Genomic DNA, 72,089 nt, shown 5'->3' with positions numbered 1-72,089 from the left:
TCACCATCTGCGGTCACAACCAGCAGGATCACGACTCGAACCTCGAGAGGTTCCTGAAAACCGCACAAAAACTCAACCTCACCTACAACGAGGACAAGTGCGTTTACAACACCACGCGCCTCTGCATACTAGGCAGCGTGGTGGAGAATGGGGAAATCGGACCAGACCCCGACCGATTGCGCCCCCTACGGGAGCTGCCCCTGCCCAACACTCCCAAAGCCCTGAAAAGGTGCCTGGGGTTATTTTCTTATTATTCCCAATGGGTCCCCAACTACTCCGACAAAGCCCGCCCCCTCTTGAAAGCATCCTCTTTTCTGCTCTCTGCTGAGGCCCATGCCGCCTTCAAAAGCATTAAGCAGGATATTGAGCGGGCCACGCTACAGGCAGTGGACGAGAACACTCCCTTTCAAGTGGAAAGTGATGCGTCTGACTTTGCCTTGGCGGCCACCCTCAACCAGGCGGGGCGGCCCGTAGCTTTCTTCTCGAGGACCCTCCAAGGGCCCGAGATCAGACACTCCTCCGTAGAAAAGGAGGCCCAAGCCATCGTGGAGGCAGTGCGCCACTGGCGCCACTATCTAGCCGGCAAATGCTTCACCCTACTTACCGACCAGCGGTCGGTAGCGTTTATGTTCAATAATAAACAGAGGGGGAAGATTAAAAATGATAAGATTCTTAGGTGGCGGATCGAGCTCTCCACCTTCGATTATGACATCATTTACCGGCCAGGGGCCCTTAACGAATCCCCCGACGCCCTCTCACGAGGGATGTGTGCCAGCGCCACCGGGGATCGGCTACAGACCCTCCACAATGACCTCTGCCACCCAGGGGTCACGCGGCTGTTCCACTTCATAAAGTCCCGCAACTTACCCTACTCGATTGAGGAAGTTCGGTCCCTGACCAGGAACTGTCGCACTTGCGCTGAGTGCAAGCCTTGGTTCTACCGCCCAGATAGAGCCCACTTAATCAAAGCTACACGGCCCTTTGAGCGGCTCAGCTTAGATTTCAAGGGCCCCCTCCCGTCCGTCGACCGCAATGTTTACTTCCTGAACATTGTGGACGAATACTCTCGTTTCCCATTCGCCTTCCCCTGCCCAGACATGACCAGCGCCACGGTCATTAAATGCCTCAACAGCCTGTTCTGCCTGTTCGGTATGCCGAGCTACATCCATACGGATAGGGGGGCGTCCTTCATGAGTGAAGAGCTACGCCAGTACATGCTGTCCAGGGGGATCGCCACGAGCCGTACCACCAGCTACAACCCCCGGGGTAACGGTCAAGTGGAGCGAGAGAACGGGACAGTATGGAAAGCAGTCACTCTAGCTCTAAGGACCAAAGGCCTCCCTATCTCCCGCTGGCAGGAAGTCCTCCCAGATGTGCTCCATTCGATACGGTCGCTATTGTGTACTGCCACTAATGCCACGCCTCACGAGCGAATGTTTGTCTTTCCCCGGAAATCCACCTCAGGTGTATCCATGCCGTCATGGCTCTCCACCCCAGGTCCGGTATTCGTGCGAAGGCATGTGAGGGGCCATAAGACGGACCCTCTCGTGGAGTCAGTGCACCTACTCCACGCCAACCCCCAATACGCGTATGTCCGGCACGCCGACGGAAGGGAGGACACCGTGTCCATAAAAGACGTCGCCCCAGCCGGTAACGACAACAACCACGACAACAGCAGCAACAACGACCACAGCAACTCTTACCCACCCACTACTCTTTCATCACCCCCGGAAGAACATCGACCAACGGTACCCCCACCAACTACCCCTTCAACAACCCTGGCGGCACCCCCGGCAGAGACCCAGGAGGCCACCGGGGACACCCAGCTGACACCCGCGGCACCACAACAGCCACGTCGGTCGCAGAGGACTATCAAACCACCGAACAGACTAAATCTATAGAAGGGGTGAATGTGATGAAATATTCCATTCATCACTCATCAGTATTTCTCTGCCTGTGACTGTGGTTGGTTTCAGTTTCATTTCCATTGTATTGTACTGTGTGTAGGGCTCCGCCCATACCTGGCTCCTATGTAAGCTGGCCCAGCCTGCAGCACATCCAGTACGGCAGACCTCTGGATGGAAGATACATTCTCCTCTGTGTGTTACCTTCTAAGTCAATAAAAGCCTTGTTTTGTTTCGCTAACATCGAGTCTCGGATTTATTGAGGCCCATCATCCCCTTTGATGGTGGTCTACTTCTCTTGCGAGAACGGCCCCTTCCCTCCCTGCAGCTCCTCCGTAATGGGACCCCAGTGGATGTATGAAGGCTGGGGGAGGCCTGCTGACTGTCCGAAAGCGCTGATGCCCCTGAGGGATGGCCTGGACGGACTCTGGGCTTGGAGGGGCCGGATGCTGACTGCTCCAATTGGGCATGGGTGAAAGCAATCTGTCCTGCAGGTGATGGCAGCTGCAGTGGAGACGTGCCAGCGTTGGCATCAGGAATGCTGACATCATGAGAGCGGACACCTGCTCCGTGGTCGGCCGACACACTGGCACTCTGACGGGGCAGCACCGCAGCATGCGGACCCATCGGCTGGTCCACAGATTGCTGGCCTGCTGTGGTGCTGCAAGGGCCCCGGGTAATCCTGCCTGATCCATGGAGGGTGGCAGCAGTCAGTGCTTCTGTGGCCTCAATCTGCCTCTGCATGAGGCCAGCGAGAGACTGCGTGGCAGCACTCAGCACTTGCGTGGCAGGTGCCAGTGCATCGGTGAAGCCCTGGACAGTCCTTTCCAGTGATGTCGCGACGCCCTGCACAGTCCTTTCCAGTGATGTCCCCACGCCCTGGGCAGTCTTTTCCAGGGCTGCCCCGAAGTCTTGCACACTCCTTGCCAGTGTCTTGATGGCTCCAGGCATCCTTGCAACTGCAGCCATCAGCTCATGCTCCCGAACTTCCCTACCCCCCTTGCGCTGCTGGAGGCCGCTGGTTCCTGCAACTGGTTCCTCCTCAGATCCATGCCCCCCGCTCCCTTCCAGGGAAGCACTATCCCCAGTCTGCAGATGGGCTGGCTTGCCTGAGGGTGGGACGGATGGTCCGGCTTCCTCCTGCTCATCGCCTCCAGAGTCAGTGTCCCTGGCAGCTAGATGGCCCGGCTCCCGAGCTGGTGATGCAGCATCTGAAAGCAGGGAGGTTGAAGAGTGGATTTAGTGGAAGGCCAGGGTGGCAGCAAGGGATGCAAGAGTGCTGCAATGCTCTGACATGGGTCCAGACTGAAAAAGCATGCTGGTGGGGGGAACAAGTGGAAGGAGAGAGTTCAAAAAGATGATGACCTTACCATCGCTGTGCACAATGGGGTCGGCAGCTCCAGTGGTGACAGGACCAATCATCCGGCCTCCAACAATCTGGTGGACTCTTTCCTCCAGGTCCGTCAGTTCCTGCAGCTGAGGAGGGCCCCCGCCAGTACGAATCTGTTCCCTCCGGTTCCAAGCCAGCTTGCCCTGCAGGAGAAAGGACGGGAAGTTCTGAAACATTCTACATAACATAAGAACATAAGAAGTAGGAGCAGGAGTAAGCCATACGGCCCCTCGGGCCTGCTCCGCCATTCAATAGAATCATGGCTGATCCGAATCTAGACTCACGTCCACTTCCCTGCCCTCTCCCCGTAACCCCTAATTCCCTTATCAGCTAGGAAACTGTCTATCTCCATTTTAAATTTATTTAATGTTGCAGCTTCCACAGCTCTCTGGGGCAGCAAATTCCATAGATTTACTACCCTCTGAGTGAAGAAGTTTCTCTTCATCTCAGTTTTGAAAGGGCAGCCCCTTATTCTTAGATTATGCCCCCTAGTTCTAGTCTCACCCATCAGTGGAAACACCCTCACCGCCATCCACCCGATCAAGCCCCCTCACAATCTTATATGTTTCGATAAGATTGCCTCGCATTCTTCTGAACTCCAATGAGTAGAGTCCCAATCTACTCAACCTCTCCTCATATGACCACCCCCTCATCCCCGGGATTAACCGAGTGAACTTTCTTTGTACTGACTCGAGAGCAAGTATGTCTTTTCTTAAATATGGAAACCAAAACTGCATGCAGTATTCCAGGTGTGGCCTCACCAATACCCTGTATAATTGCAGCAAGACTTCCCTGTTTTTATACTCCATCCCCCTTGCAATAAAAGCCAAGATTCCATTGGCCTTCCTGATCACCTGCTGCACCTGCATACTAACTTTTTGTGTTTCATGCACCAGGACCCCCAGATCCCTTTGTACTGTAGCACTTTGCAGTTTCTCTCCATTTAGATAACTTGCTCTTTGATTTTTTCTGCCAAAGTGCATAACCTCACACTTTCCAACATTATATTGCATCTGCCAAATCTCTGCCCACTCACTTAGCCTGTCTACGTCCTTTTGCAGGTTTTTATGTCCTCCTCACTCACTGCTTTCCCTCCCATCTTTGTATCGTCGGCAAACTTGGATATGTTGCACTCGGTCCCTTCCTCCAAATCATTAATATAGATTGTAAAGAGTTGGGGTCCCAGCACTGACCCCTGCGGAACACCACTAGTTACCGATTGCCAGCCCGAGAATGAAACATTTGTCCCAACTCTTTGTTTTCTGTTAGATAGCCAATCTTCCACCCATGCCAGTATATTACCCCCAATCCCGTGATTTCTTATCTTGATCAGTAATCTTTTGTGTGGAACCTTGTCAAATGCCTTTTGGAAGTCCAAATACACTACATCCACTGGTTCCCCTTTATCCACCCTGTATGTTACATCCTCAAAGAATTCGAGCAAATTTGTCAAACATGACTTTCCCTTCATAAAACCATGCCGACTCTGTCCTATTAAATTATGTTTATCCAAATGCTCTGTTACTGTTTCCTTAATAATGGACTCCAACATTTTGCCAACCATAGATGTTAGGCTAACTGGTCTATAGTTTCCAGCTTTTTGTCTACTTCCCTCCTTAAATAAGGGTGTTACATTAGCAGTTTTCCAATCTGCCGGGACCTTTCCTGAGTCCAGGGAGTTCTGGAAAATAATCACCAATGCATCCACAATCCCTACCGCCACTTCTCTCAAGACCCTAGGATGTAGGCCATCAGGTCCGGGGGATTTATCCACCTTAAGTCCCATTATTTTACTGAGTACCATCTCCTTAGTGATTTTAATCGTCTTTAGCTCCTCCCCCCCATTGCCCCCTGTTTGTCCAGTGTTGGGATATTTTTAGTGTCCTCTACTGTAAAGACTGATACAAAATATTTGTTCAGCGTCTTTGCCATCTCCATGTTCCCCACCACTAGTTTCCCGGTCCCATCCTCTAAAGGACCAATGTTCACTTCAGCCACCCTTTTCCTTTTTATACAACTGTAGAAACTCTTGCTATCTGTTTTTATATTTTTTGCTAGTTTACTTTCATAATCTATCTTCCCTCTCTTAATTAATCTTTCAGTTATTGTTTGCTGGCTTTTAAATGCTTCCCAATCTTCTATCCTCCCACTAGATTTGGCTACTTTATATGCCCTTGTTTTCAGTCGGATACTATCCTTTATTACTTTACTAAGCCACGGATGGCTGTCTTTTCTTTTACTCCCCTTTTTCCTCAGTGGAATATATTTATCTTGAAACATGTGAAATATCTCCTTGAATGTAGACCACTGCTCTTGTACCGTCTTACACTTTAATCTGTTTTCCCAGTCCACTTTAGTCAATTCTACTCTCATACCTTCATAGTCTCCTTTATTTAAGCTCAGTACGCTGGTTTGAGATCCAACTCTCTCACTCTCAAACTGAATTTGGAATTCAACCATATTATGGTCACTCATTCCAAGGGGATCCTTTGCTAGGATATTTTTTATTAATCCTGTCTCATTACACAGGACCAGATCTAAGATTGCCTGCACCCTGGTTGGTTCAGTTACATACTGCTCAAGGAACCCGTCCCTAATACACTCTATGCACTCTTCCTCGAGGCTGCCATGCCCAATTTGATTAGTCCAGTCAATATGAAAGTTAAAATCCCCCATGATTATAGCTGTTCCCTTATTACAAGCCCCAACTATTTCCTGATTTATACTCTGACCAACAGAGTTGCAACTGTTAGGAGGCCTATAGACTACACCCACTAGTGACTTTTTCCCCTTCTTATTCCTTATCTCCACCCAAACTATTTCACTACCCTGATCCTTTGACCCAATATCATTTCTGACTATTGCAGTGATTCCATCCTTGATTAACACAGCAACCCCACCTCCCTTTCCTTCCTGTCTGTCCTTCCTAATTGTCAAATACCCTTGTATGTTTAGTTCCCAGTCATGATTATCTTGCAGCCATGTTTCCGTAATGGCCACCAGATCATACCCATGTGTAGTTATTTGTACCGTCAACTCGTCAATTTTGTTACGAATGCTGCGTGCATTCAAATAAAGAACTGAGTTGTCATCTCATGCCCCCCCATGGTGGATCAGCCCTTACATGATGCCCTGAGTTGTCATCTCATGTCTCCCCATGGTGGATCAACCCTTACATGAAGCCCTGAGTTGTCATCTCATGCCCCCCCATGGTGGATCAGCCCTTACATGATGCCCTGATTTGAATGTGCATGTGCGTTCCCAGAAAGGGCCATGGGTGCTGGCTGACAGATGGCCATTGGGGCATTGCGCACCCTCTGGCCATAAAGTCAGGTGCAGATGGAGGGATGAAGAAGATTGCCAACAAGCCACTCACCCTAACGACCCGAGTGAGATCGTTGAACTTCTTCCTGCATTGCACAGGAGTCCTGGGCGCCACGCTGCTGGAGTTGGCTCTTTGACAAACTTCCCTCCAAGCTCTGCGGTACTCGTTCTGAGGAGGCCTCTTGCCATTGTCAGGGTACAGCACTGCTCGCCGGCGCTCCACTGCGTCAACCAAAGCATCCATTACCCTTTGGGAAAAGCACTCTGCTCTCTGCCTCACCCTCTCCATCTGGTCAAAGTTTGCAATGCCTCAGATTGCACAGCGCCGAATTTGAGGCCTACAGGGCGATGAGTGTGGCTGCTGAACCTAGAGGACCCGCCCCTTTAAGAGCTGGCCGGCGCCAGCATGTCTCGTGGTCATCGATTATTGACAGCACCTGTGCTGCACCCGTCCGCCCAGATATTGAGTAGCGCCGCCAGGTTAGCGCCTTAGGAGTCCAGTGCAGCGCCTGATTTAACGCCGCAATCACCTTCAGGGCTGCAGCAACCCAATATCGCTGGAGGTGGCGATAAGTTGCGCCTGGCGATAAAATTTGCGCTTCGCCAATTCTAGCGCCCCGAGCGGGGCTATACCCAATTTCTCCCCCATAGAAATTTACGGCACAGAAGGAAGCCATTCAGTCCATCATGTCTGTGCCGGCTGATAAAGAGCTATCCAGCCTAATCCTACTTTCCAGCCCTTGGTCCATAGCCCTGTAGGTTACGGCACTTCAAGTGCATCTCCAAGTACTTTTTAAATGTGATGAGGGTTTCTGCCTCTACCACCCTTTCAGACAGTGAGTTCCAGACCTCCACCACTCTCTGGGTGAAAAAAGTTCTCCTCAGTGCCCCTCTAATCCTTCTACCAATTACTTTAACTCTATGCCCCCTAGTTATTGACCTTTCTGCTAAGGGAAATACGTCCTTCCTATCAACTCTATCTAGGCCTCTCAATTTTATACACCTTAATTAAGTCTTCCCTCAGCCTCCTCTGTACCAAAGAAAACAACCCCAGCCTATCAAATCTTTCCTCGCAGCTAAAATTCTCCAGTCCTGGCAACATCCTCGTAAATCTCCTCTGTACCCTCTCTAATGCAATCAGATTGTTCCTGTAATGTGGTGACCAGAACTGTTCCCTTTTTCCACAAACACCAAATCAGCCATATACAGACATGTGGCTCTCGTCCACAACAACCACCACTCCCATTTTGGAAACATTCAGCAACTCATTATCCAAGGCAATCCCCCACCTTGCCTGTCCACAGAGCTCAGAGCACCTGAAGTTAATGGGCACCCTCAGCACAGGCCCACACCCTACCAGCTGTTCACCATGGGATTGAGGTGCAAACAGTAGCTGCCAGCCTTGGGCCTTTCTGGCTGCTTTTGAAAAACAGCAGACAGAAGGCCTTGAGTTCTGAAGGTCTACTGGGAGGCTGCAAGAGAAAGAAAACACGTACCATTGCAGCATCTCTTGTTTTGTTGCCTGGTCCACTCAGACCCTCTGACCTGTGGAGGTCCCAGGAACAGGGACTACTGTCAGCTTCTTTTGACACCTGTAGAAATGGTCAACCTTCAAAGAAACCACAGGAAAGTGATCTGGAAGGGCCAGGAGCTCCTTATCCTGCCTCATTACCACAGCTACCCTGTGCCTGTGTCTGTTCTAGGTGTAGGCCCAAGTGCACCTGCCTCAGAAAGTCCCAGAAATCTCAGCACAAGGTAAATGGCGACAGAGACCCAATGTAGCACGTCTCCATCCCCTTTTCCTCTCTCTATCCCCCCAGGCACTGGGAAGAGCAGTATTAAGGCCACAATGTCAATTCTAACAACTTTTCAATGAACTGAAATCTGAGTGCCTTCCAAATGTTTTTTGATATCATCTCTCCTCTTGCTGCTTGTAATTAGTTCCCCTTTCAATCCTTGGGCTAACTTTATGAACACTGCTTGGAGTGAATCGCCTGCCTCTTATACATTCTGCCCGATTTTAATTTCTATTGAAATTAATGGAAACGAAAATTGAACATGTTTAAACAGCGGGTGGTCCTAACCAAGCGGTGAAGGTGAACATTATCTTCCCAGTCTCCTGCTTCGGTTCGGTTTGTCCCTTAGGGTCAGGAGGCAGTGAAGTGTCCGGCTGGTGCTTTCCTCCACGAGCCTTTGGGGGCTAAGGTGGCCTGTGTGTCTGGTTGCTGAAGTTCCTCAGCCAAGAACAAATGTTTTCTAACCATTAAATCAGCAACCACTGCCATCTCATCTTCCACCTCTATCTACCTCAGGCCACTCATGCGCCTCCTTTAGTCCCTCCGGGAGCTCTACAGGCTGCAGTATTTCCTAGGGAGGTATGTCCAACATATTTATTCCTTTTTAATTTATTTTTCTATTTAGTTAACCATAAAAAATGACTAGAGTCCAGACTTGCAGGAAAAAAAGGGAGCTGCCTCCATTCTCAGCAGTCTATTGGAAACCGATCTGCACCAGTTTGTTTGTAAGTCATTGCTTTCTTTTAAGCTTTACTTCTGGCCTTGTCTTGTATTCAGTAAACCTCTAAGGAGCGTATTTTTATAAGCGGTCAGGACTCCTCCGGATTGCCTCCTGTCGTTGTCTGCCCTCCTACGCAGTGACCGGGGCCAGCTGGATCTTCTGCTCAGGCTCCCTTACAGATCTTTGGTTCAAGAGCTCCTCCATCTCAATGGGGTGGTTCATGATACGTGAACAATCATTATTGAAAATATTTTATTTAGCGGGGTACATTAAAGCATAGCACCGTTTCAACTCCCACAGGCTTTGTTTCACTAGGTTGAACTTCTTTGAATCTTGGACAGTTCAATGGAAAAGTCAGGCAGAGAAATAATCCTTCCTTCAGTTTGATCTGACCCCTTTTCTGTGCTGTTTCCAAGGTTCGTCTCATGAAATAGTATCAGGGAGTTTTCAACATTGTCTGGCTTTTATAACCAGTGTCTATAACATCCAATATAACCACAAATGAAGCTTAAAATAACAGTGACTATCATGCAAAAATCAACAAGCCATGAATCTGACTTACATCCGCCTACTGTAGAGTAATTACTCAGAGAAGGAAAGGATTGTGGCGGCTAAGGTTATGATAGGTCAGGTTAGCCAAACATTTGAATTTTAAGGTGCATTTGATGCCTACAGCTTTATCTCTTCTTTTCTTTTTGTATGTTCAGCTGTAAAGTGTGCAGCCACTCTTATATCTTCCAAAGGAAGGAAACGTGTCTATAATATATAAAACTAGTTTGATTCATAATACATTGCACTCCCTTTAAGAATAATGCTGGCATCTTAACGGAGTACATTTGCATGTTACTATCAAAGTTGTTTAAATAAATGGATTAGATTTTCTTTTTTACAGTCCGTTTTCCTCTCCTCAAGTCATTAGGGCTGATGTTAACTTTGTTTGCCCTGCAGAAACCGGGTGGGTGGGCAGCAATGTTCCACCTAATTTTTTTTGGATGCATGGCCCCTTTAAGGGGCTGCACAGCCCATTCACAGTTTCGTGTTGAAAAAGTTTGTCCCGGGCTGCATGGGACTGGCAAACAGCTGTGCGGCCGTGCAGTTTAGAGGGAATGTTGGTGGACAGTTAAAATCGACACAGCAGCTTACCTCCTCCGATCCCATTGCCTTCCCGCAGGATGTAATTTTAAAGTGCTGTTATTAGCAGGAGCATGAGACTCCTGCCAGAAGACAACAAGGTCCTACATCATCAGGGCCCAATCGCAATTTTTACCTGAGGCCTGAGCAGGGCAGGCCTTCGTGGTTTCCCAGTCAGACCAATCTGGCGGCAAGTAGATTCGAGGCCAGTGGAGGTCCAGTAAAGGAAGTAATTAAAAAAATGTTTTGCTGTCATTGTTGGCCAAGAGGAGCAGAAGTGCTTCTCCTGCCCCCACAAGGAAACCTTAAGCCTGCCCTGCCCCAAGCTTCCCTCCCCCCACCCTAGGGATTCCAATTCTGGTTTGAGGTACTGCTGGAGATTTGATCATGTGACATTTGATCACATGGTATTTGATCACATGACACTGCTCATGCGATGCTTAATCACATGACATTTGATCATGTGCCATTTGCCCACTGTTTGAAATTGTTATTGCATTTACCTTAGTTGTGTGTCATAGTATCACCAAGCCCTGAATAAAACATAACTTTTTGTTTTATAGTGAGATGAACAACGTAATATATTAAAAAAAACAAAAGAATAGAAAGATTTAAGGAGGTAACGTTTAAATAAAAACTACTTCTGTGATATTTCCACTGTATCGACTGCAATGAGAAACACCAAGTAAATACCATTGATTCAACATTGATAAAAGTAACTTCTAACTAAAGTTTTTGCACAATTTCATGACTTTTTAACAATGTACAGCAAGTTATTCAAATAATAATTATAACCAAAACCAAATGAAACCCTTCAGTTTGTGTTTCTCTCTCTCCTTCCAGTTTGTGTTTCTCACACCTTCTGCTCCCAGTTTGTGTTTTTTCTCACTCCCTAGTTTGTGTTTCTCTCATTCCCTCTTCCTACCTCATTTTGTGTTGCTCTCTCTCTCTCCCTCCCCAGTTTGTGTGTCTCTCTCTTCCTCCCCCAGGGGTGACCAGCTATGACTTACCACCGAGTTTGGGCAAATACCGCCCCAGAGTTTTAATCTCCCAGGCCTCATGCTGTGGGGGGTCAGATAGCTTACCCGCCTCAGACCTCACTTCCAGGAATCACGCTGGGAGTTAATATCTAGACTATTGGCTTTCACTGGGATGTGATTTCTTGGGTGTCTGCACCTCTCTAGTAAGTAGTGACCGAAGTAGTCACGTGTGTCCTTAGAGAGTGAGCATTAGCAAGTTATTCAACTGTAAGGTGCATCACAGATGAACCTGATCCTATCCTCAACCAATGTTCACATATGTACTTTTCACCAAGGGTCACTGGATAACTGCGAGCTGATTTTTCCCCTCCCCAGCCCAGGTAAGCTGGGGCCAGTTGCTGCACTCCAAATGCTGTCCTTGCTGAGATTAGTAAACTCAACGCTGACTGGAAATCAAACCCAGGACCATCTGTCCAGATTAAGCATGCCCAACATTCTCCACCTTGGGGCTGGATACACGTGTCAAGACCAGTAAGTGGAATGTAAATAATTATGCAGAAATGCTGCTCCCCCTTACCCCCCCGCCCGCCCCCCCAACCACCGATACACAAAAATCCCAATAACACAACAGACAAAAGATTCAGGCCCCCACTCCTCACCATCCAACTCACACTTCTAACATTTCAACTCTGCTTTGATGCTTCCAGGCCAATGTCATAACAGAAGCGATCAGAAAGGAACCGGAGGAAGTCCCCATATTGTGACATCCTTAAGGGTATTTGATGATGCCACCTTACGGATTAGGGGCAATGGGCAGAGTGGGAGTGGAACAAGCTGAAGTAGGATGCTTCCCCAGCTCAGAGTAAGTCTCATCCTTCTCCTGTTGTTCCTTCTCAGCCTGCTCACACATTCACTCATTGCTCCACAGGCATACATTCAAAGGCCTAGAAATTGGGTATAGCCCCGCTTGGGGCGTTAGAATTGGCGCAGCGCAAATTTTATAGCCAGACGCAACTTATCGCCACTTCGCGCGATATTGGGTTGCAGTGCCCCAAAGTTGATTGAGGCGCGAGTTCAGGCGTTACATGGGGCTCCTAAGGCGCTAACCTGCCGGCGCAACCCAATATCGGGGCGGGCGGGCGCAGCGCAGGTGCTCTCAATTACCGATGACCACGAGACTTCCGGGCGCCGGCTAGCTCTTAAAGGGGTGGGTCAGGCAGCTCCAGCATCCACACTCTGCACCTTGTAGGCCTGCAAATCGGCGCAGGCCCTTCTCTGGGGCAAAAAACTTGGAGCAGATGGAGAGGGTGAGGCAGAGAGCAGAGCGCTTCACCAATGAGTTTCTGGAGGAATTGGTGGCCGCAGTGGAGCGCCGGTGAGATGTCCTCTACCCCGACAATGGCAGGAGGCCTAATCATAAGGACTACCGACGAGCTTGGAGGGATGTTTCTCAGAGGGCCAACTCCAGCAGCATGGCGACCAGGAGCCCTGTGCAGTGCAGGAAGAAATTCAACGACCTCACTCGGGTCATGAGGGTGAGTGGTGTTTATGTAAACTTATGCATCCTTCCATTAGCACCTGACTTTATGGCTACAGGGTGCGCTATGCCCCAATGGCCATCTGTCAGCAAGCACCCATGGCCCTTCATGGTCACACACATGCACATTTGACTCAGGGCATCATGTGAGGGCTGTGCCACCATGGGGGGCATGAGATGATAACTCAAGGCATCATGTGAGGGCTGTTCCTCCATGGGAGGCATGAGATGATAACTCAGGGCATCATGTAACAGCACTTCCCGTCCTTTCCCCTGTAGGCCAAGCTGGCAAGAAACTGCAAGGACCAGCTTCGCACCGGAGGAGGTCGTCCTCAGCCCCGAGACCGGAGAAGCAGCGGACCTGCGCGGGAGCAGCCCGAGGCGGGAGAGCTTAAAGGCTTGAGAGGGAGCAGTCAGAGGCACCGAGGCCCACAGCCCCGAGACCGGAGAAGCAGCGGACCTGCGCGGGAGCAGCCCGAGGCGGGAGAGCTTAAAGGCTTGAGAGGGAGCAGTCAGAGGCACCGATCAATCCAGGTTCCAGGAGAGAGGTAAAAAGTAATCGGGACCAGCGGGAGCAGCGAGGAGGAGCTCGGGAGAAAACCCGGCGACCAGCGAGGCCCGAGACCAGTCGGGAGCAGTGAGTCGGAGCCCGGTATAAAAACCGGAGAGAGGCGAGGCCCGAGACCACAGCTGGGGCAGTCGGGAGAGCAGGAGGCCAGTAACTGCTGGGGCAGTCGGGAGAGCAGGAGGCCAGTAACTGGTGAGTTTAAAAGCTCACCTTTCGCGGGCTTTTTCTTTCACAGCTGGTGCAGTCGGGAGAGCAGGAGGCCAGTAACTCTTATATAGGTGGAGCTGTTGCTAAACCCGAAACACTACAGTGTAGTGTCTCCCACCCTTCCACCTCCTCTAACCTTTTAGGGGTTAGGGGAAGTTGAAAAGGTAGGTTCAATTTATTTTATTTCAGGAGCCTAACCTAGGTGGAAAAGGTTCCAGGACAGGAGGCGGCAGTGAAAATACAACACCAGAAAACAGGTAGGTGACTGGTTGGTGAGTACTTTCACAAACTTATTCTAAGTAGAATTCAATAATTAAGCTAAATCGTAGTAAATAAAAGGGTATTGTAAGGGTTAAGTCATGGAAGGGCAGCTCGGACCCATGTCATGCTCCTCCTGTGCCATGTGGGAAATCAGGGACACTGTCCCTGACAACTATGTGTGCAGGAAGTGTGTCCAGCTGCAGCTCCTAGCGGACCGCATGGCGGCGCTGGAGCTGCGAATGGACTCACTCTGGAGCATACGCGATGCTGAGGATGTTGTGGATAGCACATTCAGTGAGTTGGTCACACCGCAGGTAAAGGCTAGCTCAGACAGTAAATGGGTGACCAAAAGGCAGGATAAAAGCAGGAAGGTAGTGCAGGAGTCACCTGCGGTCATCTCCCTCCAAAACAGGTTTACCGTTTTGGGTACTGTTGGGGGAGATGACTTATCAGGGGAAGGCACCAGCAGCCAGGTTCAGGGCACCATGACTGGCTCTGCTGCACAGAAGGGCGGGAAAAAGAGGGATAGGGCTATAGTGATAGGGGATTCAATTGTAAGGGGGATAGATAGGAGTTTCTGTGGCCGAGACCGAGACTCCAAGATGGTATGTTGCCTCCCTGGTGCAAGGGTCAAGGATGTCTCGGAGCGGGTGCAGAGCATTCTGAAGGGGGAGGGGGATCAGCCAGTTGTCGTGGTACATGTAGCTCCCAACGATGTAGGTAAAAAGAGGGAGGAGGTCCTACAAGCTGAATTTAGGGAGTTAGGAGCTAAATTGAAAAGTAGGACCTCAAAGGTAGTAATCTCTGGATTGCTACCAGTGCCACGAGCTAATAAGTTTAGAGAGAGTAAGATAGATAAGCTAAATACGTGGCTTGAGCAGTGGTGCAAGGGAGAGGGATTTAAATTCTTGAGGCATTGGAACCAGTTCTTGGGGAGGAGTGACCTGTACCAAGGGGACGGTCTACACCTGAACTGTGAGGGAGCTGATGTCCTCGGGGTAATATTTTCTAGGGCGGTTCGGGAGGATTTAAACTAATTTGGCAGGGGGATGGGAACCTAGGTAGTGGAAAAGAGGGAAGTCATATGAAGTCAGAAATAGATGGTAGAAAGGTGAGAAGCAATAAGCAAAGGAGAGAAACACAAAGGGCCAAACTAATTCATAATGAGAGTGTGAAAAAAGCAAGCCTGAAGGCTTTGTATCTTAATGCTAGAAGCATTAGGAACAAGGTGGATGAATTAGTTGTGGAAATAGAGGTAAACAAGTATGATTTGATTGGGATTACAGAAACGTGGCTGCAGGGTGGGCAAGGCTGGGAACTTAACATCCAGGGATATACAATATTTAGGAAGGATCGGCAAAAAGGTAGGGGAGGTGGGGTAGCATTGCTGGTAAAGGAGGGGATTAATGCAATGGAAAGGAAGGATATTAACTCGGATGAAACGGAATCTGTATGGGTAGAAATGAGAAATAGCAAGGGGAGGAAAACGTTAGTGGGTGTGATATATAGGCCTCCAAATAGTAATATGGAGGTGAGGGAAGGCATAAAAAGGGAAATTAGAGAAGCGTGCGATAAGAGCACAGCTGTCATCATGGGTGACTTTAATTTACATATTGATTGGACTACCCAAATTAGTAAAAATTCTGAGGAGGAGGAATTCCTGGAATGTTTTTGGGACGGTTATCTGGACCAATATGTCGAGGAGCCGACTCGAGATCAGGCCATTTTAGACTGGGTATTGTGCAATGAGAAGGGACTTATCAGCAATCTTCTTGTACGAGGCCCCTTGGGTCAGAGCGATCATAATATGATCGAGCTCTCAGTTGAGATGGAGAGTGAGGAAATTGAATCAGAGACTAAGGTCCAGAACTTAAATAAAGGGAATTACGAGGGTATGAGACGGGAATTGGGTAAGATTGATTGGGTGGTGTTTCTGGGGGGATTGACAGTGGATAGACAATGGCAAGCATTCAAAGATAGAATGGAAGAATTCCAGAACATGTTTATACCAGTTTAGCATAAAAATAAACCTAAAAAGGTGACTCAACCGTGGATAACGAGGGAAATTAGGGACAGCATAAAATAAAAAAAAAGGGCATATCAACTGGCAAAAAAAAGCACCAGACCGGAAGATTGGGGGCAGTACAGGATACAGCAAAAGAGGACAAAGGGATTAATCAGGAAGGGGAAAATAGAATACGAAAGTAAACTTGCAGCAAACATAAAGACAGACTGCAAAAGCTTTTATCGGTATATCAGGAGGAAAAGACTGGTAAAATCCCAAGTCGGTCCCTTGCAGTCCGATTCGGGAGAATATATAATGGAGAATAAGGAAATGGCAGACCAATTAAACTCATACTTTGGTTCTGTATTCACAAAGGAGGACACAAATAACCTCCCAGGAATATCGGCAAACATAGGGACTAATGAGAGGGAGGAGCTGACAGAAATTAGTATCTCTAGGGATATGGTGTTGGGTAAGTTGAGGGGACTGAAGGCCGACAAATCCCCGGGGCCTGATAAACTACATCCTAGGGTACTTAAGGAGGTGGCCCTGGAGATAGCAGATGCTCTAAGGATCATCTTCCGGAACTCCATTGACTCGGGAACAGTACCCGTGGATCGGAGGGTAGCTAATGTTACCCCAATATTTAAAAAGGGGGGTAGAGAGAAAGCAGGGAATTATAGACCAGTAAGCCTTACATCGGTTGTGGGCAAAATGCTAGAGTCCATTATTAAGGATAAAATAGCGGAGCACTTGACAAATGGGGAAAGGATCGGACAGAGTCAACATGGATTTACAAAGGGTAAATCGTGTTTGACTAATCTGCTGGAATTTTTTGAGGAAGTAACTGGTAAAATAGATGGGGGAGAGCCAGTGGATGTGGTGTACCTTGACTTCCAGAAAGCCTTCGATAAGGTTCCACACAAAAGATTATCATGCAAAATTAAGGCTCATGGGATTGGGGGCAAAGTATTAACGTGGATAGAGAACTGGCTGGCGGATAGAAAACAGAGAGTTGGAATAAACGGCTCGTTTTCGGAGTGGCAGGCAGTGACCAGCGGGGTGCCGCAAGGATCTGTCCTGGGACCCCAGCTGTTCACAATATATATAAATGATCTGGATCAGGGAATTGGATGCAATATTTCCAAATTCGCTGACGACACTAAACTAGGAGGAGGGGTGGGCTCTGATGAGGATGTCAGGAGGCTACAGTGCGATTTGGACAGGTTGGGGGAATGGGCGGATACGTGGCAGATGCACTATAATGTGGATAAATGCGAGGTTATCCACTTTGGGGGTAAAAACAGGAGGGTAGATTATTATCTAAATGGCAATAGATTGGGAGATGGGGAAGTGCAGAGGGACCTGGGTGTTCTTGTGCACCAGTCACTGAAGGAGAGCATGCAGGTGCAACAGGCGATTAAGAAGGCAAATGGTATGTTGGCCTTCATATCAAGGGGGTTCGAGTATAGGAATAGGGATACCTTACTACAGCTGTACAAGGTGCTGGTGAGACCGCATCTGGAGTATTGTGTACAGTTTTGGTCGCCCCATCTGCGGAAGGATGTTCTTGCCATGGAAAGAGTGCAACGGCGATTCACCAGGCTGATACCTGGAATGGCGGGAATGACCTACGAAGAGAGATTAAATAGTTTGGGCTTGTACTCACTGGAGTTTAGAAGATTAAGAGGGGATCTCATCGAAACATATAAAATTATGGCAGGCCTGGACAGGCTGAATTCAGAGAGAATGTTTCCAATGGCCGGGGAGCACAGAACCAGGGGCCACAGTCTAAAAATAGCAGGCAAATCATTTAAAACAGAGATGAGGAAGAATTTCTTCACTCAAAGAGTGGTGAGCCTGTGGAATTCCCTGCCACAGAGGGCTGTGAAGGCTAATTCAATAAATATTTTCAAGAGAGAATTGGATATATTTCTGAAGGCTAAGGGGATTAAGGGTTACGGAGAAAAGGCGGGGACGGGGTACTGAACTGGTAAGATCAGCTATGATCTCAGACGAAGATCAGCCATGATCTCATTGAATGGCGGAGCAGGCTCGAAGGGCCGAATGGCCTACTCCTGTTCCTATCTCTATGTTTCTATGTTTCAACTGCAGCCTCTGACGGATCTCGAGGAGAGAGTCCACCAGATTGTGGGAGGATGTCTGAGTGGTCCTGTCACCACTGCAGCTGCCGACCCCATTGTCCACAATGATGGTGAGGTTCTCAACTATTACAGCTGTCTCCTTCCACTTGTTTCCCCCGCCAGCATGCTTTCTCACTGTGGACCCATGTCATAGCATTGCCGCACTTTTGCATCCCTTGCTGCCAAACTGTCCTTTTGCTAAAGCCACTCCTCAACCTCCCTGCTTTCAGATGCTGCATCACCAGCTCGGGAGCCAGCTCCTCAAGCTGCCAGTGCCAGTGCCTCCGGAGGCGATGAGCAGGAGGAAGCCGGACCATCCGTGCCAGCCTCAGGGGAGCCACCGCATCTGGAGACTGGGGACAGTAGTTCCCTGGAGGGGAGGGGGGGGCTCTGATGAGGAGCTAGTTGCAGGAACCAGCGGCCTGCAGCAACGCACAGGGGGTAGGGATGCTCGGGGGCCGTCTCCCCAGAGGGCGAGGCAGGCCACCATGACTGCTGCACAGAGTGCAGAGGAGGTGCGTAGCCTTGCCGAAATGAGCGCCCAGGCCCGGCTCAGGCACACTGAGCTTATGGCTGCAGTGGGGAGGATGCCTGAGTCGATCGACACACTGGCAAAGAGTGTGCTGGGCTTTGGGGCAGCAATGGAAGGGACTGTCCAGGGCTTCGGGGCAGCAATGGAAAGGTCTGTCCAGGGCTTCGGGGCAGCAATGGAAAGGTCTGTCCAGGGCTTGTCCGAGGCAGTGGAAAGGACTGTTCCGACCTAGTCTGAAGCAGTGGAAAGGACTGTTCTGGCCTTATCTGAAGCAGTGGAAAGGACTGTCCATGGCTTCTCCAAAGCACTGGAACCTGCCATGCAGGTCCTCACTGCTGCAACGCAGTCACTTGCTGGCCTCGTCCACACGCAAATTGAGGCCACACGAACACTCACTGCTGCCACCCTAGCTGCATCAGGCAGGATCACCCCAGGCCCTTGCAGCACCACAGCAGGCCATGAATCTGTGGAGCAGTCGATTGTGGCGGATGATGCGGTGCGGCCCCGTCAGAGTGCCAGTGTGTCGGCGACCACGGTGCAGGTGTCCTCTCTCTGCATGTGAGCATTCCTGATGCCACCGCTGGAACGTCAGCAGTGCAGCTGCCACCACCTGCACGGCAGACTGCTTCCAGACATGCCCAGTTGGAGCAGCCAGCTTGTGGGCCCTCCAAGCCCAGAGGTCGTCCAGGCCGTCCCTCAGGGGCTTCAACACTTCCAGACACTCAGCAGGCATCCCCCAGCCTTGACGCAGCCACTGGGGTCCAATTACGGAGGAGCTGCAGGGAGGGAAGGGGCCGACCTCGTAAGAGGAGTCGGTCTCCAACAAGGGGTCAACAGTAGAGGGAGGTGCTAAGACGTGTCTTTTTTCGAATTTAAGGCCGTCCACACCTGCTGTGTTTGTTTGTTATGTTTTGGTTAGTCTCGCCGGGTTGCCAGACAGTTATCTGTTAGTTTGTTAGTTATGATTTCTGTTACCATTACGTTGTCATGCTGGAAGGAAGCACTTGTTTGATAATAAAGAAAATGTTTTATTTACAATGGAACTGTAGACTATTTACAATCATGGTGGCCTTCATAGGCTTACTGCGAACCGAAGGGTGCTGTTCCAATCACAGCCAGCATTCCATCCGAGGGGCCTAGAACTGAGTCCTTATGAGCCTCTGACGAACGGCCCTTCCAGTTTCTGGAGCCCTCCCATCTTCCTCCTCCTCCTCCTCCTCCTGAGCCTCCTCATTCGCATGCACCTCCTCCTCCTCCTCCTCCTCCTCCTCCTCGTCCGCCTGCTCTGCTGGACCTTGAGGGTCAGCTGGAATTGGCTGGGTGCGTCGGATGGCCAGGTTGTGGAGCATGCAGCAGACAACGATGATGCGCGCCACATGCTCCAGCGAGTACTGTAGGGCACCCCCCAAATGGTCTAGACAATGGAAACGCTGCTTCAGCACACCAATTGTGTGCTCCACAATGTTCCTGGTCGCCTGATGGCTGTTGTTGTAATGCTCTTCTGCCAGGGTGCTGGGCAAATGGAGTGGGGTCATGAGCCATGGGCAGAGAGGATAGCCCTTGTCGCCAAGAAGCCAGCCTTGTGGGTGAGCCGGGGCCTCAAAAAGGTCAGCCACTGAGGTCTGCCGCAGGATGAACGCGTCATGGCTGCTGCCAGGGAATTGTGCGTTGACTGCCATGATCATCTGCCGGTGATCACAAACCAGCTGGACATTAAGGGAGTGGAACCCCTTGCGGTTGCGGAACTCCTCAGGATTCTGTAATGGCACCTGTTAAGTCTGTGAATGATTGAGACACGGACCAGCAGGAGTGAAAACAAACAAGTCTTTACTGGTGGAAGTCAATCGTGAAAACTAACAAACAGAGGCTCTCTAGCGCCTTTTATACAGGGGTGGTCACTGTCGGTACTGCAGTCTGAGACCAGTTATTCTCTCAAAGGTACATACACAACAATTCCTCCCCTTTTAGATAAACAGTACATAACATTCATTTAACAACTAAATGATAACGAATTACAATCACAATTACTGTTGCTAGATACATTGGTTAAGTTTAAGCAATTATAAGTTCAGTCTTTGAGGAGGCTTCCTGATTCTGTCTGGATAACGCCTCTTTGGGGTATCAGGTTCCTCTGGCAATGTTGCGTCGGGATCAATGTCTTTGTTTGGTTCATCTGCTTCCAGTATTACCGGTTCTGCGGTAGCTGCAATTGGAACGTCTATTTCATTACCAGGTGTATCAGATCGTGGTGTGGAGTTGACGTTTTCCAGTGACTCTAGAATCTGGTCAGCATGGCATCTTACAATGCTCTCCCCAACGTCCACGGTATACATGCGAGGTCCTTGTCGTGTACAAATCGTTCCTGGCTGCCATTTCTCAGTGCGGTAGTCCCGGGCCAAAACTGGTTGACCTATCTTAAAATGCCTGGTCGGCCTTTCATTCATATTCTGAAACTGCCTGTTCTCCACATCTCTTCGGACGTTTGGCTTAACCAAATCCAAGCGGCATCGTAGTCTTCGATTGAAGAACATCATGGCTGGAGTTTGGTTGGTAACCGCATGTGTCGCATTCCGGTAGGCAAACAAGAAGTTGTCCACCTTGTGTTGTAGGGGTATATCTTCATTACACATTGCCTTGATAGCCTTCTTGAATGTTTGGACAAACCTCTCGGCCAATCCATTAGTGGCTGGATGATATGGGGCAGATGTGTAATGCTTAACGCCATTGTTCTTTAAGAACCTCCGGAACTCTTCAGACACAAACTGTGGTCCATTGTCAGAGCAAATCTGTTCAGGCAGCCCATTCCTGGCGAATATGGTTCGCAAAACTGTGATAGTTTTTTCCGTGGTGGTTGAGGACATTTTTATTACCTCTGGCCATTTTGAATGTGCATCCACCGCAATTAAAAACATCGAGTCCATGAAGGGACCAGCAAAATCAATGTGCACCCATTGCCATGGAGATGAGGGCCACTCCCATGGATGCAGAGGAGCTTGTGGTGGGGCGTTTTGGACCTTCTGGCATCCTGCACAGCTCTTGGTCATCTCTTCGATTTCTCTATCGATTCCCGGCCACCACACAAACGCTCTGGCTAAGTTCTTCATTTTTACCCCACCCAGATGACCCTCATGAAGCTCATTGAGTACTTTATCCGTCAACTTAGGTGGAATTACTATTCTGGATCCACACATCAAGGTTCCTCTGCACACTGACAGCTGTTCTCTTCTCGGCGAGAATGCTGGCAGCAGTGGTTCACTGGCCATCCCTTCACCGTTAAATCATGGACCCGTGATAGTGTCGGGTCATTCCGTGTTTCCTTTTCTATGTTTGCATTCGTCACATGGAGACATTCGACTATGGTCGAGTGGAATAACACCATTGGATCCACTGCAAGGTCTTCTTCTTCCACCGTCGGCAACGGTAGGCGTGACAATCCATCAGCATTTCCATGCTGTTTAGTTCCTTTGTACTCGATGTCATATTGGTGTGCCCCTAGAGAAAGGGACCATCTCTGCAGCCATTGTGCCGTCATTATCGGTACGCCCTTCTGAGGGTTGAAAATGGAGACAAGAGGTTGATGATCGGTTAGTAGAGTAAATTTTTGACCGTGCAGATAGTGATTGAACTTCTTCACCCCCCACACTAGGCTGAGGGCCTCTCTGTCAATCTGGGCATAGTTACGCTCGGCAGAAGTTAACGAGCGTGACGCAAAGGCTATCGGCCTCTCTAAACCATCAAGGAATTTATGTGACAGTACCGCCCCAATGCCGTAGGGAGACGCATCACATGCCAGCCTGATTGTCAGTGCTGGGTTGTAGTGAGCCAATACTTCCCTTGAAGTGATTAAGTCCTTACTCTTCTGTAAAGCACGCTTACAATCATCGTTCCATTTCCATGCTACCCCCGTTCGTAGCAGGGCGTTCAGTGGGTGCAGAATTGTCGACAAATTCGGCAAAAACTTATGATAGTAATTCACCAACCCGAGGAATGACCTCAGTTGCGACACATTTTCAGGCGCTGGGGCCTTAACAACCGCTTTAATTTTGTCAGGGGACTTATGTAACCCCTCTTCATCAATCACGTGGCCACAATACGATATCTGTTTCTTTAAAAATTCGCACTTGGGGTGGTTGGCTCGCAGCCCATGTTCCCGTAATCTAGTGAGCACCTGTTTTAGGTTGTTAAGGTGTTCACTGTCATCTTCACCTGTTACAAGGATGTCGTCCAAGTAACACTGAGTCCCCGGAATCCCTTGCAGGACTTTTTCCATCGCTCTTTGACATACCGCCGGAGCCGATGCTACTCCGAATACCAATCGATGATACTGGTAAAGACCTTTGTGAGTGCTTATCGTGAGATACTTCCGAGAGGACTCTTCAACCTCCATCTGCAAATATGCTTGTGCTAGGTCAATTTTTGTAAAACGCTTCCCTCCAGACAGTGAGGCGAAGATGTCTTCTATCCTTGGAAGAGGATATTGTACTGTGCGAAGGACAGGGTTCACCGTCACCTTGAAATCCCCACAGATGCGAATCTTCCTTGGCTCTCCGGACTTATTGCTTAACGTTTTCTTCATGACAGGAACGATGGGTGTCGCCCACTCGCTCCAGTCGACCTTAGACAACACGCCCGCCTTCTCCAGATTCTCCAGCTCTGCCTCGACGGCTGGGTGAATTGCATATGGTACCGGTCTTGCTTTGAAAAACTTCGGAACTGCATTCTCTTCTATTTTTATCGAGGCGGTTACGCCTTTAAGCGTGCCCAGTTCTTGTTGAAATACCTCTTTGGCGTTAGCTAAGATTGTTGACAATCGTCCAGGAGTGATGTCTTCATCTTTTTTACCGTCCACCGTCATTGCATGAATGGAATGCCAATCTAAGTTTATCTTCCTGATCCATTCCCGTCCCAATAACGGTGGTCCACCATTTGGCAGTATGTAGAGATACAATTTCCGTATTTTCTTGCCATTGTATTCGACAGGCACCCTTATTTTTCCTCTGGGGCATACTTTTTGCCCCGTATACGTCGTCAAGACGATGGATGTCTCTCTCAAGGGTATGTGTGAAAATAGCCGCTCGTAGTCTCGTCGATTCATGACGGTTAGCGCTGATCCTGTATCCAATTCCATTTTAACTTGGGACCCTGCTATCGTGAGGGTGACCCAAATGGTTCGGTGATCCTCTTTTGCGATTACATTGTGAAGTTTGAGACAGCTTAGTCTTCTGCTTCCGGATTCACTATCGCTCATCTGGTCTTCGGAACTACTGTCCGTCATCTTTTGTACTTTCTTGTATGGTTCCTCAGTAGCCTTTTTGTTGTCGCTGGTCTTCTTCCCAGACCTGCAAACTCGTGCAATGTGTCCAATCTTCCCGCATTGTCTGCATATTTTGTCTTTGGACCAGCAGTCCTTCTGGTCATGGTTAGTTCTGCCGCAGCGATAACATTTTTGCAAATCCCCGTGTCATTTCGTGGGTGCCGTATTCCTGTGGCTTTTGTTGAATTTCTGCAGCTCCCCTGGCTGCTGCTTCATACGATACTACCACACTGAAAGCCTTATCTAGCGTCAGCTCTTTTTCTGAGAGTAACTTCTTCTGTGTTCCTTCACTCAGGAGTCCACAGACAAATTTGTCCCGTAGGGTATCTGCCAGTCCTGCTCCGAACTGGCAGTGCTTTGATAGCTTGCGTTGTTCCGTAAGATACTCAGCATTGCTCTCATCTTTGTGCTGAGTTCTCCTGTGGAATTTAAATCTTTCTGCTATCAACAGCGGTGCAGGGTTTCAGTGTTCCTGTAGGACAGCAACAATTTTGTTAAAACTCTTCGCCTTCGGTTTGGCTGGAGTAATCAGGTCCCGCAATAGGCCGTACGTTCTAGCGCCCATTAAGTTTAGCAATATCGATGCCTTTTTCCCCTCCGCTATTTCGTTTGCCTCGAAATATACCTCGACTCTTTCCACATACGTGGTCCAGTCCTCTAATGTATTATCAAAAGCAGTGATACAGCCAGTCTTCGGCATCTTGCAAATCTAAAATGGCGCCTCCCGCGCTTTGCCTTCTTCCCCGATTTAACAAAATGGCGCCTCCCGCGCTTTGCCTTCTTCCCCACTGTTGTTAGCGCTGCTTTCCACGGTTTCTTGCGTGTTAAATATTGATTCTTTTTCTTTTATTTTTTTCCCGTCATGGAGCAGACCCTCTGGGACACTTCCCTCCCTCTTCTTAGGTCCGAACACTGCCCGGCTTTGAAGCACCGGCCGCGCCCTGTATGCTCCACCCTCTCTCTCTCTCTTTGCTTCCCGACTCGCTGCCCGGCCCCATTGAAAAGCCACCCGATCGAGCTTCAGCCCGCCGCAGCCCAGGAAGGATCAGAGCACTACCTGCCACCAGCCCGATTAGCTGGGAAACCACAGACCGAGGAACCCAGCCTGGCTCTGGACAGTCTCTCCTGCAAGTTTTCAAACCGATGATTGACGGTCGACGCCCGTTTCTCGAGTTTCTTTTAACTCTATTTTTTTTTTCTTCTTTCTTCTGGCTCCAACCTTCAACAACGTCGTCTGAGGTGCTGCCGAGTTGCAGGTAAGTTCATTTCTTACTCGTCGCCAGTGTTAAGTCCGTGAATGATTGAGACACGGACCAGCAGGAGTGAAAACAAACAAGTCTTTACTGGTGGAAGTCAATAGTGAAAACTAACAAACAGAGGCTCTCTAGCACCTTTTATACAGGGGTGGTCACTGTCGGTACTGCAGTCTGAGACCAGTTATTCTCTTAAAGGTACATACACAACAGCGCCCGCAAAGCCACGTGTGTGCAATCAATGGCCCCCTGCACCATGGGGAAGTCTGCAATAGCCGCGAAGCCCTGCGCGCGCTCCCCCTGCTTCTCCAGGGTCACAGGGAAGGTGATTAATTCGCGCCTCCCTCTATAGAGGGCAGCTGTCACTTGCCGGATCCGGATGCAGCAATGCACCGCAAATTGTGAGATATTTGAGATGTCCCCAGTTGCTGCCTGAAACGAGCCGCTGGCGTAAAAGTTGAGGGCAACAGTGACTTTCACGGCCACCGACAAAGAGGTCCTGCACCGTAGCCGCGGCTGCAGATCCTCAGCAAGCAGGTGGCACAGCTCATTCACAACATCCTTACCGAATCTGAGCCTTCGCAGACACTGCTCCTCTGACATGGTAAGGTATGAGACCTGCTGCCTGAAAACCCTGGCAGCGTATGGTCGGATTTGGCGACGTCCATTGGCCCTTCTCCTTCTGGCCAATCCCGGCCCTCTCTCCCTCCGTCTCTGTGCCCTTGCCAGTTGTTCAGCCAGGATGACGTTCCCCTCCAAAGCAGCTCCCATTATTCTGTCAGATGAGTAAGACGCAGTAATCTCTCAGGATCAAACTGTTCTGGACAGGGCTGAAGGTCCCAAGGCTCCTCTGGCTCAATGAGAAGAACTCTCTGCAACTGAAGGTCTGCAACTCTCTCCAGCAGCAAGCTGTCCCCTTTAAAGAGCGCCCCCCGAGTCCGAGAAGGACCTGGTAATGTTCCATCCAACTGTCACTAATAGCGCCAGGCGGAACGGAGGGGGGGCGCCACTGAATTTCCGGTCCGGGGCGCAAAAAAGGCGTTGCACAATGAAATTACGTCATGATCTGGCTGCGCCCGCTCGCAGGCACAAAGAGTTAGCGCCGGCGCTAAAAGGCTACTCAATATGGCAGGAAGCGCTGGGATCAATGCGCCCGGCTGAAAATGGGTAATGCCCCAAATCTCGGGCTCATTAGGCGCTAATCGTTGGCGCAACCAACTGAATTTCTAGACCAAAATGTTTTCATGAAATGGGTATTTGAAATGCAGCCAGCATTCTCACATAATTTCCTCTTTACATTCTATTAGAGTGTCACAGAAAGGAATGCCAGTGCCTCCCAGGAATATAACAATTCACAACACTTTGAAAGCGCCAACAAGTGTCTAATCACCCTGGGAGATTTAGATGGTAAGTTACAAGAGGTGCACTGGCTGAAACATCCGGCCCAAGTGAGGAGCAAAAGATGGTGGTGGCATTGAAGGAGCAGCAATGTGTTGACAGCTTGTGTACTTCCTTAACTGCCTAGCCCATGGGTTCTGACTTGATGGAGCCTAAATTTAAAAGAAGGAAGCTATGGGTTCACAGCAGTTTTGGAGTCTTCTCAGGAGTTACCAAGAACCCTGAACTACATGTGAAGGCAAGTGTTCTTCTTCTTCTTAGGCAATCCCTCAGAACCGAGGATGACTTGCTACCACACTAAAAATGAGTTCTCAGGTGACTGATGAGTCCAACTGAGTCTCTGTCACAGGTGGGGTAGACAGTGGTTGAAGGGGCGGGTGGATGGGGTGCTTGGGTTGACTTGCGTTTGGCTTCTGCTTGCTCCCAGCGAAGAGACTCGAGGTGTTCGGCGCCTTCCTGGATGCTTCTCCTCCACTGTGTGCAGTCTTGGGCCAGGGATTCCCAGGTGTCAGTGGGGATGTTGCACTTTTACAAGGAGGCTTTGAGGGTGTCCTTGAAGCATTTCCTCTGCCCACCTGGGGCTCTCCTGCCATGTCAGAGCTCTGAGTAGAGCGCTTGTTTTGGGAGTCTCATATCGGGCATGCGGACGATGTGGCCTGTCCATCTGTAGGGGGTGGTGTGTGGTGCCCAGCCAGCTTCGCCTCTGACTGTCCCCTTTTGAGCGGTTCGAATCACTCCCACACTCCTGGGTTCTAGACACTAGACTTAGGTACAGGCGGCGATACAGAAAATCGAGTAGACAAGTGGTTTGGTGCAAGAAAACCAAAATTTTATTAAAGGCAGAATACAACAATCTGAAGGAAATTACTGGTATGAAAATATAGGCATAAAACAATTACACTTATATGGGAATAGGGAACACACGGCACATCGAGAGAAAACAATTACATTAACAATCCCCATATCCTTATCCCACCCCCTATACCTAACTAGATTAAGCTATGAGGGGCCAGGAATTCAGGCTCACCAATCCAAAACCTGTTGCTTTAACGGTTGTGAGTTTTGAGGTCTGTCCTCACTGTCCTTTGGGGTACCCCATCGCCACATGATCTCAGGGCGCGGCGCTGAAGTTGTTGATGCGAAGCACCCTCCCTTTTCCTCAGCTACCATCGTCGTCTCGTCGCGATGGGTTTTCTTCTTCTTCTCCCTTGGGCAGTCGGCGGCGGTAATGTTATGGTCAGAGTCGATTGGCGGTCTTTACCGTCTAAGAAATTTTACTACCCATCCTTCGAATGCCAGTATATTCGTCACGGGCGCTGCCACCCACTCTTCGAACGCCTGTTTATTCACAATGTTCAAACGTCATCTTATTCTCACTGTCCATACATGCGCTGCCAATTTCTTCACCAAACGCCAGCTTTGGGTTTTTACCAATGCATCTTTCGCTGCCCTTCTCTGCTCTTATCGGTTTACCTTCTTCTTCATCTCAGCTCGTCTCGTCTTGTCTGCCCCTTTGTGGCCTGTGTGTCCTGTGTGGCTTTGAACTCGGGTCTCGTTCTCCTCCCGCGTTTGGCCCCGGTGTAATGGGCATCCCTGGTTGTTGGGCGATGCGGGGAGTGAGAAGAGAACCCGACACGAGGCCAGGGCGCGAGTACGAGCGGCAGCAGGCCAAGGCCACAGGCAAGAGCTCAGAGTCAAGAGCGATAAGCCCCGATTGCTACTGATGGGCCTACAATTATACCCGTTCTTCAACTCCTTATCTGCGTGCCAAAGCAGGTCAGTCCATTATTTAACTTTTGGCGGGCTTGTTTAAATGATTACAACCATTTACTTTAACGACTTTTGGAGTGGTTGTCTCCGGGTCTAATGGCCCCGATGTCCTAGTTGTTTGTCATGGATAAGACTTAATTGTCCCCATCCTAACTTGATGGCTACTGTGAGCTGTTACTGATTAAACATGCAGAAACCTAATGGCCATGATTATAGGCCCATTCTAGCTTGATTGGATTCAAGTCGAATGAATGCATATTCTGTATTTACTTTGTCTGGCTGGCTCCAGAGAGTCCTGTTTCACAGATTCCTGCATTTTAAGTTTTGTCTTCGGGCCTGCTTGACTGCAGAACCTTGTTTTAAAAATCCTGTCAGTTTTGGTCATGAGGTAACAGAAGCCATTTTGGGTACCCTGGTTTTAATAACTTGTCCAAAACAGAGTCCCTTGATCCATAATTACGGGGCGTGCGGGAATTTTGAGAACCCTGCACTTACACATCGGAGCTGATTGAGCGTGGTCAAAACTTCGATGCTGGGGATGTTGGCCTGAGCGAGAACACTGACATTGGTGCGCCTATCCTGCCAATGGATTTGCAGGATCTTGCGGAGGCAGCGTTGGTGGTACCTCTCCAGTGCTTTGAGGTGCCTGCTGTGCATGGTCCATGTCTCTGAAGCATACAGGAGGGCGGGTATCATTACTGCTCTGTAGACCATGAGCTTGGTGCTGGGTTTGAGGTCCTGGTCTTCAAACATTCTCTTCCTCGGGCAACTGAAGGTTGCACTGGCACACTGAAGGCGGTGTTGGACTTCGTCATCGATCTCTGCCCTTGTTGACAGTAGGTTCCCGAGGTATGGAAAGTGGTCCACGTTGTCCAAGGCCTCGTCATGGATTTTTGGTAATTGCTGAGCAGTACTGTGTGGCGGGGGCAGGTTGGTAGAGGACCTTTTTCTTACGGATTTTTAGTGTAAGGCCCATGCTCTCGTACGCTTCAGTGAAGGTGTTGAAGATGCTTTGGAGTTCGAGCTCAGAGTGTGTGCAGACGCAAGTGTCGTCTGCATACTGTAATTCAATGACAGAAGATGGGACAGGTGACAGACGTTGAACAGTTTTCCGTTTGTTCTGCAAATTAGCTCCACTCCAGTGGGGAGCTTACTGAGGGTGAGATGGGGCATTGCAGCCAGGAAGATCGAGAAGAGCGTTGGTGCGATGACACAGCCTTGCTTGACCCCGGTCCGTACGAGAATTGGGTCTGTGGTGGATCCGTTGGTCAGGATCATAGCTTGCATGTCGTCGTGAAGCAGGCGGAGGATGGTGACAAACTTTTGAGGGCAGCCAAATTTGAGGAGGACACTCCAAAGTCCCTCACGGTTGACAGTGTCGAAGGCCTTTGTAAGGTCAAAGAAGGCCATGTACAGCGATTGGTGCTGTTCCCTTCATTTCTCTTGTAATTGACGCGCGGTGAAGGTCATGTCCATTGTGCCCCTTAGTGGGCGAAATCCGCATTATGAGGGAGGAGCTCTTCAGCCACTGAGAGAAGGCGATTGAGGAGGATTCTTGCAATGACTTTCCCTGTGGCAGACAGCAGGGAGACTCCTCTGTAATTACCGCAATCGGACTTCTCGCTTTTCTTGAAGATGGTCATGATTACGACGTCTCTGAGATCCCCTAGCATGCTCTCTTCCTTCCAAGTCAGTGAAATGAGTTCATGTATTCGCGCCAATAGTGCTTCTCTGCCATGTTTTAGTGCTTCGGCAGGGATTCCATCTGCTCCTGAGGCCTTGTTGTTCTTCAGTTGTCGGATGGCCTTTTCAACCTCATGGCAGGCTGGGGTTGTGCTGAGGTGGTGGCGGGTAGCATGCTGTGGGATGGAGTTGAGGACACTCGCATCGAAGACAGATTCTCGGTTAAGGAGGTCTTCGAAGTACTCCTTCCAGTGGGCACTGACTGCCTCTCTGTCCTTGATGAGTACCTCTCCATTCTTGGCCTGCAGTGGGGTAGGACCTTGAGTGCTTGGGCCGTAGGTGGTCTTGACTGCGCTAAAGAATCCACGCACATCATGGTTGTCAGCTAGCTGCTGGATCTCCAGTGCTTTCTCCACCCACCATCTGTTCTTTAGCTCGCGAGTTTTTTGTTGGACCTCGGCCTTCAGGTGTCTGTAGAGCGGCTTTCTTGCTCTCGAGTTCTGTTGCTGTGCGCTTGTGACTTAGTAGCTCCTGGATCTCCTGGTCATTCTCGTCAAACCAGTCTTGGTATTCCTTGGTCGAGTGACCGAGCGTCTCTTCATAGGTGCTGATTATGGAGGCCTTGAGTGCAGACCAGGCGCTGTGGGCACTGTGTGTCTCTGAATCACTGGGAGTCATCAGGTTGGTTGTGAGGCGCGGGCTGAATAGGGCTTTCTTAGCAGGGTCTTTGAGTGCTCCAGCGTTGATTTTCCTGCGGCATTGTTTCTGTTGCCACCGCTGTTTTGGGGCCACGTTGATGGAGATGACAGAGCGGATTAGGCGGTGGTCTGTCCAGCAGTCATCAGCTCCTGTCATGGCGCGGGTGATGTGAACGTTCTTGTGGTCCCTCGCTCGGATGATGACGTAGTCCAGCAGATGCCAGTGCTTGGAGTGAGGGTGTTGCCATGAAGCCTAGTACAGGTAGACTATCCTTTATCCGAAAACCTTGGGACCAGCCGTGTTTCAGTTTTCGGAAAATTTCGGATTTCGGAAGGTATTTTATAAGACTGGGAAATTTGTCGGGGGTGGGTCCGTGGGGGGTCGGCGGGGGGGTCGGCGGGAGTCGGGGTCGGCGGGGGTCCGCGGGGGGGTCGGCGGGAGTTGGGGTCTGCGGGGGGGTCGGCGGGGGGGTCGGCGGGGGGGGTCGGCGGGGGGGTCCGCGGGAGTCGGGGTCGGCGGGGGTCCACGGGGGGGGTCGGCGGGGGGTCGGCGGGGGTCGGGGTTGGCGGGGGGGTCGGCAGGGGTCCGCGGGGGGTCGTCAGCGGGGGTCGGGGTCGTGCGCATGACTTACACTGACCCTCTGCTCAGCGTAAGTCGTGCGCCACTCTGGTTATGTCGTGCGCACGACTTACGCTGAACGAAAAAACCTTCGGTTTTTAGAGGGTTTCGGTTTTCGGAAGTTCGGATAAAAGGTAGTCTACCTGTACTTGTCTCTCTGACGGAACAAGGTGTTGGTTATGACAAGGCCGTGTTCTAAGCATTTCGTCAGGAGGAGGGTGTAGTTGGGGTTAGCTTTCCCTACCCACTCTCTGCCGATCACACCTTCCCAGAGATCTGTGTCCTTTCCAACTCTGGCATTAAAGTCGCCAAGTAGGATCAGCTTGTCGACCGTTGGGACTCGGGACAGGGATTGTTCGAGGCTGGAGTAGAATTCCTCTTTGGTCTTGTCTGTGGCTTCCAGTGTTGGGGCGTGTGCACTGATGACCGTAGCGCACTGGTTCCAGGCTAGGGTGAGCCGTAGAGTTCGTTTATTCCACAAGGGGAGTCTCTGAGATGTCCAACTAGCTCATTTTTTATGGCGGAGCCTACCCCATGGAGGCGGCGTTCTTCTTCAGGTTTGCCTTTCCAGAAGAAGGTGTAACCACCGCCTTGCTCCTTGAGCTGGCCTTCCCATGCCCGCCGGGTCTCGCTTAGGGTGGCGATGTCTATGTCGAAACATCTGAGCTCCCAGGCAACGATGGCAGTACGGCGTTCCAGCCTGTCGCTGTTGGGGTTGTCCATGACGTTCCAGGTCCCAAACCTCATTTTAAAGGGTGGAAAATGCCTGTGCATGAATTCTTTTAACGTGGGGTGGCCGTTGCTCACCAGCTACCACATGGGCTTGACAGAGCAAGGTCTTGTTCCAATGGCAATGTGCAGAAACCCACACTCACTAAGGCTTCTTCGACCACACCTCCAAAATCCGCAAACTCCACCACCTAGAATTTCATGGGCAGCAGGCGTATGGGAAAACCACCATCTCCAAGTTTCTCTCCAAGTCACACACAATCCTGACTTGAACATATATCGCCATTCCTTTGTTGTCACTGGGTCGAAATCCTGGAACTCCCTACCTAACACTGCTGTTGGTGTACTTTCATCACATGGACTGCAACGGTTCTGGAAGGCGACTCACCACTACCTTCTCAAGGGCAACTCGGGATGGGTAATAAATGCTGGCCTTGCTAGCAATGCCCATATTCCTAGAATTTTTTTTTTTTTAAGTCCACTAATTGTATCTATGAAATCATGTTTGTTGGCTTCTCGTCGCTGTAGTCTATTATGTAGCACAAGGCAACTTCAGGGATATCTGCAACCGGCACCCAGTAGCAGAAATTCTAAGCTCAATTAGTGTATCTCCTGCAAAACTGCTGCTATAGAGGCTTTGGGCTGCAAATTGTGAGAGGGTCTTTTGTCTAGCCTCAACATGTTAAGCTATTGAGTAGAGATAGCCTTTATGGAGGGCTGTGCTGCCCACAGATCTGTGGACATGCTGAAGGAGTTCCCTGAGCAGGGGCATGGTAGGAATAAGCACTGATAAGGCTGCTGCATCTCAGGACGCCACGACATGTCCTCTCCAGCTAACCGTCCCGCTTCTGAAAGGACAGAAAATGTGTCAGAAAGCGGGCAGACCCAGGAAAGAACTGAGATATCAGACATCGTGCAGCCAGTTGCAGGACTATCTCATGACCCAGCACAGGGAGACACAGGGCCACCTCAAAACCAAGAGGCTCCCACTGAGACATAACTTCACTTATTCCAGACATTGGAAGGACCAACAAATTAGGAACTATCAATGTATAAGATGCATTATCACCAAGAAGAAATCCCTAGACAAAACACACTAAGCACATGGAGGGGCATAAATTTGGTTGCAATTTATTTCAAATGTTTCCAGAGAGTTTTCTTGGGGGGGGATGTAGAAAGACATTTTAGCAGACGAAAACAGTGGAATCTATGATTTCTTTTGAACTTGTGCAGAAGACAATGTTAGGGAAGATGTACTTGGCCCATGGATGTTGCAGGTGTGGAAAGGACTGTTAATGCATTGGGCGAATGCAATACTTCGATAAAATTCACATCTATTCGAGCCTGCCATATGATTCTAACTGCTTGAAGGTAAATCAGTGTCAGAGTAGTGGGAGGCATTCAAGGAAGAGATCCGGAGGGCTCAGACCAAACATGTGCCCTTAAAGAAAGAAGGGGGGGACTAACAAACATCATTTTTCAATCCTCTCTGGCTTCAGGTGTGGTGCCGGAGGACTGGAGAACTGCTAATGTGGTACCTGTATTGATTTCTTTGTGGGTTCAATGATGAGACATTTATGAAAGAGAATGAGTTTTAATCTAAAGTCTGTTCAACTCTTTTATACAGCTTTTACAGGAGACATGATGCTGTGGTGCATCTAGAACGAAACCGAAACTAAACTGCTCTGCCTTGCTTGTCTCGGTCACATGACCTCTGCTGGTCAGGCATAAGTAATCAATACCTGCAAACATGCTGATAAGGCATGATAATCAAACAGGCAAATAACATCACTATTTGCTGATATCATTACAGTACCCTTGTTTAAAAAGGGAGAAAAGGATAGACCGAGTAATTACAGGCCAGTCAGTCTAACCTCAGTGGTGGGAAAATTATTGGAAAGAATTCTGAAGGACAGGATAAAGCTTCATTTAGAAAGACACTGATTAATCAAGGTTAGTCAGCACGGATTTGTTAAGGGAAGGTCGCGTCTGACAAACTTGATTGAATTTTTTGAGGAGGTAACAAAGAGGGTAGATGAGGGTAGTGCATTTGATGTAGTGTATATGGACTTTAGCAAGGCTTTTGATAAGGTTCCACATGGCAGACTGGTCACGAAGTTAAAAGCCCATGGGATCCAGGACAAAGTGTCAAGTTGAATTCAAAACTGGCTCGGAGACAGGAAACAGAGGATAATGGTTGATGGGTGTTTTTGTGACTGGAAGGCTGTTTCCAGTGGGGTTCCGCAGGGCTCAGTACTAGGTCCCTTGCTTTTTGTGGTATATATCAATGATTTAGACTTGAATATAGGGGGTATGATTAAGAAGTTTGCAGATGATACTAAAATCGGCTGTGTGGTTGATACTGAAGAAGGAAGCTGTAGACTGCAGGAAGATATCAATAAATTGGTCAGGTGGGCAGAAAAATGGCAAATGGAATTCAATCCGGAGAAGTGTGAGGTAATACATTTGGGAAGGGCTAACAAGGAAAGGGAATACACATTAAATGGTAGGACACTGAGTAGTGTAGAGGAACAAAGGGACCTTGGAGTGCATGTCCACAGATCCCTGAAGGTAGCAGGCCAAGTAGATAAGGTGGTTAAGAAGGCATATGGAATGCTTGCCTTTATTAGCCATGGTATAGAATACAAGAGCAGGGGGGTTATGCTTCAACTGTATAAAACACAAGTTAGGCCTCAGCTAGAGTACTGTGTGCAGTTCTGGTCACCACATTACAGGAAAGATGCGATTGCACTACAGAGGGTACAGAGGAGATTTACAAGGATGTTGCCGGGAGTAGAGAATCTTAGTTATGAGGAAAGACTGGATAGGCTGGGTCTGTTTTCTTTGGAACAGAGGAGGCTGAGGGGAGACCTTATTGAGGTGTATAAAATTATGAGGGGCATAGATAAAGTGGATAGAAAGGACCTATTTCCCTTAGCAGAGGGGTCAAAACCAGAAGGCACAGGTTTAAACTAATTGGGGGAAGGTTTAAAGTGGATCTGAGGGGAAATGTCTTCACCCAGAGGGTTGTGGGGGTCTGGAACTCACTGCCTCAAAGGGTGGTAGAGGCAGGAACCTTAACCACATTTTAAAAAGTACTTGGATGTACACTTGGGATGCTCTAACCTGCAGGGCTACGGACCAAGAGCTGGGAAGTGGGATTAGGCTGGATAGCTCGTTGTTGGCCGGCGCAGACACGATGGGCTGCAATGGCCTCCTTCCGTGCTGTAACTTTCTATGATTACAAAGGTAGTTTAACAGGACTCTCCTCTGGCCCCTCACCTTTATCTTGCGTAGCCCCTGACCACAGATAGGTGCCTTCTCCATAGCTATGCCTCTTTGGATAGCAAAGTTGTGCAACATGTGGCACATAATGAGGTACTTTGGGACCTTGGCAGGTTATATTGTAGGTTAACCCCAGATCTATCAAAACATCTATATCTCAAGATGTTTTTCATGTGTTTATTAATGAGCCTCCTGCTGCACAGGCCTTGTTTTCTGCTGTTTCTAGGTGTCTCAAAGATGTCATGAGCCAAGGCTGAAAAGGGTAACCACCATCTCCTGGCAGCCAATCATGCAATTTTCAAATAATCCCGACAGCCTTAAACGGACAGGTAAGGAGTGCTGCCTGGGAAGTGCTCATTCATTTGCACAATCCAATTTTGACAGTCACGGAAGACCTGCATGTTGAAAAGAGTGGAAGCCCTTGAGGTTTATGATGGTAAAGGAATTGTGCGTAGAAACATGTAGGGTCACATGGGTACAACAAACAACACCCTGGACTTTGGCGAATCCTGCCATGCAGAAACAATTCAGTGCCCTCTCATCCTGCTGCAGGTTGTCGACTGGGGAAGTGACGAAATAGTCCACCTTCATGAACAACCCTTCATTGATACATCTGTGAATGATAGATTGCCGATGGTGGTGGAGGTTGACAACAACAACAACAATGACAACAACAACAACGTGCATTTATATAGCATGTAAGGGGCATAAGGAAAAAGAATGCTAAGCTAAAGAGGAAAAGATTACGAGTAGTGACCAAAAGCTTGGTCTAAGAAGTGTTTTCAAGGAGGTTCTTAAAGGAGCAGAGGGAGTTGTAAAAGCAGAAGAGTTTAGGAAGGGTTCTCCAGAGCCTGGGACCTAGCTGGTTGAAGGCACAACTGCTAATATTTGGGTAATAGCAAGGGGATGCACAAGAGGCTGGAGTCAGAGTAACAGAGACGTATGGGGGTGGGGGGCATTGTAGGGCTGCAGGAGGTTACAGAGAAAGAGAGGGGCTAAGCCATGAAGCAATTTAAACACATGGGTGAGCATCTTAAATTGGAGCCATTGGGGAACCGGAAGCCAGTGTAGATCAGTAAGGACAGGAGTGATGTGTAAGCAGGATATAGATATGAGCAGCAGAGGTTTCGAAGAGCTGAAGTTTACAGAGAGTGGAGGATCGGATACTGACCAGGAGAGCATTGAAATAGTTGAGTCTGGAGGTGAGAAGGATATGGATGAGAGTTTCAGCAGCAGATAAGCTGAGGCAGGGGTGTTATGGAGGTGGAGGTAGGCTGTTAGGCTGTCTTTGTAATGGAGAGGATATGGCGTCAGAAGCTCAACTTGAGGTCATATAGGATGCTAAGGTTATGAACAATATGGTTGGACATGAGATAGTGGGGGGGTGAAGTGTTTTTATGCTGCCTTCTGAAGTTAAGGAAGACATGTGATATAACTAGTAAATTGAAACACAGGAATGAGGGTTTTCTATTTGTTCCTGAGCTCCCTATAAATCTCTTAGACATTGGCAGGTGAAGGCACACTCCAGATCATTGTGAGCACAGAATCATCAATGGAAATGGTCTGAGATACATAACTCAAGAAAAATATCTAGAGTAAAACCTAAAAATGCAACTGAGACTTTATTAAAATATTGCACAGAGGAATTTAAGGGAACCACTAAAAATAGCACACAGAGGAATTGAATCTCTAAGTTGGTTGCAAGGTAACTTTGTAAAAATTTTGAAAATCATTCCAGAAGGTGACTCAAAGCCACAGATGTCTGGTAAAATTAAATTACGTTTTCTTCTACCATGAAATTGCCTGGTACAGTAAAAGTAGCTTGTAAAATACTGTGCATAAATTCTTACTTAAGTACCATTCCAGTAACAGTCTTTAAAATCTCCAAATTATATACAGAAAGTTCTTTGTGAAATAATTCATATTTGGACTTCACAATAGAGGCTGAGGGGACAAGTCAGCTGCAAAAGCCATATTCAAGCCTTGTTCCACTTCTTCCAACATTTCTTAGCTTTCTAGAGGACAGTATGCACCTGCAGAGCATAGACAATGACCATGACAATGTGCAATCTGGTAAGATGCAAAATGATGTACTTCCCAGTTGCATGACATTGGGCCAGATCTTGCTGGAGCAGGGCATCTTGTGGTGTACACCATTAGTTATACTCTTTCCTGCACCCTTCAACTCAAATTGTTTTTGCCCCATACCGTGCTGGAAGTACAAACTTATAATAGCATGGCAACGGTAACAGGGCATCTGGGGCCTTAGTTAACGGCAGGACGAACAGTGTATCTTCCTAACCATTGAGACTTAAGGATTGAGAAAGAAACAGAGGAACGATGGAGAAGAAAATAGGGTGAATTTGATTCCAATCAGGTACAGAAAGAGAAATAAAGAGAAGGAAAGAAAGATTGTATTGAGAGAAAAAAGTGACAGAAAGGAAAAGTAAGAAAAAAATATAAAAATTTAAAATGGACTTTTTTAAAATCTCTAACAACAAGTTACTACCTGCAGGAATGAGATTGAATGGTTTAAATGTTTCCCTTTCTGGGCCAGAGATGTTGATTGGCATTTGATTAACAATTATCATGTTGTTGAAAAGGTACTTACACTGTTAAATTCGAACCCTTTCTGCGGCGAGATTAATGGTGATTAATATACAAATCCAGCAAGTTCTTCAAAATAAGGGGGAGGTTGAGGGCGAGATGCTGTTTGTGTAAAGCAAATGGTGGAGTGGCGTAAATCAACCAGCAAATTCTGGAAGCTAATCCCCTGAATTTGCTGGCTGATTTGCACATTAATAACAGCGTGTGTCATTAACACACCGTTATTTTCCTGTAAGATCTGGCCCATTATGGAGTAGATGGAGCAGATAAGTTGCGTAGTCAGTTTACTCACCATGACACATTGTTCCGAGCTTTGTATCTTGGCCTAATTTCCAGTCCTTCATCCACACACTCCTGTGGGATTTACCGTGGGAGGGTGCTGGAAGAGCAATAGACTTTGTGCCCCTTCCTGCTTTGTTAAAGCTATGTAGAAAAATATGAACCAGCAGAAACATTAGCTAACTGACATTTAAGCTTAACCAACCATTTGTGCATGACAGTAAATTGGTGTTAAAATTACCATCAAGCAGAAAATCAGTGCCAATTTGGTTTGTTTGGAATTGAACCGCAGAAAAAGTGAACTTCAATAATTATGTCAAAAGCAGCGTTGCTGCTAAAGTTATTCTGGTAATGGGCAGGAGCATTACCACAGACAGGACAATTTATGGTTTAAAGGTTCATTGTTATTGTTACACAGAATATTGTTAATAGAATATATTTTAGTTACCAGGATAATGAAACAATACCCTGCCTAATGCGTTGTCAGAATTACCTGCATGACAATATTTAAACTTCAACATTGAGAGTCATGCTAAAAGAAAAAATAAACAAGCTGGAATGGAGCCTGTTCTTTCGGTCTAATTGCCCCTCTCTCTACTTCCTTCTTCCCCTCTGGAATGATGAAGATAATTTAAAATTAATCTATTTATCCTTTTTTCCTGCCTTTCTCTTTTACTCCTTTTCATTATTTATATTTCTTTAACTTTTATTGTTTATTTTTCTTTCTCTCTGTTTATATATTTTTCTTTCTTCTGCTGACAATTTTTATTATTTTCCCTGTTTCTGTTTCTCTGATTCTCTATTTTCATCTTTCATTTTATGTTTTATTAAACTTTTCGTTTCCTCATTTATTTCTCAATCGTCACCTTTTTCTCTCTGGTATTCTTTCTTTCTGTTTTCTTCTTTCTCTCTGCAATCTCAGATCTGCATCTTAATCCTTTCTCCTCTAGTCTGTTATTTGTTTGAAATTTGCCAGCATCTGTTTATATGCTGAATTCATGTCAGCACAGATTGGATTTTTCTGTGCCATGTACTTTATACCGGTGACACTAAAGCATAGTATATTCCTGGCAAGAATCACAGGATAAGTGCATACACTTATCCCCATCTGATTACATCTACTTTAAATATAATAGAGAAGCTCTCGCCTACCTTTTACTCCATTCATCTGTCTTATGGCCCCACCACTCCAGAAATGCCTTTTTCCACTAACTTCAATTATTTATCTGCCTTGAAATCCCATTGTTCTGTCCTCATCCATTTCCGTGCGCTGTACCAGTGAAGTGTGCGTCGCAGGGAGAACCATTCTATGCTGACGTGACATTAGCATTAAAGCAGACAGTGATGAATTCGAATAGCTGAAGATGGAAATGCTATTTCAATGTCAATTTATGGGGGTTGAATTTCCGTGGAGTTGCTCCCGTTTTTTCCACTGTGACTTTGGCAGATGATCCACGGAAACCCCAGGGTAAAATATGTAAATGGATTTACGGCAGATGATTGGGCGAAACCCTGAGGAAATTCAATTCTATGGTACAGTTTATTTTTGCTATCTTGTTTTGCAAGGTAATTTTAAACGTTTTCGGGTCAAGCCTACAATATTGGCAGCCAGTTTGATTCCCGTTATTTGTGTGCTATTTGGAGGGAAATGATGAAAGGAGGGATATGAGAACAATGAGACAATAATTGCGATTGACTGCCTGATTTGTCATTATCCATGAGCCCACATCTACGCACAGAGGCACACCTTTTGTAGCATGTCTAAGGAAAATTGTCTCTGCAGTGCGATGTGGAAACTCACCTGCAGACATGTTCATGCTTTATCCTCTTCAACTTCCTTGATCTCGCTGCGGCCTTTGATGCAGCCAATCCCACCATCCTTCTCTGATGGCTGTTCTCCACAGTTCAGCTCCCTGGGATTGCCCTTGCTTGGTTCCTGTCTTGTCCATTCAGTTGTAGCCACAGTATCTCTAGCAATGGATTTTCTTCCCATCCCCACACCTCCAAAGTTTCCCAAGGGTCTATTTTTGACCCCTCCCTGTCTCATCTACACGCTGCTGTTTGGCAACATCATGCACAAAGCAGAGGCAGCGGCGAGAGGATAAAGAGCGGCCCGAGAGTGGACCTGAATTAAAGCAGTGGCAGCGGCAGCGGCGAGAGGATAAAGAGCAGCCCGAGAGCGGACCTGAATTAAAGCAGCAGCAGCGGCAAGAGGATAAAGAGCGGCCCGAGAGCGGACCTGAATTAAAGCAGTGGCAGTGAGGAGAGGATAAAGAGCGGCCTGAGAGCGGACCTGAATTAAAGCAGCGGCAGTGAGGAGAGGATAAAGAGCGGCCCGAGAGCGGATCTGAATTAAAGCAGCGGCTGCGGCGAGAGGATAAAGAGCGGCTCAAGAGCGGACCTGAATTAAAGCAGCAGCAGTGACGAGAGGATAAAGAGCGGCCCGAGAGTGGACCTGAATTAAAGCAGCGGCAGTGAGGAGAGGATAAAGAGCGGCCCGAGAGCAGACCTGAATTAAAGCAGCAGCAGCGGCGAGAGGATAAAGAGCGGCCTGAGAGCAGACCTGAATTAAACCAGCGGCAGCGAGAGGATAAAGAGCGACCTGAGAGCGGACCTGAATTAAAGCAGTGGCAGCGGCGAGAGGATAAAGAGCGACCTGAGAGCGGACCTGAATTAAAGCAGCGGCAGCGAGAGGATAAAGAGCGGCTCAAGAGCGGACCTGAATTAAAGCAGCGGTAGCGGCGAGAGGATAAAGAGCAGCCCGAGAGCGGACCTGAATTAAAGCAGTGGCAGCGGCGAGAGGATAAAGAGCGACCTGAGAGCGGACCTGAATTAAAGCAGCGGCAGCGGCGAGAGGATAAAGAGCAGCCCGAGAGCGGACCTGAATTAAAGCAGTGGCAGCGGCGAGAGGATAAAGAGCGGCCCGAGAGCGGACCTGAATTAAAGCAGCGGCAGCGGCGAGAGAATAAAGAGCGGCCCGAGAGCAGACCTGAATTAAAGCAGCGGCAGCGGCGAGAGGATAAAGAGCGGCCCGAGAGCGGACCTGAATTAAACCAGCGGCAGCGAGAGGATAAAGAGCGGCCTGAGAGCGGACCTGAATTAAACCAGCGGCAGCGAGAGGATAAAGAGCGGCTCAAGAGCGGACCTGAATTAAACCAGCGGCAGCGAGAGGATAAAGAGCGGCCTGAGAGCAGACCTGAATTAAACCAGCGGCAGCGAGAGGATAAAGAGCGACCTGAGAGCGGACCTGAATTAAAGCAGTGGCAGCGGCGAGAGGATAAAGAGCGACCTGAGAGCGGACCTGAATTAAAGCAGCGGCAGCGAGAGGATAAAGAGCGGCTCAAGAGCGGACCTGAATTAAAGCAGCGGTAGCGGCGAGAGGATAAAGAGCAGCCCGAGAGCGGACCTGAATTAAAGCAGTGGCAGCGGCGAGAGGATAAAGAGCGACCTGAGAGCGGACCTGAATTAAAGCAGCGGCAGCGGCGAGAGGATAAAGAGCAGCCCGAGAGCGGACCTGAATTAAAGCAGTGGCAGCGGCGAGAGGATAAAGAGCGGCCCGAGAGCGGACCTGAATTAAAGCAGCGGCAGCGGCGAGAGGTTAAAGAGCGGCCCGAGAGCGGACCTGAATTAATGCAGCGGCAGCGGCGAGAGGATAAAGAGCGGCCTGAGAGCGGACCTGAATTAAAGCAGCAGTGGCGAGAGGATAAAGAGCGGCCCGAGAGCAGACCTGAATTAAAGCAGCGGCAGCGGCGAGAGGATAAAGAGCGGCCCGAGAGCGGACCTGAATTAAACCAGCGGCAGCGAGAGGATAAAGAGCGGCCTGAGAGCGGACCTGAATTAAACCAGCGGCAGCGAGAGGATAAAGAGCGGCTCAAGAGCGGACCTGAATTAAACCAGCGGCAGCGAGAGGATAAAGAGCGGCTCGAGAGCAGACCTGAATTAAAGCAGCAGCAGCGGCAAGAGGATAAAGAGCGGCCCGAGAGCGGACCTGAATTAAAGCAGCAGCAGCGGCGAGAGGATAAAGAGCGGCCCGAGAGCGGACCTGAATTAAAGCAGCGGCAGCGGCGAGAGGATAAAGAGCGGCCTGAGAGCGGACCTGAATTAAAGCAGCGGCAGTGATGAGAGGATAAAGAGCGGCCCGAGAGCGGACCTGAATTAAAGCAGCAGCAGCGAGAGGATAAAGAGCGGCCCGAGAGCGGACCTGAATTAAAGCAGTGGCAGCGGTGAGAGGATAAAGAGCGGCCTGAGAGCGGACCTGAATTAATGCAGTGGCAGCGGCGAGAGGATAAAGAGCGGCCCGAGAGCGGACCTGAATTAATGCAGTGGCAGTGGCGAGAGGATAAAGAGCGGCCCGAGAGCGGACCTGAATTAAAGCAGCAGCAGCGGTGAGAGGATAAAGAGCGGCCTGAGAGCGGACCTGAATTAATGCAGTGGCAGCGGCGAGAGGATAAAGAGCGGCCTGAGAGCGGACCTGAATTAATGCAGTGGCAGCGGCGAGAGGATAAAGAGCGGCCCGAGAGCGGACCTGAATTAAAGCAGTGGCAGCGGCGAGAGGATAAAGAGCGGCCCGAGAGCGGACCTGAATTAAAGCAGTGGCAGCGGTGAGAGGATAAAGAGCGGCCCGAGAGCGGACCTGAATTAATGCAGTGGCAGCGGTGAGAGGATAAAGAGCGGCCCGAGAGCGGACCTGAATTAAAGCAGTGGCAGCCGTGAGAGGATAAAGAGCGGCCCGAGAGCGGACCTGAATTAATGCAGTGGCAGTGGCGAGTGGATAAAGAGCGGCCCGAGAGCGGACCTGAATTAAAGCAGCAGCAGCGGCGAGAGGATAAAGAGCGGCCCGAGAGTGGACCTGAATTAAAGCAGCGGCAGCGAGAGGATAAAGAGCGGCCCGAGAGCGGACCTGAATTAAAGCAGCAGCAGCGGCGAGAGGATAAAGAGCGGCTCAAGAGCGGACCTGAATTAAAGCAGCAGCAGCGAGAGGATAAAGAGCGGCTCGAGAGCGGACCTGAATTAAACCAGCGGCAGCGAGAGGATAAAGAGCGGCTCGAGAGCGGACCTGAATTAAAGCAGTGGCAGCGAGAGGATAAAGAGCGGCTCGAGAGCGGACCTGAATTAAAGCAGTGGCAGCGAGAGGATAAAGAGCGGCTCGAGAGCGGACCTGAATTAAACCAGCGGCAGCGAGAGGATAAAGAGCGGCTCGAGAGCGGACCTGAATTAAACCAGCGGCAGCGAGAGGATAAAGAGCAGCTCAAGAGCGGACCTGAATTAAAGCAGCAGCAGCGGCGAGAGGATAAAGAGCGGCTCGAGAGCGGACCTGAATTAAAGCAGCAGCAGCGGCGAGAGGATAAAGAGCGGCCTGAGAGCGGACCTGAATTAAAGCAGCGGCAGCGACAGCGGCGAGAGGATAAAGAGCGGCTCAAGAGCGGACCTGAATTAAACCAGCAGCAGTGGCGAGAGGATAAAGAGCGGCCCGAGAGCGGACCTGAATTAAAGCAGCGGCAGCGACAGCGGCGAGAGGATAAAGAGCGGCCCGAGAGCGGACCTGAATTAAAGCAGCAGCAGCGGCAAAAGGATAAAGAGCGGCTCGAGAGCGGACCTGAATTAAACCAGCGGCAGCGAGAGGATAAAGAGCGGCTCGAGAGCGGGCCTGAATTAAACCAGCAGCAGTGACGAAAGGATAAAGAGCGACCTGAGAGCGGACCTGAATTAAACCAGCGGCAGCGGCGAGAGGTTAAAGAGCGGCTCAAGAGCGGACCTGAATTAAAGCAGCAGCAGCGGTGAGAGGATAAAGAGCGGCCCGAGAGCGGACCTGAATTAAAGCAGCGGCAGCGACAGCGGCGAGAGGATAAAGAGCGGCTCAAGAGCGGACCTGAATTAAACCAGCAGCAGTGGCGAGAGGATAAAGAGCGGCCCGAGAGCGGACCTGAATTAAAGCAGCGGCAGCGGTGAGAGGATAAAGAGCGGCCCGAGAGCGGACCTGAATTAAAGCAGCGGCAGCGACAGCGGCGAGAGGATAAAGAGCGGCCCGAGAGCGGACCTGAATTAAAGCGGCGGCAGCGGCGAGAGGGTAAAGAGCGGCCCGAGAGCAGACCTGAATTAAAGCAGCGGCAGCGGCAGCGGCGAGAGGATAAAGAGCGACCCGAGAGCGGACCTGAATTAATGCAGCGACAGCGGCGAGAGGATAAAGAGCGGCTCAAGAGCGGACCTGAATTAAACCAGCAGCAGTGGCGAGAGGATAAAGAGCGGCCCGAGAGCGGACCTGAATTAAAGCAGCGGCAGCGATGAGGCTCCGATTCAAAAATAACATCAAAGAGTGAAGTCACAGGACAGCAGGTATGTGATTGGTTGGTGAGTATTACAGCTCTTTTTTGCTCTCTAAGTTAGGGAAGGGGGTTAAATTAAGAGCTGAGAAACTGTAACATGCTAGTACTTATTAATAACTTAAACTAAATAAAATAATCAAACAATAAACCTAAAATATCAATTGAATAAAATCTTTAACTAATGAATTAATAAATAAAACAAGGTTAGAGATGGCAGGGCAGGTGGTGTGTCGTAACTACAGCATGTGGGAGTTTGTGGAGAGCATCGCGTTCCCGAGCAACCACATCTGCAGTCAGTGTCTGCAACTCGAGGAACTTCGGCTCAGAGTTGTTGAGCTGGAGTACGAGCTGCAGACATTGCAATGAATCAGGGAGGGGGAGAGTTACCTGGACACTTTGTTCCAGGAGGCAGTCACACCCTTTAGGTTAAGTAGTTCTTTAGACTTTGTCAGTGGTCAGCGACAGGAGGGTGTGACTGCGAGTCAGGAAGATATGGGGACCCAGGACGTAGTGATTAAGGAGCCTCAGCCCTGGACCTTGTCCAACAGGTACGAGGTACTTTCTACCTGTATGGATGAGGAAAAGGACTGCAGGGATGATGGGCAAACTGACCACGGCACTGTGGTACAGGGGCCTAACCAAGTTGGGGGGGGAGAAGGAAGGAATATGGTAGTAGTAAGGGAGGATAGATACAGTTCTCTGCAGCAGCGAAAGAGAGTCCCGAAGGCTGTGTTGCATGCTCGGTGCCAGGGTTATGGATATCTCCTCGCGGCTGGAGAAGAACTTGGAGTGGGAGAGGGAGGATCTAGTTGTTATGGTCTATGAAGGAATCAACAACATAGGTAGAACTAAGAATGAGGTTCTGCTGAGGGAGTTTGAGGAGCTAGGGTCTAAATTAATAAGCAGAACCACAAGGTTTAATACCTGAGCCACGCGCAACTTGGTATAGGGTCAAGCAGATCAGAGAGTTAAATGCGTGGCTCAAAGAGTGGTGTGGGAAAAAGGGGTTTCAATTCATGGGGCAATGGCACCAGTACTGGGGAAAGAGGGAGCTGTTCCGTCGGGACGGACTCCACTTAAACCGGGCTGGGACCATCGTCCTGGCGAATCGAATAACTAGGGCTGTAGATAGGGCTTTAAACTAAAAAAGGGGGGTGTTACATCCGTGTAATAATAAGAAAAGGACTGCAGAGAACGGTACAACAGGTGTTTACTCAACGTGGTTCAAACTGCAACTGAAACAACAGATTATATACAGGTGTGGTCACTGCCGGTACTACAGTATACATGAGCTGTAGAAAGTAGTTCCTCCCTTAAAGGTACATACATTACAACACCTCCCCTTTTAGATTAACAGTACGATAACACTCATTTAACAATTAAATATCAAACTAATTACAATTAACACTTTTAACATGCAACATTAGCTGAAAATAGTCTATTTATAAATTCAGTCTTTGGGGAGGCTTCCTGATCCATTCTGGATAGCGCCTTTCCTGAGTGTCTTGCTCTTGGTGCGGAGGCGATTCTGGCCCCCTGTCGTCGGTTGGTTCATCAGCTTCCGATGCTACTGTTTCTGGGGTAGATGCTACCTGTACGTTGGGATCATCACCAGCTACGTATGGGCATGGCATGGGGTTGACTCGTTCCTGTGACTCTAGGATCTGGTCAGCATGGCGTCTCACGATGCTCTCCCCAACATCCACTGTGTACATTAGTGGCCCCTGCCGTGTGCATATCATTCCTGGTTGCCATTTCTCTGTTCGGTAGTCGCGGGCCAAGACTGGTTGCCCTACATTGAAGCTCCTTGTCGGCATCTCACTGATGTCCTGGAATTGCTTACTCTCAACATCTCTTCGTACGTTTGGTCTGAGCAAATCCAGACGAGATCTCAACCTTCGGTTAAAGAACATCATGGCCGGGGCCTGGTTGGTGACTGCATGTGTCGCATTTCTGTAGGCTAACAGGAAATTGTCCACCTTATGCTGCAGTGGAATGTTGTCATCGCACATGGCCTTTACTGCTCTTTTAAAGGTTTGTACGATCCTCTCAGCCAATCCATTTGTGGCTGGATGATACGGGGCGGATGTGTAATGCCTTACCCCATTCCTTTTCATAAATCTTCGAAACTCTTTGGACACAAACTGTGGTCCGTTATCAGAGCAAATCTGCTCTGGCAAGCCGTTCCTGGCAAAAATGGTCCGTAGGACTGCAATAGTTCTCTCCGTGATGGTGGAGGACATTTTGATCACCTCAGGCCATTTCGAGTGCGCATCCACGGCTATTAAAAACATTGAGTCCATGAATGGACCAGCAAAATCAATATGCACCCGTTGCCATGGAGATCAGGGCCACTCCCATGGGTGTAGAGGGGCATGTGGTGGTGCATTTTGGACCTTCTGGCATCCTGAGCAGCTCTTTGTCAGGTCAGTCAGCAAGGTGAACTTCTGCCCGTGCAGATAGTGATTGAACTTTTTCACTCCCCACACTAGGCTGAGGGCCTTCCTGTCAATCTGGACGTAGTTATGCTCGGCTGAGGTTAGTGACCGAGACGCAAAGGCTGCTGGCCTCTCCGAGCCGTCTGGGAATTTGTGCGACAGCACCGCTCCAATGCCACAGGGTGATGCATCACACGCCAACCGAATTGGTAGTGCTGGGTTGAAATGAGCCAACACCTCTTTTGATGTGATCAATGCTTTGCTATTCCGGAAAGCTCGTTTACATTCGTCACTCCACTTCCATGGTACCCCCATTTGCAGTAGGGTGTTCAGTGGGTGTAGTACGGTAGACAAATTCGGCAAGAACTTATGGTAGTAGTTCACCAGCCCGAGGAACGACCTCAGTTGTGACACATTTTCCGGTGCTGGAGCCTTGACTACTGCCTCAATCTTTTCAGGGGACTTATGTAACCCCTGTTTATCAATAACGTGGCCACAATACGAGATCTGCTTCTGGAAAAACTCGCATTTGTGGCGATTAGCTCGGAGCCCATATTCCTTCAATCTAGTGAGCACCTGCTCCAGGTTGGCGAGGTGATCACTTTTATTTTCGCCCGTGACCAGGATGTCGTCCAAATAACACTGGGTCCCTGGAATCCCTTGCAGGACTTGTTCCATTGCCCTTTGCCAAATATCCGGAGCTGATGCTACCCCGAACACCAGCCGGTTGTATTGGTAGAGACCTTTATGAGTGTTGATCGTGAGGTACTGTTTCGAGGCTTCTTCTACCTCCATTTGCAGGTACGCCTGGGCCAGATCAATCTTAGTGAAGCGTTTCCCTCCCGATAGCGAGGCGAAAATATCCTCAATCCGCGGAAGCGGATATTGCACAGTGTGAAGGACTGGGTTCACTGTCACCTTAAAGTCCCCACAGATGCGAACCTTCTTTGGTTCCCCAGGCGTATTACTCAACGACCTCTTCATTACAGGAACGATTGGTGTAGCCCACTCGCTCCAGTCCACTTTGGACAGTACTCCTGAACGTTCCAAACCTTCCAGCTCTGCTTCGACGGCTGGGCGGATCGCATAAGGTACCGGTGTGGCCCTAAAAAATTTGGGCTTCCATTTTCCTCTATTTTGATCGTCGCTGTTATGCCTTTTAGTGTTCCGAGTCCCTGCTGGAACACTTCTTGTGCGTCAGTTAGCATTTTTGACAGTCGTCCAGGTGTGACGTCGTCATCCTTTTTGGCATCTACAGTCAGTGCTTGTATGGAATGCCAATCTAGCTGTATCTTCCGGATCCATTCACACCCTAGTAGTGGTGGTCCTCCATCTGGCAATACATATAGGTCCATTTTTGGTGTTTCCTTGCCGTTATATATAACGTTCACCCTTATTTTTCCTTTAGGGTAGACTTTTTGCCCCGTGTACGTCTTCAAGACAATCTTTGTATCTCTCAAGGGTATATGTGAGAATAGCCGCTTGTAGTCCCTTCAGTTCACAGTATCACAGTATGGTATGGCAGCTGTAGTTACTATGACCAGAAAGCCCTGCAGCGGGTAGTCAAAACTGCCCAACGCATTACCGGCACCCGGCTACCGACCATAGAGCACATATACCAGAAACGCTGTCTACGGAGGTCACGGTCCATCATCAAAGACCCTACCCACCCCAGCCACAATCTGTTGGCCCTCCTGCCATCTGGGAGACGCTACAGATGCATTCGCACCCGTACAACCAGATTTAGGAACAGCTTCTTTCCCAGGGCTGTCATCCTACTGAACTCCACAAATAAACTCTAAAGCCTGCACATCTGCCAATGCACTTCATATGGTTATATTTATGTTAATATACTACAAGCCAAATGTATGTTGAATGTTTAAATGTCTTCATCCAAATGTACACTCTCGGGAGCCGCAAGCCTACATTTCGTTGTACTGCACTTGTGCACTAACAATGACAATAAAAGTTGATTTGATTTTGATTTGATTTATGACTGTTAGGGCTGATCCTGTGTCCAATTCCATTTTCACTTGGACTCCTGCTATCTTGAGCGTGACCCAGATAGTTTGGTGATCCTCCGTTTTGATCACATTATGTAGTTTCAGACAACCCAGCTCCTTGCTTCCGGAGTCTGTATCACTCTTCTGTTCGTCTGAACTACTCTCCGTCACCTTATGTACCTTCTTGTACTTCTCCTGTGGAGATTTCTTGCTGCTGGTTTTCTTTCCCGACCTGCAGACTCTTGCTATGTGTCCCACTTTTCCACACTGTCTGCACACTTTGTCCTTGAACCAGCAATCATTATGTTCCTGTGTTTTTCTGCCGCAGCGATAGCACTTCACTGTTCCGTATGACATTTCATTTGTGCCATATTCTTGTGGTCTCCGTTGTATCTCTGCAGTGCCCCATGCTGCTGCTTTGTGTGATACTGCAATGCTGAAAGCCTTGTCCAGCTTAAAATCCTTTTCTGATAGAAGCCGTTTCTGGGTTCCTTCACTTTGAAGCCCACACACAAACTTGTCCCTTAAAGTATCTGCTAGTCCCATTCCAAACTGGCAGTGTTTCAATAGCTTGCGCAGTTCAGTTGAATACTCAGCATTACTTTCATCTTTATGCTGGTTCCTTTTGTGAAACTTAAATCTTTCTGCTATCAGCAGCGGTGTGGGGTTTAAGTGGTCCTGTAGGATTGACACTATGTTTTCAAAATCCTTTTCTACTGTCTTCTCTGGGGTTACTAGGTTTCGTAGTAAGCCATACATTTTTGCACCCATTGAATTCAACAATACCAGCGCTTTCTTGTCATCTGGCACTTCATTCGCCTTGCAGTATACTTCTATGCATTTGACATATGTCATCCAATCTTCGACTTCATTGTCGAACGCTGTGATACTGCCACTCTTCGGCATTTTTGGGTGTTGTTAGACTGGCTTACAATGGCGTCCCCCGTGCTTTCCTTCCTTCCCCGCAGCGGCTTAAAATGGCGTCTCCCGCGCTGCTGCCAACGCCGTCTCGGCGGTCCTCGTGGCCAATGGCGACGCCCTGTGGGTTTCATGTGTTGCTCCTGCGCTGCTCCTGCGCTGCTATCAACGCCGCTCTCTGCGGTCCTCGTGGCAATGGCAGCACCTCGCATTTTCCTGCGCGCCTCTCTCCCCCGTTGACGCTGCTTGGCCCTTGACCACCAGCTGCACTCTGCTCTCTCTCGCCTCTCTCCCCCGTTGACGCCGCTCGGTCCTGAACACCGGCTGCGCCCTGTGCGCTCTGCCCTCTCTCTCTCCCCCGTCGACGCTACTCGGCCTTTTTCTGTGCCACTCGGTCGGGCTCTAGCCCGTCGCTGTCCAGGAAGGGTCTGCGCAGTACCTGTTGACAGCCCGTTTCACTGGACCACCGTGACTGGAAAGCCAAGCCTGGCTCTCGACAGCCTCCCCTGCGATGCTCAAATCTCCGCTGGATGACTGGGCGGTTGCCCGTGGTCGACGCCCGTGCTTCTGGACCCGACCTTCTTCCACTGTTCTCCAGGAGCGAATCCCTGGGAGATGATGCAGAGTTGCAGGTAGGTTTGAACTTGCTCGTCGCCACTGTTACGTCCGTGTAATAATAAGAAAAGGATTGCAGAGAACGGTACAACAGATGTTTACTCAACGTGGTTCAAACTGCAACTGAAACAACAGATTATATACAGGTGTGGTCACTGCCGGTACTACAGTATACATGAGCTATAGAAAGTAGTTCCCCCCTTAAAGGTACATACATTACAGGGGGGGTGTCAGGTTAGGGGAAATTTAGAAATCTAAAGAGAAAGGTCAGGGCAATAGAGCAGTGTTACGATTTGGTTAAAAATAAGCAGAGTGTGACAGGAAGGGACAAAGGGGGAGAAATTCGGTGTCGCCCCGTTTGGGGCGCAATTATCAACTGGGCGCAAAGTTTAGCGCCTGGCGCTAATTATTGCCTCCGACTACAAACTTGGCTTCTGTCCCCCCTGGAGGTGATTGGAGCATTAAATCAGGCGCTACACACCTGTCTTAAGGCGCAAAGGCCGAGGAGCGAGGCGCTACCTCAGAGCGCTGGCGGAGCTCATGTGATGTCAGTCAGCAATGGAACATAGACACACTGGCACCGGCCAGTTCTTAAAGGGGAGGGTAGATCTTGCTCTCCATCCACACCCTGCTCATTGTACATCAAGTCTGCTGGAAAGAACAATGGAGAGGACCAGGGAAAGATCTCAGGATACAGCCCCCACAGTCTCTTCTAAGTCGATGCAAGGAAGATCAAATCAAAATGAACCTGCAAAGTGCTGCTCAGTACCCAAAACTCCTCAACACAGCTTTGAATATCGCCAGAAGTCTCTCTCTCTCAGGATGCGTGGTGCAAAAATGTCGCTGACAAAAAAAGGCAGGAAGTGGTCGCCTTTAAATAGCGCTCCCCCAGTCCCTTCCCAACTGCAAAACGTTCCCCTCAACCTGTCGTTGCTAGCGGCAGGCGGTAAGGCAGGGGTGCCACTCAATATCCAGTCCAGGGCGCTACCGGGGCATTGCATGCTCGACTGACATCATGATCTGCGGGCGCAGGAGATCATGGCGGTAGTGTTTAGCACTGCTGCAAAATGTCTGGTCAATTTCGCGAGTGGAGCAAACTTAAGGCGCTCTTAAGGCACTAACGGGTGGCGCAAACCAACTGAATTTTCCCCCCAGAGAGTTTAACGGTAGCAGTGCAGCAGGGATTAAGGTCAAGGCAAGGAATAATGGTAAAAATTTAAATTAAAGGCTCTTTATCTGAATGCACGACACATTCGTAACAAGATAGACAAACTAATGGCACAAATAGAGATAAATGGGTTTGATCAAATAGCCATTACAGAGACGTGGTTGCAAGGTGGCCAAGGTTGGGAACTAAATGTTCCAGGCTGCTTGATGTTTCAAAAAGACAGGCAGAATGGAAAAGGAGGGGGAGTAACCCTGATAATAAAGGATGACATAAGGACAGTAGCGAGAAAGGATCTCGGCTCAGAAGATCAGGAAGTAGAATCAGTATGGGTAGAAATAAGGAATAACAAGGGGCAGAAAACATTGGTAGGTGTAGTATATAGGCCCCCTAACAGTAGCTATGCCGTTGGACAGAATATTAATCAAGAAATAGTAGGAGCTTCCAACAAAGGTAATGGAATAATCTTGGGAGACTTTAATCTTCATATAGACTGGACAAATCAAATTGGCAAAGGTAGTCTGAAGGACGAGTTCATGGAATGCATTTGGGATAGTTTCCTAGAACAATATATCATGGAACCAACCAGGGAACAGGCTATTTTAGATCTTGTATTGTGTAATGAGACAGGGTTAATTAGCAATCTCGTAGTAAAGGATCCTCTGGGCAGAGTGATCATAATATGATAGAATTGCACATTAATTTTGAGAGTGACTTGCCTAAGTCCGAAACTAGAGTCTTAAACTTAAATAAAGCCAATTACATAGGTATGAGGGGTGAGTTGGCTAAGGTAGATTGGAAAAATAGATTAAAAGGTCTGGCGGTAGATAAGCAGTGGCTAGCATTTAAAGAAATATTTCATAATTCTCAACAAAAATACATTCCATTGAGAAACAAAAACTCCACAGGAAAAGTGATCCAACCGTGGCTAACTAAAGAAGTTAAGGATAAAAAAGCAAAATACTGCGGATGCTCACTTCTTGTTTGACAGCAAAATTGTGCAGCATGCAGCAGACAGTGAGGATTTTGGATACTTTTTGGCTGGAATGTAGAATCGTGCCCTGCTTGAGCAGTCCAAACAATAGAATTCTAGCTTTAGCTTCACTATGCTGTGCTCATCAGTAATTCAGATGACCTCATTGTATTTGGACTCTGCTACTCCTTGTGGGGTTTTGAATTGGGGTCAATAGCTATAAATGCAAGAGGTTTCACAAAAGCCAACTGTTCATTCTCTCAGGACCTTCAAAAAATGCAGGCACCATGGACTGCTGCATAATGAAAACATTATGGCCACTCCCTGGATAATAGGATTTAACATGCAGAATCATATTTCTGTGATCAGAAACCTCCTGCACATTTATGGAGTGATATCCCTTCCTGTTCATCTATGCAATGGGGTTGAAATTTGGAGCTTTAATGGCCCGTGGCTTCCACCCATTACCCCGTGACTCTTGGGAAGTCTGCCATCCAGTAAAAGTTCTATGCCCTCTCTGGTTTGTATTTCTTTTCTTTAAGTAAGTGGTAATGGTGTTTCCCCTGACACATTGCTTTATATAGGTAAAGAGAAGAGAAATCCAGCTCAAAGCCGCAGAGCCTTTTGAAATCCCTGAGTTTATGGAAAAAACAGTCAGTGGATACGCCATTGGTAAGTGTTCTATTTAGAATGGAGCTGGTTTGGACTGTGGTTTTATTATTGTATATTCGGCTGCACTGGTACTTGGTGCTTGCACTAGTGGTAGTCATCGTGGTTATGATACATGACATGACTGTGCTGGATGAAGCGGATGTGGTGCTGCTGGCAGTTTCTTGGAGTGTGAGTTTCTCTCTGAAGCCGACTTAAGCATGATCTGCACCTTTGCAGTATCCTTGCTATTAATTCTTTTCCTGACACCTTACTTTTTTTTTATTGGTAATGGTGGTTTTCTGTCACTCGACAATCACTTGCTAAGCTTTTTTAAGACTGCTAAGTTTTGATGGATTCATGGTGGTTCCAAGAAAGAGGCCCAGTTCCTCACAAACTGACCCGTGGTCGACTCAACCTCCTGTTCTGTAAATTTCATCTTCAGGACCACTTTCAACCGTTGTCATTATTTCCTGGTAACTCAGGGGGGTTCAAGGCTAAAATTTCAAACTGGTTAAGCAGCTTGTTGAAATTATTGAAACTTGTTTTCATTTGCTATCATCCTTTATTCTGAGGGTTTAATTTACTGGGGGTAGGGAATTATCTGCAGAAGTGGAATTGTAACAGTTTGTTAGTTTCTACATGGAATTACTGCCAACATAGCCTTAACATCCACAGACAGGACAACTCTAGCCCTGATCACTGATGGTGAGTTACATGAACAGCTGACTCTGACCTAGAGCTCACTATTATTTTTATTTCTTTAATGAAAACAGACAGCCATGAGGGCACAACTCATTATACATGTCACAACAAAACTGAGAGCTACCATAAACAGCCCTGAGAAGGCCACACCCACTCATTATAACTAACAATTTTGGTTTGATTGCATAAAGCTAAGATGTCTTCCTCTTTCCACTCACTCAGTTGAGTGCATCTGAGAACTAGTCCATGGACAAGGCTCAAAATATGAGCAGAAAACTTAAAATTCTACAGCAAGACTTGTTAGTACTCTAGAAGAATTTTCCCAATAAATGTAACATTGCTTACTTGGAATTCAGATGCTATAATATGTTTAATAATGGAGATACAGTGGTTATGTTACTGGACTAGTAGTCCAGAGGCCAGGACTAATTAATGACCCAGGCACAGAAAACTGCCTTAAAATAAGGGAATCACTGTTATGCCTGGAAAGTGAGTATTAAATTGCATTATCCTGTGTTGGTAGTCATCAACCATCTAGAAATTGATAGGGTCGAGGGCATTTTCCAGGTTACTGTAAAGTCTGTGGGTTGTGCAGTTAATAAATACACAGACTTCCGAAGTAACAAACAAACAGGTCTTTACTATTCGAAGGTCCGGGCGAATCTGCCCCAGCAATCCTGCCACAACACTTATATACTGGTGTGGTCACTATCGGTATTACAGTATACAGAAGCCAAACAAATAGTGCCACACCTAAAGTAGTTCTCTTAAAGGTGAACGGTTACATTCAATAGTTCCCTTAAAGGTAGATGGGTACATACACTACAATCCTCCCTTTTTAGCTTATTACTTACAGAGTCTCCGTTAAACATACATATCTTCAACTTCCTATAAACAAATTACAGATATAATCTCGGTGGAGTCAATGTCATATAAAACAATTTACAGATATAATCTCGGTGGGAACAGTTCACAGGTTCAGTCTCTGCGGAAACAGTTCATAGATTCAGTCTCTGATCTTGACTCGTTCCGAACAACATTTCTTTGGTGTAGCCGGTTCACCTGGCTAGCGTGACTCCTCCATAGCCTTTTTCTTGACGTAACAGCTTGAACTTTCGTCCTGTTGAACCAGCAGTGCGGACTTTTACAACCAACTGGCTGTCTTGACATTTTCCAGTTTTTCAACTAATTTAGCTCCTTTCGTAGTGTTCCGCCTGAGATGGTAGAAGTGCTAATATTTTAGACAGTTATTATCTTCTGCTTCTTCTTTTTCTTTTCTGCCTTTTTGAAACTCTCGGAGCTCCTTTCTCGGCTGCCAGCTGTAGCGCCACCAACTCTCTATGTTCCTTAGACCTTAAGTGCTTCCTCCGGATTTCAGCACTTTGGGAGTTTTCATCACAAGCTGGGCAGACCACATCCTCGTAATATTCAGTGTCACTCAACAGGTCATGGTAATATTCGGGTTCGTCCTGAGTTAGGCCAGCGAGAGAGCCTTCTTCTTCCTCCTCACCCGTCTGGACGTTAGCTGACGGTGGTTCCTTCCCTAGACATCTTTCTTGAAAAGACTTCTTCATGCATTCATATTCATCCCGCTCTTCCTGGGTTGTCTGCCATTCCTTCACTACTGACCTCATTTGTGAGTTCAATACCTTCCCTTCCACCGGGGATTGCGGTATCAGGCTATTTAATCCTTCTACTGAAGCAGCTGTTTCAACATTCTTCTGTTCACATTGACGTGATTCAACGAACTCTTCATAGAGTAAACTGTAACACAAAATCTGTGTTGCCACCTCAGTTATTTCTGTAACTTTTGGGAGCTCCGAATTCCTTCCCTTTGCAGATTGAAGCTCGTGTTCCCATTGTGGAGTCTTGTCTCTCAGCATGTGAAGGAGTTGGCTGACCGTTAACTCTTCCGCGGGGACTCTGTGGATCAGAGTCTTCACCATTTCATCCACCTTTCCCTCCAATGCTTTCACCTTCCTTTCCTCTTGTACTTTGGTTTCAAGCGCTCGAAGAAGTTGCGCCTTGATGCTCCCAAGCTCATGTTCAGAGCCCATTCTTACAGTCTCTGTGTTTCTTACAGTTTCCTTCCCTTCCACTGAAAGGATTCCCAGTTGACTCTGCTCTTCAAGTCGTTGAACCTCGGTCATTGCCGCCTCATATTTGTCTTGGGTTTCCTCCAATATTTTTATGAGTTCTTGCACATCTTGTCTTTCATGTTCTGCCATGTCTTTCACCGCTAAATTCTCATCTATGGATGGAACTTCTACCGATGAGTCTTGGCCTTGAGCTCATCAAGAATTTCCTGCAGCCTTTGGACTTCTTGCTCATGTTCAACCTTTAGTTGTTCATATGCTTCTACTGAAACTAGCTTTTCGGAGGTTGCCGAGTTAATCCCCTCCAGAATTGTAGCCTGGGCCTGTTCATACTGTTCTTTCCACTTCTCACACTCTGCTTGTAAGGAGTCGTAGAGAAGAACTGGAATAAAATCCCAGCTTCCTGAAGATTCCTCTTCATTTGCTTCTTTCGCAATTTCCTGTTGGAGTTCAGCCAAGGCTGCTATGCTATCTGCCTCTTGAAGTCTCACTGCCATCAAATCTTCTTTATTCTTGCAGTCTATCTCAGTCATTTTCCCTTTATTTTCATTTAACTGAGTGATAAGCTCCTCTTGCAACATGGCCACATTATTCACATCAGGTAAAGAAGCGTTTCTCTTTTCCATGTCCAAGATTTTTTTCTGCATCTCTTCAAGTGCACACTGCGATTCAGCTTCTCTTAACCTTGCCTGCACTAGCTCCGTCTCCAATTGCAGAACAAAATCCTCAGTGTAGCGTGGTTTGCCTTTATGCTGTATCTCTAGATCATGCAAATATTCTAACTCCTGAACATCATAAGGGAGGTGTGATCGGTAATTGGTCACGATGGCTCTATGGTCGCTCTCTGCTTGAGCCAGCAGGTTCTGTTGTCTTTCCAGACTCTCCCATTTGGTGTCATAGAACTTTTTCATTGTTTTCATCTCTTGTATGAGACGGTAACTTAATTGTTCGAATTGTTGTCGTACTTTGAAATAACGTTGAGTTCGAGCTCGGTGTTCCTCCGTAATGCATATGTCTGTGACTTGAACAGACTCAGAATTCTCTGTCTTTATGCACGCCATCGTTTTTCCAACCTTAGTCAGTGAGTTCATGTTAACCTTGTTTTTCATACGTGGGCTGGACTTATCGTCTTCCGGCTCAGAGTCTGAGCTGCTTGTCTGCACCGAGTCCTCACTCGTCATTGCTTGTAGGTAGTGCCATTCCATGTCTATTTTCTTGATCCACTCCCGTCCTAGAAGTGGTGGTCCTCCCTCATGTAGTACATACAAGTTCATTCTTGGGTGTTCTTTACCCCTATCTCTCACCTTGACTCTTATTTTTCCCATGGGGTATACTTTATGCCCCGTGTATGTCTGCAATACGAACTTGGTATCTCTTAAGGGTATGTGTGAGAATAGCCGGTGGTAATCCCCTCAATTTATGACTGATACAGCTGATCCAGTGTCCAACTCCATTTTCACTTGGACTCCAGCTATTTTTAGCATGACCCAGATAGTTTGTAGGTCAGCTTCCTTACTCACATGGTGGATACTCAGACTACCCAGCTCCTGGCCGTTTGGATCTGAGTCTGGATTCTGTTCGTCTGAACTCTTCTCAGCCCCCTTGTATACCTTGTTGTACTTTTCTTGTGATGGCTTCCTTTGGTTGTTGGTCTTCTTCCCTGACCAGCATACCTTAGCAATGTGACCCAGTTTGCCACATTTCCTACATTCTTGGTTCTTAAACCAGCATTGATTCTGGTCGTGTGTTGTCTTCCCACAACGATAGCATTTTGTTGTACTCGAGGTAATTTGGTCCACCCCGAGCGCCGCCGCCTTTAGTTGCATTTCTGCCGTTCCTTTCGCTGCGGCTTCGTGTGATGCGGCTATAAGGACAGCCCTGTCAAGTGTAAGGTCGTTCTCTTCTAGTAGGCGCTTTTGCGTCCCTTCCTTGGACAATCCGCCTACGAACTTGTCTCGCAGTGCCTCTGTCAGATTCCCTCCGAACTGGCAGTATTTCGCTAGCCTACGCAGTTCGACCAAGTATTCTGCGTTGTTTTCGTCTTTCCGTTGCGTTCTTGCATAGAATTTGAATCGTTCAGCCAACATCAACGGTGTGGGGTTCAAGTGGTCCTTCAGAACAACCACAATCTCTTCGAAAGACTGATCCGCCAGTTTAGCTGGTGCTAGTAAATCCTTCAAGAGCCCGTATGTCTTTGCGCCCATCGAGTTTAACAATGTTATCGCCTTGTCGTCTTCCTCTATTTTGTTGGCTTCACAATAGATCTCGATGCATTCCACGTACGTGGCCCAGTCTTCTATCTCAGAATTAAAATCATTAATATTCCCTCGCTTAGGCATCTTTCTTCCCTTGGGAGCAGCACCAGTATTTCTTTAAGTATTCTTATTTATTTGTTTATTTCTAAGATGGCGGTTTTCCCGCGAATATGGCGGTTTCCCGCTCTTCCTTTCTCTCCCCGCCCACTTCAATGGCGGTATGTCAATCAAGATGGCGGTTTTCCCGCGAAAATGGCGGTTTCCCGCTCTTCCTTTCTCGCCCCGCCCACTTCAATGGCGGTTTCCCGCTTCTGGCGTCTTCTCCGCCTAATGGCGGCTTCCCGCGTTTCTTCCCGGTGGAAGGGGTACGCTTCCCCACACAGCGGACAGGTTCAGCCGCTGGCTGGCTACCGCACAGCTCCCCTAACTCGGCTATGTCTTTTCCTCCCGCCCGCACGGTTCTACCGGCGCTGGGTACACCCCGTTAACGGAGGACAATTCAGCCGCTGGACTGGCTCTCGCGCAGTCTCTCTCTCCGTACCCGGCTCTGTCGCTCTCTCACCCGCACGTTCGGTGTTACCGGCCCTGGGTACCCCGTTGGTGGAGAACAGCTCAGCCGCTGGACTGGCTCTCGCGCAGTCTCTCACCCCGTTTTCGGCTGTGTCTCTCACCCACTCCCGCACGTTCGGTTTTGCCGGCTCTGAGTACCCCGTTGGTGGAGAACAGCTCAGCCGCTGGACTGGCTCCTCGCAGTCTCTCTCTCCGCACCCGGCTCTCACCCGCACGGTTCCCGTTCGCCTCCCCAGCCCTCTCGCAGACCGGTGTTTCCCTCCCCGGCTGCGGCTGGGTTTCTCTTCCCGCGCCTACTCGCAGGCTCAGCGCTTCGTGGCTGCGGTCGCTGCCTGGATTTTTCCCGCCGATCACGGTCCGGCTGTCACCCGACGCCGTTGGACCCGACTTTTGGCCGGCACAGCTCCCCCTCGACCGAGGTCGAGTTCTCTGCCCTTATCCTCCGGATACTTCTACATACTCCCCTACTCACAGTCTCTTCGGCCGCCTTGTTTCTTGCTGGTCGGCTCACTCCGCACCGTGGCAGAAGGGTAGTCAGTGCCTGTTGCTGATACAGCTTTTGTTGTTAGTCTTCCTGCTTTCTGTTGTTGCAGCCTCGTGTTTTCTTTTGGTAGCACGACGAGGGCGGTTGTCTCTCTTCGACGCTCTTCGTTGCTTTTGGTAATCTTGCCGCAGGGTACGATCTGACTCGTCGCCACTGTAAAGTCTGTGGGTTGTGCAGTTAATAAATACACAGACTTCCGAAGTAACAAACAAACAGGTCTTTACTATTCGAAGGTCCGGGCGAATCTGCCCCAGCAATCCTGCCACAACACTTATATACTGGTGTGGTCACTATCGGTATTACAGTATACAGAAGCCAAACAAATAGTGCCACACCTAAAGTAGTTCTCTTAAAGGTGAACGGTTACATTCAATAGTTCCCTTAAAGGTAGACGGGTACATACACTACAGTTACTACAGCTTTTCCGCCAAAGTTACGGCCTGTGGAAATTCACCTGCTTTTTATTTGTTGCTGTTGTTTTCCTCCAACTTCACTGAGCTGTGCCATTGACTAGACAAGATCCAGCACAAAGACAGCCCGGCCTGTTGTGGTTCAAGTGACCATGGCATTGAAATAGTATGCTCCAAGCTCATTTCAAGCCATTACATTTGTCAGATATGGCAGTTATCTGTACACTGTTGCATCAAGTAGGTCACTTCTTTGCTGGGTGACACATTTGTCACTTTTCCAAAAGAAAGAAGAGAACTGTCAGAAGGGCCCACCACTTCTACCAGATGAGTACATAGCCCAACCATCTGCATCAATGACCTTCTCTCCATCTTACTGCCAGGACTGGGGCTGTTCACGGACAGTTTCAGTGTTCAGCTCCATTCACAACTCCTCTGATCATGAAGCAGCCCAAACCAGCCTACAGCAGGATCTGGAAGAGATCTAGTCTAGGCCAGACAAGTGGCATGTAACATTTAAGCCAAGTAATTGCCAAACAAAAAGTATGTCAAACAAAAACACAGCCATCAAGCCCGGCTTTCAACTGCACCACCACCACCAAGTCCTCCAACATCACCATTGACTAAAAACTTGACTGGATGAGCCATATTAACAACTTGGCTACAAAATCAGGGCAGAAGCTGGATACTCTGCGATGAGTGGCTCACCTACTGACTTCTTAACACCCTTCCACCATCTACAGGGCTCAAGTCAGTAATATAATGGAATACTTATCACTCACCTAGATGGGTGCAGCTGCAATAACATTCAAGAAACTTGTCACCATCCAGAGCAGAATGGTTCATTTGATCATTTGATCAGTGCCCTTGCCATTGGACTTGGTGTCCATCCATCACCAACCCAATCTGTGCAATCCAGAGGATGCACTGAAGCAACTCACTAAGGGTACTTCAACAGCACTTCTCTCCCCTGTGCTATTGAGAATTAGAGCAACGATGTTATGGGAACACCATCACCTCAAAGTCACAGACCATCCTCACTAGGACATATATTACCATTCCTTCATCATTACTAGACCAATATTCTGGAATTTCCTACCCAACATCATTGTGGAAGTACCATCAGCACAAGGATTGCAGCAGTGCAAGGAGAAGACCCAGCATTGCCTTCTCAGGGGAACTAGGGTAGGCAATAAATGCAGCATTGACAGTGTTGACCACATCCTGAGAACAGATAATTTTTTTCAAAATCCATGATACCCTTCTTTCCATCAGGACATCAAACAATAACCCTATGGTATATATGAAGAGAAAAGGATTTAATTCAATCGATATGCTGGTGGTATCAGACCACCACAACTGAATAACGCCAATGACTGTAAGCTACTCCTGCAACATCCATGATGCTTTCATCTTGTAACAGTCGATAGTGCCACAACTCCTTCAAAAAGCATAATGGATGGATGCTGCTAAAGGTCCTTGCTGCCATGGCTATTGACATCAAGTCAGACCACTAACACTGAGGCAAAACAAAAATACAGTGAGGCTCATGCCTCTGCATGAATTCACATACAACAACAACAACAACTTGCATTTATATAGACCCTTTAACATAGTAAAACATCCCACGGTGCTTCACAGGAGAGATTATCAAATAAAATTTGACAGCAAGCCATATAAGGCGATATTGGGACAGGTGACCAAAAGCTTGGTCAAAGAAGTAGGTTATAAGGAGTGTCTTAAAAGAAGAAAGAAAAGTAGAGAGGAGGAGAGGTTTAGGGAGAGAATTCCAGAGCTTAGGGCCTAGGCAGCTGAAAACATGGCCACCAATGGTGGAGCGAAGAAAATCAGGATGTGCAAGAGGCCAGAATTGGAGGAGTGCAGAGATCTCGAAAGGTCGTAGGAGGTTACAAAAATAGGGAGGTGTGAGGCCATGGAAGGATTTGATAACAAGGATAAGAATTTTAAAATTGCGGTGTTGCTGGGCCAGGAGCCAATGTAGGTCAGCGAGCACAGGTGTGATGGGTGAACGGGATTTGGTGCGAGTTAGGACACGGCCAGTAGAGTTTACGAAGGGTGCAAGATGGGAAGCAGGCCAGGAGAGCAGTGCATTAGTCGAGTTTAGAGGTAACAAAGAAATGGATGAGGGTTTCAGCAACAAATGAGGTGAGGCAGGGGCGGAAACAGGCGATGCTACAGAGGTGGAATAGGCAGTTTTGGTGATGGAGAGGATATGGGGTCAGAAGCTCAGCTCAGGGTCAAGTAAGATGTCAAGGTTGTGAATGGTCTGGTTCAGCCTCAGACAGTTGCCAGGGAGAGGGATGGAGTTGGTGACTAGGGAACGGAGTTTGTGGCAGTGACCGAAGACAATGGCTTCGGTCTTCCCTATATTTAGTTGAAGGAATGCTCTGCTTATCCAGTATTGGAGGTCGGACAAGCAATGTCACAAATTAGAGGCAGTGGAGGGGTCGAGAGAGGTGGTGGTGAGGTAGAGCTGGGTATTGACAGCCTACATGTGAACCTAATGTTGTGTTTTCAGATGATGCCGCCGAGGGGCTCCATGTCGATTTATTTTTTTAAATTCGCTTATGTGATCTTGCCCATCACTAATTGCCCTTGAGAAGGTGGTGGTGAGCCGCCTTCTTGAACCACTGCAGTCCGTGTGGTGATGGTACTCCCACAGTGCTGTTAGGGAGGGAGTTCCAGATTTTGACCTAGCGATGATGAAGGATCGGCGATATACCTCTAAGTCAGGATGGTGTGTGACTTGGAGGGGAACTTGCAGGTGGTGATGTTCCCATGCGCCTGCTGCCCTTGTCTTTCTAGGTGGTAGAGGTCGTGGGTTTGGGAGGTGCTGCCAAAGAAGCCTTGGCGAGTTGCTGCAGTGCATCTTGTAGATGGTACACACTGCAGCTACGGTACGCCAGTGGTGGAGGGAGTGAATGTTTAGGTGGTGGATGTGGTGCCAATCAATCGGGCTGCTTTGTCCTGGATGGTGTCGAGCTTCTTGAGTGTTGTTGGAGCTGCACTCATCCAGGCAAGTGGAGTGTATTCCATCACACTCCTTATTTGTGCCTTGTAGATGGTGGAAAGGCTTTGGCGAGTCAGGAGGTAGGACACTCGCCACAGAATACCTAGCCTCTGATGAGAAATAGGAGGGGACCAAGAATAGATCCTTGGGGGACTCCAGAGGTAACGGTGTTGGAGCGGGAAGAGAAGCCATTGCAAGAGATTCTCTGGCTACGAGTGGATAGATAGGAATGGAACCAGGCAGGGGCAGTCCCAACCAGTTGGACAATGCAGGAGAGGCACTGAAGGAGGATGGTGTGGTCAACCGTGTCAAAGGCTGCAGACCGGTCAAGAAGGATGAGGAGGAATAATGTACCATGGTCACAGTCACATAGGACGTCATTTGTGACTTTGATATGGGCCGTTTCACTGCTGTGTCGAGCAAATATCTGATTGGAGAAGTTCAAAAATGAAGTCGTGGGAAAGATGGACACAGATTTTGGAGGCTACAACATGTTCAAGGACTTGAGAGAAACTAGAGAAAAATGCGAGTTATGGGGTAGAGCAGCGGGAACCTTGGAGGAATTTTGGCTTGGTGGGCTAGGGGGAGGAAGGGAACTGGCAGATGCAGCTGAACAGATGGTCATAATCTTAGTGACAAAGAAGTCCATGAGCTCCTCACACTTGTTGGTGGTTGAACATACCATCGAGATGTGGACCATGCTGATGCACAGCCAAACAGACTGGGACATTACAAAATGATTAACCAGGGTTTTAGATAAAAGCAGCCCTGCAAACCAACATGAAAAGTCCTCGCCATCTCTCTTAACTCCACGCCAACATGCAAGGTCAACACCAACCATATGCTCCTTCTCACCAACAAATCATCACTAAATATTCCAAGGAAGGTGTAATTAGTTTATTTCTCTACTCCGCATCCGTGTCCCTGCATCAATACTTGTTTCCCTGGTGCCGTCCTTTAGTGAAAGTGTTAGTGAAAGGGTAGATTATCTATTTCCTCCTCCTGCTCCTACTAAGTGGCACCTCAGTGGGATGATGACCACTGGTTAGGCCGCTCAATGCTGGTACAATTGGGCAGAACATCAGCAGTGCATATTCCACCTATTTGTACCTCAAAATTTCAGTTATGGTCCCATGTACATCATAGGACCCAAGTTTACATATTACAAATATGGCAGCATTTGTGGAGAAACAGAGTTAGGGTTTCAGGTCGATGGCCTTTCATTAACTCTCTAACGTTAGCTCTATTTCTCTCTCCACAGATGCTGCCTGACCTGCTGAGTATTTCCAGCATTTTCTGTTTTTATTTCAGATTTCCAGCATCCGCAGTATTTTGCTTTTGTTTATATATTACAAGTGGCCACCCATTTAAAAGAGGACCCTACCCAATATGGCAGCAGCCGGACTGCTAGCATAAACGGGCTCCTACCACCCCATTTATGTCGGGCGGAGGCACTTAAAATCAGCCAAGCAATTCTGTAGCTGGTGATGTATAACCCATGTCTAATTTCTTGCTTGAATAATAATTCCCACTGAGAAGCCTTTGGCCTTGAAATTACACTGTGCAAATATTAGCGTATGAATGTTTAACACATTGTATGAAATTCCTCTATTTTAATGGAGGCGTTGATCTTGTTTAAGATAAATACGTAATTCTGAACCTCTGTTAAAATAATGGTGAAAGGAATTTCATCCAAAACCATCTGCACACTGATATTAGCACAGCGTAATTTCAAAGTCTTCATCAGATATAGTTTTAGCCGTGAAATGGCTAATCTTACAGACCCCAATGGACTTGTGATATTCTAACAGTTCTTAGCTCTTTAGATGTAATATTTGGTTTGGAGTATGTTTCCTGCTGGGAGTGGAGTTGATGCAATATCTCACAGGCTAGTCATTTTGATACTGCTTAAACCACAGAGTTATTTTGAACTGTTTTGATTGTGTTTTTTTCTGATTCCAAAGAATGAAATTCTGAATGATGGATTATAATGCTGAAAGCAGTTTCTGTTCTTAGTACAATAATCAGATTCCTTGGTTGATATTTACTTCATCACAAACTAAACCCAGTTAAATATCTCCAAAGATTTTAAGTCCATCAAAATTGTATAACAAAATTCTAAAAATGTTAACAAAGCCCCAGCAGTGATTTCAAAGGAAGTTATATTTTGAGGCAACGAACAACAAACTGAATGCTGTGGGCCTTGACAATTTGCCTGAGCAAATAAAATGATCATTTGTACAGGGAATCCAATTCCAAAACATTTCCAGATTTTTATCAAATTGACAAGTTTTCACACTGGTGTAATTTTCCAACTTTGCCCTCACCAGGACCGCATATCGGAAATCTGGGTGTGCATTGCACATGATTTCCCGATAGTGGTTGGAGTGCACCCAATTTTCCAATTGAAATGAATGGGCAGAAAATCAGGGGCTGCAGGCCTGTGATTTCCTGACTGGTGCTCCCTGCACGTGCCACTTCTCTCAGGAGCGCCCAATTTGGAGAAGCAGCGGTAGGCGGTCATTTTTACTTTCGGCTGGGGCAGTACAATGGTGGTTGCGGATTGGCCGTAAGCAGGCGGGATGTATATCGGGTGGGTGATCCATAACTGCCAGTTTACCCCACGCCAAAAGTGAAAATGACCCCCTAATGTGTGCTGCCAGCAGGTGAAGTCCGTACTGTGAAATCAGAAGGTTATCCCTATTCTGTCAACAATGAAACTGGTAATGAAACTCTATTTTCACAATATCTTTAATGCAGATTAAAATGTAGATACAAAATCAGTCACAACAACAGTTTGAATGTGATAGCACAGCGACACAAATCAAGTTACTATGGAATAACTAGCGTCAGAAATGCGCCATGGTTATGAACTGGCTCAAGATTCTTTTTATTCACATTACTGAAGTGAAGAAGAACAGTCCATTGCTAAGATCCAAAGGAATGCAATTCATTATTTTCAGCAGTTGTTCATGGATTTGTGACACTATGGGGGTAATTTTAACCTATCCCATGCTAGAAGGAACAGAATGGGTTCAGGTCAGATGCCCACTTTACACCACTGTCTGATTTTACGCTCCATTGACTTCAATAATTTCTCCAACAGAATGTATGGCTTTTAATACTGAGCAATTGTACAGAGGGAACACTAGGAAGCAGTGCAATTTTATTAACTCATAGCATTTAAAAACACTAGGCATTGTATCAAAAACAATTGTTTGATATTAATTTGTTTATAACTCCCATGTGCTAGTTCTAATTTTCTGCAAACTGCTTGCAATACTCCAGTGTGGTAATAATAATACTTATTAAGAATTGTACTGCTTCTAAAATATTCAAAATGACTGTGTTTCAGTTGTGTTACCATTCATTAATTTCAGTACTTTGATCACTTACCTAAACAAATCCTACCTCAGATTCAAAAGCTTTTTTGCAGAATCCTCTGATGCTAACAAGATGTAAAGTAAGCCTAAAATCTGTAAAGTTTGTTTGAGGCAAAGAAAGAAAGATATTTAGTGCCATCTAGAGTGCCATGATGGAAAGCTATACAAAATTCCCTTACAATGTACATTTGGAAACATAGAAAGCTTTGGCCTTGAATTTATGTTGTGTACGAATGCTCAATGAGCTTGCCTGAAATTTCCCCCTCCTTTATTTTAGTGGACGCTTTAATCCCTTTATTTAAAAGGGGTAATGCCTCCACTAAAATAGCAAACCGAGGAATTTCAGATGAACGCAATAAGCCTTTGTAACCTCATGGTGCAATATGAGGGCCCTTATTCAATGTTCCCTCTAATTTTTTTTCTTGCACGGTCCCTTTAAATTGCTGAATAGCCCATTCAAATTTTGCGCATGCGCGGTTTTTACAATGCAAAAGCTAGTGAGTGGCCACGCAGCTTTGAGGGAACAGTGCCCTTATTTAATCTTACTGCTTTGGAAACGATAACAAAAATAACTCTGATGATGGCTCGCTAACAAAATCCGATTTTTAAAAATTACAGATTTAAAAGCTGTGCATTCTTGCCAATTACCAAGCCACTAATTACAAAGGAAGACATTTTAGGTCCTTATATACTAAGTTGTGTTTGGAGCAATAAAACTTTATTTACCAGATTTCTGAACATTTAACTAGTAAAGAAACTGACAAAAATTCTAAAGAAATTCTGTGACTAAACTGAAATAAATTCTACTAAAGATTAAGGGGGTGAATTATTCCCGGGGCTCTCGCAAACCTCCGCTGTAACTTTGGCGAAGGAATCAAGATAACTCCAGAAAAATGCCGTAAACTGTTTTCGCAGGGTTTCTGCAGCTCTTCAGTCAAAGCTATGGTGGATGAGTAGGAGAACCTCTGCAGAAACTCATCCCCGAAGCTGGTGGTGGGGAACAACAGTTGCTGCCAGCACATATGGGAAATGTTCCAGCCATTGAAACAAATGGAAAAACAGGGAGGCTGAGCAAGTAAGAAGAATCAACTATTTCAAACTTTTAATAATGCTCACTTGGGTGACGTACGAAAGGTCACTGCTGCTTCTACAACCTTACCACAAATAAGAAATTAATACATTCAGAAGAGGAAAAGAAAAAACATTGTATATATAATGCCTTTTAAATCCTTAGATATCCCAAAGTGCTTCTCAGCCAATGAAGTACTTTAGATGTGCAGTCACTTTTGTTATGTAGACAAACACGGCCGCTAATTATGCACAGCAAGGTCCCATTCACCTCAGTGATATAAATGACCAGCTAATCTATTTTGATGAAAATGACCAGCTCATTTGTTTTGGTTGAGGAATCAATTCTGGTCAGGACACCAGGAGAACTCTCCTGCTTTTCTTCAATTAGTATCATGCAATCTTTTACACCGGAATAGGCAGATTGAGCCTTGATTTAACATCTTAACTGAATCACAGCACCTCAATGTGGCCCTCCCACAGCAATGCACTGAAGTGTCAGCCCAGATTATATGCTCAAATTGTGGAGCGGGACTTGAACTCAAAACCTTCTGACGCAGGAGGCAAAAGTGTTACCACTGAGCCAAGATAACACTTTAAAGAGAGAACAGAAAAGAATACTTATAGTGGAGACTTTGGAGAGTGGGCAGCTTTCCTCACCCATCCCCATGACTCAACAAATTCTCTCAGTGGGGATCAGCGCCACAGAGAGCGCTTGTCAGGAAATCGCAGGCTGAGCGCCTCCAGTTTCCAAGAAGTGCTCCCTGTGAGTGCTGCATCCCACTGGAAGCGCCAATTCACTGAATTATCCCATTCTGACCTTTTTTAAAGATTTTTTGTCTGCAGCCATGTACTTTGTCACCTGCCATGTGCCATTTGCTGTGAGGCTACCAATTGCCCCATCATTTCACAGAGGTCACAATGGGAATTCTGGAGGTGAAATTGGTCGTCAGTAATTGTACAAAATGGGCAGCCCGTTTTACACCCTGCCAATGGAACAGAAAATCATGCGGGTGTAAAACGGGCAGCCGATTCACTATCGCCCATTTTGTACAATTACCGATGACCAATTTCACCTCCAGAATTCCCATTGTGACCTCTGTGAACTGATGGCGAAAACCAATTTCATCCCCTGTGTATTTTACCATCTTTGCTTTTAGGAGAAAGAAGAGCAGGAGGAGCAATGGAGAGATGCTAGGTTGGTTAGGCAGCATGGCAAGTACACAGCACCCACCTGCTAGTAACTTCCATACTAAAACATAGATGTGGTGTATCTGAATTTTCAGAAGGCCTTCGATAAGGTCCCACACAAGAGGTTGGTGAACAAAATTAGGGCACATGGAATTGGGGGTAATATAGTAGCAGGGATTGAGAATTGGTTAACAGACAGAAAACAAAGAGTAGGGATAAATGGGTCTTTTTCAGGATAGCAGGCTGTGACTAGTGGGGTACTGCAAGGATCGGTGCTTGGGCCCCAGCTATTCACAATATATATCAATGATTTGGATGAGGGAACTAAATGTAACATTTCCAAATTTGCTGATGATACAAAGCTAGGTGGCAGTGTCAGTTGTGAAGAGGATGTGAAGAGGCTTCAAGGGGATCTTAACAGGCTCAGTGAGTGGGTGAGAACATGGCAGATGGAATATAATGTGGATAAATGTGAAGTTATCCACTTTGGTAGAAAAAACAGAAAGGCAGAGTATTTCCTAAATAGCGAAAGATTGGAGAATGGGTGTCCTTGTACATGAGTCACTGAAAGTGAATGTGCAGGCGCAGCAAGCCATTAGGAAGGCAAATGGTATGCTGGCCTTCATTACAAGAGGATTTGAGTACAGGAGTAAAGAAGTCTTACTCCAATTATATAGGGCCTTGGTGAGACCATACCTGGAGTACTGTGTACAATTTTGATCTCCTTACCTAAGGAAGGATATACTTGCCATAGAGGGAGTGCAACGAAGGTTCACGAGATTGATTCCTGGGATGGCGGGACTGTCGTATGAGAAGAGTTTGAGTAAACTAGGCCTGTATTCTCTTGAATTCAGAAGAATGAGAGGGATCTCATTAAAGCATACAAAATTATTGCAGGGCTTGATAGGGTAGATGCTGGGAGAATGTTTCCCTTGGCTGGGGAGTCTAGAACCAGGGGCCACAGCCTCAAGATAAAGGGTAGGCCATTCAGGACTGAGATAAGAAGAAATTTCTTCACACAGAGGGTGGTGAATCTTTGGAATTCTCTACCCCAGAGGGCTGTGGAGGCTCAGTCATTGGGTATATTCAAAGCAGAAGTTGATAAATTTCTGACTAGTAAGGGCATCAAGGGATATGGCGATAGGGCCAGTGAATGGAGTTGAGGCAGAAGATCAGCCATGAGAATGGCTTACTCCTGCTCCTATTTCTTATGTTCTTATGTTCTTATACAGGTGGAGGTCTACATTCCTGTATTTATCAGAGGAGAAATGCCTGAGGATGCTGTACTTTTTTAAATGAAGCCATCACTGAGTGAGTCACATGCTGCAGCCTAGCCTAAGTCCATCTCCACCACAGGTACCAGTGCCAGTGCCTGTCACGCTCACAACTGCCCTAAACTTTTATGCAACCAGGTCTTTCCAGGCAGTCATTAGGGAAATCACTAACACTAGCTAATCAACTATGTGCAGATACAGAAAGCATCTCATGGGTGCATTGTTTGTTACAGCGAGCAATGTGACCTCCCTTCCACTGAACAACTGGTTTAGAGGGCATTTCAATTTTACAGCGTGGTAGGATTCCCAAAGATCCAGAAAGTGATCAATTGTACCTTTGTTGCACCACACATTCCCTTGCACAATGCAATTACCTACATGAACAAGAAAATATTCCACTCGATCAACGTGCAGCTTGTTTGATACTAGGAGCACCACATTATGCTTGCGTCTTTGGCAGCTGTCAACATGCCATCATTTTAAGGTAGTCCAACATGCCATCAATCTGACCCAGAAAGGCCAGTCTTGCCACGGCTTCTGGGAGATGAATGCTATCCTTTGCAGCCGTGGCTCATGACACGGGTGCAGTAACCCTTGACATGAGCTGAACAATGATAAAATGAGATGTAGTAATTCACTCGAGTGACAATTCAACAAACCATTGACATGTTGAAGCAGTGCTTCAGCTGCCTGGATTGGTCAGAGAGAATCCTACAAAATAGTCCAGCTAAGGGATACAAGGGCCAAATCCACACTGCAATGCTTCCAGCAGAGGGAGCAGTGCCCATGAGGAGGGTGGTGTGCACGGGAAGTTGACATTCCGGGACAGTAGTCCTTACGAAAATTGAGCTGAAGTTCCTTCTATTTTAGATGAACAGAAATGTAATGCCCACACTCACTGTCGATTCAGAAACTCAACTGGAACACCTACATAAATGCAATGGCTAATAGAACAGGTCTTAGGCTGGGTATTGTGCGACAAACATAGAAACATAGAAGATAGGAGCAGGAGTAGGCCATTCGGCCCCTCGAGCCTGCTCCGCCATTCAATGAGATCATGGCTGATCATCCAAATTCAGTACCTTGTCCCTGCCTTCTCCCCATATCCCTTGATCCCTTTAGCCTTAAGAAATATATCCAACTCCTTCTTGAATATATTTAATGAACTGGCCTCCACCGCCCTCTGTGGCAGAGAATTCCACAGGTTTACCACTCTCTGGGTGAAGAAATTCCTCCTCATCTCAGTCCTAAATGGCTTACCCTTTATCCTTAGACTGTGACCCCTGGTTCTGGACACCCCGCCATCAGGAACATCCTTCCTGCATCTAGTCTGTCCAGGCCTGACAGAATTTTATAGGTTTCGATGAGATCCCCTCTCAATCTTCTAAACTCCAGTGAGTATAAGCCCAATCTGTTAGATCCGTGTATCTTGATGTTGTGTCCTTCAATAATTAGACAAGACACTGCAGGGAATGATCAACAGGTGTTTACCGAATGAGGGTTACTCTAGAACTAACTATACAGATCACTACTCAGGGTTTATATACAGGTGTGGTCACTGCCGGTACTACAGTATACAGGAGCTGTAAAAAGTAGTTCTCCCCTTAAAGGTACATACATTACAATTCCTCCCCTTTTAGATTAACAGTACCATAACACTCATTTAACAATTAAATATCAATCTAATTACAATTAACACTTTTAACATGCAACATTAACTGAAAATAGTCTATTTATAAATTCAGTCTTTGGGGAGGCTTCCTGATCCTTTCTGGATAGTGCCGTTCCCGAGTGTCTTGCTCTTGGTGCGGAGGCGATTCTGGCCCCCTGTCGTCGGTTAGTTCATCCGCTTCCGATGCTACTGTTTCTGGGGTAGATGCTACCTGTACGTCGGGTTCATCACCAGGTTAGTATGGGCGAGACATGGGGTTGACTCGTTCCTGTGACTCTAGGATCTGGTCAACATGGCGTCTCACAATGTTCTCCCCAACATCCACTGTGTACATTAGTGGCCCCTGCCGTGTGCATATCGTTCCTGGTTGCCATTTCTCTGTTCGGTAGTCGCGGGCCAAGACTGGTTGCCCTACATTGAAGCTCCTTGTCGGCTTCTCATTGATGTGCTGGAATTGCTTATTCTCAACATCTCTTCGTACATTTGGTCTGAGCAAATGCAGACGAGATCTCAGCCTTCGGTTAAAGAACATCATGGCCGGGGCCTGGTTGGTGACTGCATGTGTCGCATTTCTGTAGGCTAACAGGAAATTGTCCACCTTATGCTGCAGTGGAATGTTGTCATCACACATGGCCTTTACTGCTTTTTTCAAGGTTTGTACGAACCTCTCAGCCA

Source organism: Somniosus microcephalus, chromosome 9, assembly GCF_052327205.1.
Source record: "Somniosus microcephalus isolate GS21.2 chromosome 9, FLI_Smic_1.0, whole genome shotgun sequence".
Taxonomy (NCBI): Eukaryota; Metazoa; Chordata; class Chondrichthyes; order Squaliformes; family Somniosidae; genus Somniosus; species Somniosus microcephalus.
Note: the sequence above shows the minus strand (reverse complement) of the source record.